The sequence below is a fragment of the Dama dama genome, chromosome 7 (genome assembly GCF_033118175.1).
Source record: "Dama dama isolate Ldn47 chromosome 7, ASM3311817v1, whole genome shotgun sequence".
Taxonomy (NCBI): Eukaryota; Metazoa; Chordata; class Mammalia; order Artiodactyla; family Cervidae; genus Dama; species Dama dama.
In genome coordinates, this window is record NC_083687.1 from 27,517,236 (window position 1) to 27,580,314 (window position 63,079).

General features: G+C 40.9%; 3 protein-coding genes across 17 annotated transcripts; 2 read left to right on the forward strand and 1 right to left on the reverse strand.

Moving 5' to 3' along the window:
- Window positions 1-10,672: 10,672 nt before the first annotated feature.
- Window positions 10,673-38,094, forward strand: BTNL2 (butyrophilin like 2). 11 transcript variants are annotated; one of them, XM_061146946.1, is made up of 12 exons: window positions 10,704-10,919; window positions 11,182-11,250; window positions 12,433-12,574; window positions 13,863-13,946; window positions 15,791-16,138; window positions 18,309-18,590; window positions 19,600-19,680; window positions 20,420-20,440; window positions 23,913-24,260; window positions 25,356-25,637; window positions 26,310-26,414; window positions 34,269-38,094. In XM_061146946.1, the coding sequence occupies exons 4-12, from the start codon at window positions 13,868-13,870 to the stop codon at window positions 34,379-34,381; spliced, it is 1,659 nt and encodes a 552-aa protein (XP_061002929.1). In that variant the 5' UTR covers window positions 10,704-10,919; window positions 11,182-11,250; window positions 12,433-12,574; window positions 13,863-13,867; the 3' UTR covers window positions 34,382-38,094. The 11 variants fall into 11 exon arrangements, with proteins under 11 accessions (XP_061002925.1, XP_061002928.1, XP_061002929.1 ...); XM_061146942.1 differs by lacking the exons at window positions 10,704-10,919; window positions 12,433-12,574 and adding an exon at window positions 10,673-10,691 and having other exon boundaries at window positions 11,182-11,306; XM_061146945.1 differs by lacking the exons at window positions 10,704-10,919; window positions 12,433-12,574 and adding an exon at window positions 10,674-10,691.
- A 138-nt stretch (window positions 38,095-38,232) lies between these two features.
- On the reverse strand, window positions 38,233-47,042 carry LOC133059603 (butyrophilin subfamily 1 member A1-like). 2 transcript variants are annotated; one of them, XM_061146954.1, is made up of 10 exons: window positions 46,814-47,042; window positions 46,118-46,245; window positions 45,201-45,548; window positions 42,974-43,255; window positions 42,454-42,621; window positions 42,071-42,091; window positions 41,950-41,976; window positions 40,885-40,911; window positions 40,646-40,672; window positions 38,233-39,195 (listed from the first exon to the last, which is right to left on the reverse strand). In XM_061146954.1, the coding sequence occupies exons 2-10, from the start codon at window positions 46,194-46,196 to the stop codon at window positions 38,543-38,545; spliced, it is 1,632 nt and encodes a 543-aa protein (XP_061002937.1). In that variant the 5' UTR covers window positions 46,197-46,245; window positions 46,814-47,042; the 3' UTR covers window positions 38,233-38,542. The 2 variants fall into 2 exon arrangements, with proteins under 2 accessions (XP_061002937.1, XP_061002936.1); XM_061146953.1 differs by having other exon boundaries at window positions 46,721-47,041.
- Window positions 47,043-52,380: 5,338 nt separating this feature from the next.
- LOC133059604 (butyrophilin-like protein 1) lies at window positions 52,381-60,230 on the forward strand. 4 transcript variants are annotated; one of them, XM_061146957.1, is made up of 10 exons: window positions 52,381-52,725; window positions 53,293-53,398; window positions 54,061-54,411; window positions 55,436-55,568; window positions 55,726-55,910; window positions 56,470-56,490; window positions 56,581-56,607; window positions 56,790-56,816; window positions 58,646-58,672; window positions 59,386-60,230. In XM_061146957.1, exons 1-10 carry the CDS (start codon window positions 52,585-52,587, stop codon window positions 59,883-59,885), a joined length of 1,518 nt encoding a protein of 505 aa, XP_061002940.1. In that variant the 5' UTR covers window positions 52,381-52,584; the 3' UTR covers window positions 59,886-60,230. The 4 variants fall into 4 exon arrangements, with proteins under 4 accessions (XP_061002940.1, XP_061002941.1, XP_061002938.1 ...); XM_061146955.1 differs by having other exon boundaries at window positions 52,383-52,725; window positions 55,287-55,568; window positions 55,710-55,910; XM_061146956.1 differs by having other exon boundaries at window positions 52,384-52,696; window positions 55,287-55,568; window positions 55,710-55,910.
- The last annotated feature ends 2,849 nt before the right edge of the window (window positions 60,231-63,079 follow it).

Below are 63,079 nucleotides of genomic sequence, written 5' to 3' on the forward strand. Positions count from 1 at the left end.
CACCAGGCCGGAGCACTTGTCTCGTGCATCCCACCTGGGCTGGTGATCTGTTTCACCATAGATAGTATACATGCTGTTCTTTTGAAATATCCCACCCTCACATTCTCCCACAAAGTTCAAAAGTCTGTTCTGTATTTCTGTGTCTCTTTTTCTGTTCTGCATATAGGGTTATCGTTATCACCTTTCTAAATTCCATATACATGTGTCAGTATGCTGTAATGTTCTTTATCTTTCTGGCTTACTTCACTCTGTATAATGGGCTCCAGCTTCATCCATCTCATTAGGACTGGTTCGAATGAATTCTTTTTAATGGCTGAGTAATATTCCATGGTGTATATGTACCACAGCTTCCTTATCCATTCATCTGCTGATGGGCATCTAGGTTGCTTCCATGTCCTGGCTATTATAAACAGTGCTGCGATGAACATTGGGGTGCACGTGTCTCTTTCAGATCTGGTTTCCTCAGTGTGTATGCCCAGAAGTGGGATTGCTGGGTCATATGGCAGTTCTATGTCCAGTTTTTTAAGAAATCTCCACACTGTTTTCCATGGCGGCTGTACTAGTTTGCATTCCCACCAACAGTGTAAGAGGGTTCCCTTTTCTCCACACCCTCTCCAGCATTTATTGCTTGTAGACTTTTGGATAGCGGCCATCCTGACTGGCGTGTAATGGTACCTCATTGTGGTTTTGATTTGCATTTCTCTAATAATGAGTGATGTTGAGCATCTTTTCATGTGTTTGTTAGCCATCTGTATGTCTTCTTTGGAGAAATGTCTGTTTAGTTCTTTGGCCCATTTTTTGATTGGGTCATTTATTTTTCTGGAATTGAGCTTCAGGAGTTGCTTGTATATTTTTGAGATTAATCCTTTGTCTGTTTCTTCATTTGCTATTATTTTCTCCCAATCTGAGGGCTGTCTTTTCACCTTACTTATAGTTTCCTTTGTAGTGCAAAAGCTTTTAAGTTTCATTAGGTCTCATTTGTTTAGTTTTGCTTTTATTTCCAGTATTCTGGGAGGTGGGTCATAGAGGATCTTGCTTTGATTTATGTCGGAGAGTGTTTTGCCTATGTTCTCCTCTAGGAGTTTTATAGTTTCTGGTCTTACATTTAGATCTTTAATCCATTTTGAGTTTATTTTTGTGTATGGTGTTAGAAAGTGTTCTAGTTTCATTCTTTTACAAGTGGTTGACCAGTTTTCCCAGCACCACTTGTTAAAGAGGTTGTCTTTTTTCCATTGTATATCCTTGCCTCCTTTGTCAAAGATAAGGTGTCCATAGGTTCGTGGATTTATCTCTGGGCTTTCTATTCTGTTCCATTGATCTATATTTCTGTCTTTGTGCCAGTACCATACTGTCTTGATGACTGTGGCTTTGTAGTAGAGTCTGAAGTCAGGCAGGTTGATTCCTCCAGCTCCATTCTTCTTTCTCAAGATTACTTTGGCTATTCGAGGTTTTTTGTATTTCCATACAAATTGTGAAATTCTTTGGTCTAGTTCTGTGAAAAATACCGTTGGTAGCTTGATAGGGATTGCATTGAATCTATAGACTGCTTTGGGTAGAATAGCCATTTTGACAATATTAATTCTTCCAATCCATGAACACGGTATGTTTCTCCATCTGTTTGTGTCCTCTTTGATTTCTTTCATCAGTGTTTTATAGTTTTCTATGTATAGGTCCTTTGTTTCTTTAGGTAGATATACTCCTAAGTATTTTATTCTTTTTGTTGCAATGGTGAATGGTATTGTTTCCTTAATTTCTCTTTCTGTTTTTTCATTGTTAGTATATAGGAATGCAAGGGATTTCTGTGTGTTAATTTTATATCCTGCAACTTTACTATATTCATTGATTAGCTCTAGTAATTTTCTGGTAGAGTCTTTAGGGTTTTCTATGTAGAGGATCATGTCATCTGCAAACAGTGAGAGTTTTACTTCTTCTTTTCCTATCTGGATTCCTTTTACTTCTTTTTCTGCTCTGATTGCTGTGGCCAGAACTTCCAACACTATGTTGAATAGTAGTGGTGAGAGTGGGCACCCTTGTCTTGTTCCTGATTTCAGGGGAAATGCCTTCAATTTTTCACCATTGAGGGTGATGCTTGCTGTGGGTTTGTCATATATAGCTTTTATTATGTTGAGGTATGTTCCTTCTATTCCTGCTTTCTGGAGAGTTTTAATCATAAATGAGTGTTGAATTTTGTCAAAGGCTTTCTCTGCATCTATTGAGATAATCATATGGTTTTTATCTTTCAATTTGTTAATGTGGTGTATTACATTGATTGATTTGCGGATATTAAAGAATCCTTGCATTCCTGGGATAAAGCCCACTTGGTCATGGTGTATGATTTTTTTAATATGTTGTTGGATTCTGTTTGCTAGAATTTTGTTAAGGATTTTTGCATCTATGTTCATCAGTGATATTGGCCTGTAGTTTTCTTTTTTTGTGGCATCTTTGTCTGGTTTTGGAATTAGGGTGATGGTGGCCTCATAGAATGAGTTTGGAAGCTTACCTTCTTCTGCAATTTTCTGGAAGAGTTTGAGTAGGATAGGTGTTAGCTCTTCTCTAAATTTTTGGTAGAATTCAGCTGTGAAGCCATCTGGTCCTGGGCTTTTGTTTGCTGGAAGATTTTTGATGACAGTTTCGATTTCCTTGCTTGTGATGGGTCTGTTCAGATCTTCTATTTCTTCCTGGTTCAGTTTTGGAAAGTTGTACTTTTCTAAGAATTTGTCCATTTCATCCAAGTTGTCCATTTTATTGGCATAGAGCTGCTGGTAGTAGTCTCTTATGATCCTTTGTATTTCAGTGTTGTCTGTTGTGATCTCTCCATTTTCATTTCTAATTTTGTTAATTTGGTTTTTCTCTCTTTGTTTCTTAATGAGTCTTGCTAATGGTTTGTCAATTTTGTTTATTTTTTCAAAAATCCAGCTTTTAGCTTTGTTGATTTTTGCTATGGTCTCTTTAGTTTCTTTTGCGTTTATTTCTGCCCTGATTTTTAAGATTTCTTTCCTTCTGCTAACTCTGGGGTTCTTCATTTCTTCCTTCTCTAATTGCTTTAGGTGTAGAGTTAGGTTATTTAATTGGTTTTTTTCCTGTTTCTTGATGTAAGCCTGTAATGCTATGAACCTTCCCCTTAGCACTGCTTTTACAGTGTCCCATAGGTTTTGGGTTGTTGTGTTTTCATTTTCATTCATTTCTATACATATTTTGATTTCTTTTTTGATTTCTTCTATGATTTGTTGGTTATTCAGAAGCGTGTTATTTAGCCTCCATATGTTTGAAGTTTTAACAATTTTTTCCCTGTAATTGAGATCTAATCTTACTGCACTGTGGTCAGAAAAGATGACTGGAATGATTTCAATTTTTTTGAATTTTCCAAGACCAGATTTATGGCCCAGGATGTGATCTATTCTGGAGAATGTTCCGTGTGCACTTGAGAAAAAGGTGAAGTTGATTGTTTTGGGGTGAAATGTCCTATAGATATCAATTAGGTCTAGCTGGTCCATTGTGTCATTTAAGGTTTGTGTTTCCTTGTTAATTTTCTGTTTAGTTGATCTATCCATAGTTGTGAGTGGGGTATTAAAGTCTCCCACTATTATTGTGTTACTATTAATTTCCTCTTTCATACTCGTTAGCGTTTGCCGTACATATTGCGGTGCTCCTATGTTGGGTGCATATATATTTATAATTGTTATATCTTCTTTTTTGATTGATCCTTTGATCATTATGTAGTGTCCTTCTTTGTCTCTTTTCACTTCCTTTATTTGAAAGTCTATTTTATCTGATATGAGTATTGCGACTCCTGCTTTCTTTTGGTCTCCGTTTGCATGAAATATTTTTTTCCAGCCCTTCACTTTTAGTCTGTATGTGTCTCTTGTTTTCAGGTGGGTCTCTTGTAGACAGCATATATAGGGGTCTTGTTTTTGTATCCATTCAGCCAATCTTTGTCTTTTGGTTGGGGCATTCAACCCATTTACATTTAGGGTAATTATTGATAGGTGTGGTCCCGTTGCCATTTACTTTGTTGTTTTGGGTTCACGTTTATACAACCTTTCTGCATTTCCTGTCTAGAGAAGATCCTTTAGCATTTGTTGAAGAGCTGGTTTGGTGGTGCTGAATTCTCTCAGCTTTTGCTTATCTGTAAAGCTTTTGAATTCTCCTTCATATCTGAATGAGATCCTTGCTGGATACAGTAATCTAGGTTGTAGGTTATTCTCTTTCATTACTTTCAGTACGTCCTGCCATTCCCTTCTGGCCTGGAGGGTTTCTATTGATAGATCAGCTGTTATCCTTATGGGAATCCCTTTGTGTGTTATTTGTTGTTTTTCCCTTGCTGCTTTTAATATTTGTTCTTTGTGTTTGATCTTTGTTAATTTGATTAATATGTGTCTTGGGGTGTTTCGCCTTGGGTTTATCCTGTTTGGGACTCTCTGGGTTTCTTGGATTTGGGTGGCTATTTCCTTCCCCATTTTAGGGAAGTTTTCAGCTATTATCTCCTCGAGTATTTTCTCATGGCCCTTCTTTTTGTCTTCTTCTTCTGGAACTCCTATGATTCGAATGTTGGGGCGTTTCACAGTGTCCCAGAGGTCCCTGAGGTTGTCCTCATTTCTTTTGATCCTTTTTTCTTTTTTCCTCTCTGCTTCATTTATTTCCACCATTTTATCTTCTACCTCACTTATCCTATCTTCTGCCTCCGTTATTCTACTCTTGGTTCCCTCCAAAGTGTTTTTGATCTCATTCATTGCATTATTCATTTGTAATTGACTCTTTTTTATTTCTTCTAGGTCTTTATTAAACAGTTCTTGAATCTTTTCAATCTTTGTTTCCAGGCTATTTATCTGTAACTCCATTTTGTTTTCAAGATTTTGGATCATTTTTATTATCATTATTCTAAATTCTTTTTCAGGTAGATTCCCTATCTCCTCCTCTTTTGTTTGACTTGGTGGGCATTTTTCATGTTCCTTTACCTGTTGGGTATTTCTTTGCCTTTTCATCTTGTTTAGATTGCTGTATCTGGAGTGGGCTTTCTGTATTCTGGAGGTCTGTGGTTCCTTTTTGTTGTGGAGGATTAACCCAGTGGGTGGGGTTAGACGATTGGCTTGTCAAGGTTTCCTGGTTAGGGAAGCTTGCATCAGTGTTCTGGTGCGTGGAACTTGATTTCTACTCTTTGGAGAGCAATGGAGTGCCCAGTAATGAGTTTTGAGATGGGTCTATGTGTTAGGTGTGACCTTGGGCAGCCTGTATGTTGATGTTCAGGGCTATGTTCCTGCGTTGCTGGAGAATTTGCATGGTATGTCTTGCTCTAAAACTTATTGGCTCTTGTGTGGTGGTTGGTTTCAGTGTAGGTATGGAGGCTTTTGGACAGTCACTTATTACTTAAAGTTCCTTGTAGTCAGGAGTTTTCTGGTGTTCTCAGGTTTTGGGCTTAAGTCTCCTGCCTCTGGATTTCAGTTTTATTCTTCCTCTAGTCTCAGGACTTCTCCAACTATGCAGCCCTGATAAGAAAACTTCTAGGTTAATGGCTAAAAGATTCTCCCCCGTTAGGGACACCCAGAGAGGTTCACAGAGTCACATGAAGAAGAGGAGAGGGAGGAGGGAGATAGAGATGAACAGGAGGAGAAAAAGGGGGACTCAAGAGGAGAGAGACAGATCTACACAGCTGTCTGTTCCCAGAATGTTCTCCGTAGCCCAGTCACCTACAAAGATTCACAGAATTGGATTGGGAAGAGAAGGGGAAAGGAGGAAATAGAGGTGTTCTGAGGTAGAAAACAGAGAGTCAAGATTGGGAGAGAATAATCTTCGGTTTAAAAATAGGGCTTCTCTTCTTTTTTTTTTTTTTGTAAGGTTATAGTGTATTGAAAATGAAAATTAAGGAGTAGTAGAGGAGTACTAGAGGACTTTAAAAGAAATAAGAGAAAAAGAAAAATAGAAAATAGAAGAGAAAAAGGAAAGAAAAAAAAGAAAAAAAAAGAAAGAAAAAGAAAAAAAAAAGAAAAAAAAAGAAAAAAAGAAAAAAAAAAAAAAAAAGGAAAAAAATTTTTTTTTTTCCCCCTAATTAAAAAATCGTAAAAGTCTATGGAAATGAAAGTTAAGGAGTAATGGGGGAGTAATAGGGGATTTTAAAGGAAAATAAAAGAGAAAAAATAAAAAAGAAAAAAGAAAAAAAGAAAAAAAAGAAAAAAAAGAGAAAAAAGTAAAATTATATCTAGGAGTTTCTCTGGAGCTGTTGCGGTCAGTGTGGGTTCGGCTCAGTTTCAGATAGCTCCTCGTTCCAGCTTACGCTTCTCGATATCTACAGGCTCCTCCGGTGTAGTCAATGTTTCCTAGAGGGATTTTAATCTGTTGCACCAGTCCCTTCTGAAGCGGTTCCCTTTGTTTATTTGGCTTCTGTTTGCCGGTCTCTTCAGAGCCTCATTTCCGCCCTGACACAGGCGGGCGGAGGTGGACTCTTATTCAGGTAGCTAGTTCCGTCGCTCCGCGGGGAGGGGCTTGCGCCGCGGGGCTTGCGCCGCGGGGATGGGCTGGGGCTGCCAGGAGGGGCTGACGCTGCTCTCTCCTCTGCGCTGCTCAGGCTCCCGGCTGTTCTATATGGAGCGCGCCCCGCGCTGCGCGAGGTTCCAGCCCTCGGGTGTTCCACAAAAGCGCGGAGGGAAAAGCTGAGCCTGCTCTCAGTGCCTTCCCCGTCAGAGCGGTCCAGGCAGCCAGGGGCTTAAATATACAAGTACATTTTAAAATGTAAACACTTCAGAGGAGTTGGTTTGTCAGACACTCTTTGGATTCTAAGACAGGGATGGCTCTAACAACACTAGAAGCTTTTCAGCTTGGACTGTAAGACCATCAGAACTAGGATTTATCTCAGTCCCCATTCCATTCCTAAGTGTTGGGTATTTTAAGCACCATGATGCAGAAGTTCTACTGCTTCTTAATTTTTATACTGACTTTTGGAGGAAAATCTGTAAGAAGGGGAGATTTTGTTAAGAAAGCTGAATCTGAATGACAGTCTTTGGGACCAATTGCAGTGTTAGTTACCCTATTTTTGTGGCATGGACTTTAGAAATCACCATATTCTTCCTCTCCTTTACATGATTCCTCTGTAGGATCTCACTTTGTCACTGATTCTTTTTCTTCCTGGGTTTTGGCCTTGTGGTAATGCTATGCTTCCCTTTGATTTGAAGGAACACAGTCATGGCTCTAAGCCCTGGAGGTCTTGGGAAGGGAAGTCCAATGCCATGTCCATTCTGTCTCCTGCTGAGGCCAAGGTGATATGGATAGGGTGAAGTAGGATGAGGATTCATACACACCAAGGAGCTTTTAGAGCTGTTTCCCAAGCATTTATAACCGCACCACCTCCACCTCTATCGACCTGAGATATCACAGAGGGACCTCCAATATAGTCACAGATACAGAATAACTTGCCTCTCTCCCTTCAGGATTTGGACTAATCTTCAGACTATTAATCCCTGGGAATACAACACCCTTTTTGGGGGGCACAACCTTCCCAGAGGTCAGCGTTGCTGACTAGCTTCTGTTTGGTCAGCTTCCTCCTGCACATGAAGCCTCCTATTGGGTTCACTTCTACTCTCTACTGTCCCTGTAACAGGCAGATTGAGCCCCTTATTTTAGGCCCAAATAATACCTTAAATGGAAGGAATCATTCCCCTCTCTCAAATCTAATGATCTTTTAAATTGTGTTTAAAAAATGGCACATTTGCAAGTGGAATAAATCCAAGAAATACTATTTTAAACAATATTTCAGAACTTCAAATTCCTTCCAAACAGCTGTGAAAGTCAGACATTCTTGTCTGTAGTTTGTTCCAGAGCATCAGGTCTGACGGAGGAAGGAGGAATAGAGGGACTAAGTTAGCCTTCCTTAGGTGCCAGCTGCACTGTGGTCAAACTTGTGAAGAAAGGTCATCATCCAACTCTGGGTGTTAACTGCCCACCCTGTGCTTTGGGGAACATTAGACCCACGACTCAGCATTTGGGTGGGCATCTCAGAACTCTGCCAGTGCTTTAAGTCAGAAAACAAGCCAAGCAGACGGTAGAATGACAAACAGCTCAGCCACCAGAACATGAGAGTTGACTTTTTTTTTTCCTTTTGTTGGAGAGAACTCTACATACATTTTAAGACCCATTGCTAAGGGACTCCATGAAATAATCATTATCTTTCTGGTGAGTTCACCTGACAACTCTCCAAATAGATTTCTTACTAGTGACACTGGTAAGTGAAACTGACAGTGATCACCCGAATTTCTCTGAATTCATAGCAAGACTCCTGATGTCCTCTCACAATAATTCTTTTCCTTTTTTCTGATTTTCCTTCATCTCCTTTATTGTTTTAGTCTCCCTTCTTTACAAGACTCCCTACTCCCAATAATGAAGCCCAAGACCTAAATAGGGATTTCGTTTCACAGTTATATTCTCATCCTATAATTTTAGGATTATTTTAATGTGAGCAGTGTATAGCCAAAGAAGCTTGCCCTAATTTATAGCAAACTTAGAATTTAAATCTCAGGCATCCTAAGCTCAGGGCTCCTTTTGTCATCTACTAGCTGACAGAATCACGAGTGTGCGTACAGGACAACAGCATCTGGAGAAGAAAGGGTCTGGAGTGAATTACATTTTGAACAAAAACCCTTGGGGGCAGACAGTGAACGGTCTCTGCTGCCCTCTCGTGGTCATATTGATGAATTACACCCTTTCTTTCTATTCTTCCTGCCTTCTCTGGAATCCTCATTTTTCCTGCCTTCCTCAGTGTTATGAGCATTTGTCTTGTTTTCATGCCCTTCTCTTTCAAATACCAGCATGTCCCTACACGAAATGAACAACCATAATACGCAACATAACTGACGGCAAAGTTCTTATTTCAAAACTGGTGTCCCCTTGAGAAAGCATACGTAAGGACTTTTTGTGAAAAGATGCATAAAATTCTAAGCAGAGATTATATTAAGTGGTCTGTGGGTACTAATGTGTCTGATCACTAACACAGTGCAAAGACAAGTCCGAAAGTCCTGGGAAAATCCCAGCATTTTACATACCATCAAGATGATACAGAATGTGTGTAACAAATAGCTTTTGATACCGCAAAATTGAGTGTGAAAAAATGAAGTTCTGTTTTCCTATTACTGATCTGAATTTTTACGTCAAGGCCTATCATGTCTTAGAGCAAAGGGGTCAATCTAGTAATATCCAGAGTACCCCATGACTTTCTTGACCATTAATAATTTAAAAGCAGCCCTCTGCCCAGGCTTATTTCTAAGTACCCAGGCAGGAAGTGGTGCAGGACTGCTGAAGAAGGCAGTCCTCATATTGTTGACTCCATACAGTGTTGACTCCCACTGTATGTCATGGTCACACTGTCCCTGGTTGTTCTTCCCATATTGGTGATGAAGACTGTTATATCCACGCCATCACTTTCCTCTTGCTGTATCATCCATGCCAGCATTTGAGGCAGTAATCTTTCGTTCTAAGAGTTGAATCTTCCAGGGTCCCCCTCTTCTTGCTTCGAGTAGCTTTCCCTCTACTGCTGCTCTTTGGGGCTGTTGTTGAAGAGACACACCTCTGGCATCACTGCCATTCCGGGAACCAGAGGCGAAGTGGGACAGCGTCCCCTCCACCCTCCCTGAGAGACAGAAATGGGGTAAAGGAGTTTTCACCAAGGTTTAATTACTTTATTTCTCCTCTTCAAACTCCTCATCCTTCACCATGAGAAAGGTCTTTATCTGCACTAAAGGTAGCAGGAAAAAAATTCTTCATTAAGAAGAGCGATCTCAAGTTAGGTGGCCCAAATATGAGTGGACCTTACCAAGGGAGAGGAAGAAACTTCAGGAAAAAAAATTCGCTTAAATACTTTCACATAGTAATGTTGCATATGCTTATATTTTATATTGAAATGAATATTTACAGTTGAATTGTCTTGGAGAACTTTTTAATTCTTGAGAAGCCATACCTCAGGGATACTGCGGGTATGATTCCAGACCACCACGATAAAGTGAATATCACAATAAAGTGAGTCACACAAAGTTTTTGGCTTCCCAGAGCTTATAAAAGTTAACATTTATGTTCTGCTGTAGTGTATTTAGTGTGCAATACCATTATGTCTAAAAAGCTATGTATCTTAATTAAAAACACCTTATTACTAAAGAATGCTAACTATCACTTGTGTCTTCTGTGAGTGGTAGGAGTAACATCAAGGCTCACTGACCACAGATTGCCACCCATATATGATACTATGAAAAAGAAGTACTGGGAGAATTATCAAGCTGGGACATGGAGACATGAAGTGAGCAAACGCTGTTGGGAAAATGGCGCCAATAGACGTGCTTGGCTTAGGGTTGCCACAAATTCAATTTGTTTAAAAAATGCAATACCTGGGAAGCACGATTAAAGAAAGTATGCTTGTATCTGCAGATCCCAGTGATACTTGCACTCTGATTCAAGGAATGGACTTAAGGGGAACTTAAAGGAAAATCTAAGTTAAACCAAAGTGCGTGTGCATGTGCGCACAATGAATGTGCCTATAATTTCCCTTTTATAATTTTTGTGCCTAAACATAGTATTGAAAAGCTTTTGAAATTTCTTTGGTTCAATGTCTGTAATAATTAAACTCTTTATTACCCATCAAAGGGAGATAAAGAACCAACGTTAAAAGAGCAATAAACTAGCAGGAGAGACCTTGGCCTGGCGCTCTGTTCCTGGAGAAGGTAGTTCCTGTCTCTGGGCCTCGGGCTTCTCACTATTGGAAGACAGGAAGGATACTTGATATTCAGTCTTGAGTCCAACTTTAAGCCCCGTGTGCACTGTTTTGTGGAGGCCTGACACTGGGCGGGAGTCCTTAACGTCTGTAGACAGACGGCCAGCTGAGGGGCTGTGAGGACCTGCCAAGATGGCCCAGACCAGATGTTAGATGGGGCCTGGCTTTCTGGGAAAGGGTGAGGAGTGTAAACGTTACAGTTTGGTCTGCAGGTCTGGAGAACTCATAACTAAACGCGGTCAAAGTTCACTTGCCACCTGCGTTTCACTTTTCAAAGGATTACAGTTAGGAGGTGAAGATGTGATTCTGACTGGAGTTTCATCTTCAGGGATTTGGCTTTTCCTTCAGTTTGGGGGAGGCAGCTTAACACCTGCTTCACCCAAAGCCCAGGGGACCGGGGTTGCCTCCCCCCTTTGACTGTGCCCCCATTCTTGCTCCAGGCAGCGCTGCAGGCTCTGACCTGTCTCTGTGGAACCTGCTCTGTGGATGAAGGGCGCACCCGAGACCAGGTGAGGAGGGACCCCAGCAGCCCCCTGCCTTCACCCGGAAGGAGAGAGGGAGACACGTGAGTGGACTGGGGAGTCCCTGGTTGGGGAGGAGGAGGATGGGGGAGTTGACTAAGATGAGGAAGCAGGGCCTAGAGACGCCTGGCAGGGACGCTCTGCCACTTGTTGTAACACCCCCTGCTTGTATTTTATACTCACCCCACCCTATGTTTTTCAAAGTGCTGCCATGGCGTATCTGAGCCTCACAATATTGCAGTGAAGCAGGCTGGGTGAAGAAGGGGCTCTAGATTAAACCTCAGAAAACCGGGATCATATTACGCGTTTGTCTTGTCTAAAGCTGTGTTTGTGCCCCTAAGCCTCGCTTCCTTGTCTATCACATGGTGATGATTCAGTTGGATTTGCAGCATCCGCCTGCAATGCAGGAGACTCCAGTTCAATTCCTGGGTCGGGAAGATCCCCTGGAGAAGGGATAGCTACCCGCTCCAGTATTCTTAGGCTTCCCTGGTAGCTTAGCTGGTAAAAAATCCGCCTGCAATGCGGGAGACCTTGGTTTGATCTCTGGGTTGGGGAGATGCCCTGGAGAAGAGAAAGGCTACCCACTCCAGTATTCTTGCCTGGAGAATCCCACGGACTGTAAAGAGTCGGACACGACTGAGCAACTTTCTTTTTCACGTTTTTTTTCATTGACATTTGAGACCGGGTGATTCTTTGCTGTAGGGACTTTCTTGTGCGTTGTAGGATGTTTAGCAGCAATGGTGGCTAGTACTCATTATATGCCCCCCTCCCCTTAGGTGTGACAACCAAAAATGTCTGCAGACATTGTCGAATGCCTTCCAAAGGCAAACCCTCCTCCCTCCCCACTGACAACCCTGGATTAAGGCATTTATTCTCCCTGTTTATACTCTCTCACCAATCTCTTTCTGAGCCTCATTGAAAGTTCACATGCATTTTCACAGCTTTTTTCAAAAGCTTCCCTGGTTTGGACAGCTTTTTTCCTAGAGTACTTTTGTCAGTTTTCTCTCTGCTTTCACATAAAGAGTCTAAAGGAACATAAGCTTACAAACTGATTTGTAGCAAGTGTGGGTCCTTCTTAGTTTGCCTCAGTGAGTGATGGTGCTTTGGCATGGACTTTGCAGGTTTTCTTAGCTTTTACTTGCTGGAACCACATATTTCTGCTTTCCCCAGGAGGAGTTAAGAAGTCAGGATGGTAATTTCCTTCCATCTGAGGGAACAGGACTGATCCTTTTCAAGCGGCAAACTACTACTGTTCCGCACTGTCTTCTAACCCTCAGCCTCATCTTCCTTAAATATTTGACCACTCTTTCAGGTATTGTGGTTTTGTGACTGGGTTTGTATCACATTTCTTAGAGATATTTTAGATGAAAGGGACTTCCCCGGTGGTTCAGGGATAAAGAATCTGCCTGCAATGGAGGAGATGCAGAAGACACAGGTTCCAATCCCTGAGTTGGGAAGATCCCCTGGAGAAGGAAATGGCAACCCACTCCAGTATTCTTGCGTGGGAAATCCCATGGACAGAGGAGCCTGGTGGGCTACAGTCCACGGGGGTCACAAAAGAGTTGGACACAACTTTGCAACTAAACAACAACAAACGACAACAGTGCATCACTTTAGAGAGTAAACAGTCATAATACAGTAAAAATAACCTCCTGAACCATTTGGTTCATCATCTCCACTTCAGATGAGTGTTGGTTTTTCCTCCTGCTCTGTAAAATTGTATTGGCATTAGTTTATGGGGGGAGAGGAGCAATAACTTATTGCTCTTGTGCAAGTTCTTATATGTGATGTGAAGTTTTTCTTTCCATAAAATTCTTAACACAGCTGATAGACTAAGTCTTAGATACCTTTCACCCTGAGTGTTTCATTTTCCAAAACTAAATCCAGCATTTTAATCTTGGTAGTTTTAAAATATTTTAACTGTGTGGAAGTATTTTTATGTTGTTGGTTACAATGGACATGTTGAGTTTGCCCATCTCTACCAATTAGGCTTTTTCTTTTATTCATTTCTGTGTCTTCAAGATGATACAGAAAGATGATACTGAAAAGTTATTCAAGGTCATTTCCTTGGTCATCTTCTTCTGTATCACCGTTTCCACTATTATTTTCTTTACTTTCCAAGGCATCCCCTTGCCCTGGTGTTCTCCTGGTGATGGCTTCCTGGTTCTGAAGGCTTCTTGCTCTCCTTTGCATCCAGGAGACTGTAGAGATGAAGGACTTTGCAGGACCGACTGAAAGGGGAGGGGTGAGAAAAAGTAATTGAATACTGCTCTCTAATTCTGCATGCTCAGAATAGATGGACCGAAGGAGACCTTTTGTAATCAAAGCATCAGCGTCCCTTTAGCCCCAAAGATCTTTTCATTTCAGTCAGAAATCTACCTTCAGTGCCCGAAATAGCATGAAATACAACAGTGTAAGTAAGAGGTTGGAAATGATCGATAAAAGCAGAGAAGGGGAGCCAAGCCCGTTTCATCATTTGATTGTGGAAGGTGTTGATGTTGCTTCCCTGTTACGTCTCCATAACCACTGGAAACCACAGAAGCGCTGTGTATTGCAGCCACATTTAGGTACCGTTGTATTTTCTCTTGTGTTTACCCCAGGGAGGATGGTGGAGCTTCCTGGATACAGCCTGTCTGGTGTGTTTGCCTCCTTCTTCTTTATACTTCTCAGCACGAAGCAATCAGGTAGGATGCTCTTCTTCCCTTTATTATATATTCCAATGTCTCAGAGGTCCAGTCTGGGTGCCGACTTCCAAATTCAAAAGAGCTAGTATAATGTTAAGAGCAGGGATCCAGGGGTCAAAGCCCTTGTGTTCCACAAAGACCTCCTTCTCTTCCAGCTGTGTTATGTTCGGAAAGTTACTTGAATACCTTCTGCCTTAGTTTTCTCATCCTTAAGAATGACAACCTAACTGTATCTCATAGGCTCACATGGGCTTTAAGAGTAAATGAGGCTGTACATGAAAAACACTTGAATCAGCACCTGGAACATGGTGAGGTGCTCATTCTCCTGCTTCTATTCAGGATAGCTCTTTCAGGGCAAGAAAAGGGGTTGCTTCTTACCATCAATTAAACGGTGTAAAAATACATGGAAATAAACTAGAAGAAGATTTCAAGAAATGGGCTTGGAAAGCTCAGTAGCTAAATTTTCTTGGTTGAAATATTATATCTTGAAAAGGGATTGTGAAAATTCAAGGCCAGTGGGTAATGTCAGAACCCCCAGTAAAATGCAGGATGACAAGGTGGGAAAAAAGCATGGGCACAGGACATCGGAAATCACAGGGTCCAGACAGAGGCTGCCAGGAGCTACATGATGTGGTGAGGCTGCCCTCCTCTCTAGTGATGCACTTTCCCAAGCTGTAAAATTCACCCAGACGGCACAACTTCAGTTCTAGTGTTATGTTCAGATTTCATCAACACAGGATACCAGCAGATATCTGCCTATGTTCCATAGTGAGCACCATTAACTTGATGCTGAACAACAACTCAACAAGATGAAGTTCCTTCTTAGGAGGATTGGATCTGCACAGAGAAAGTGCAACTGGCCCTGGAATATTTTAGGATGAGAAAAAAAACATAATATACATGACATGAAATTAGGAAGCATAGGAACATACAGACTTATGAAACATCTGTTCAATTTGTAGATAACAGAGAAGTCAAACATGACTTAAAATTTTATTGGAAGGCTCGAACTCTTCATACTAATCACCGCCCTTAATCTGCCAAAAATATCCTTGCAAAAGCTGCATTTTACATAGCCCTAGTAATTGGAATCTTGCCTGTTTCAGAGAAAAACAAACAAACAAACAAAAATCCAGTTCATTACTTAGGACAAGACAAGAACAATTCTGAAAAGCTGAAAAGTCTATTGAATAAATCTATTACCTAAAATTTAGGAAAAGTGATTACAATGTCAGTCACTAAAGTGAAATTGTTATCATTCAGTCGCTAAGTCGTGTCTGACTCTTTTCATCCCCATTAACTGCAACCTGCCAGGCTTCCCTGTCCTCCACTATCTCCCTGAGTTTGCTCAAACTCATGTGCATTGAGTCAGTGATACCAACCAACTGTCTCATCCTCTGTGAAATTACTAACTATAAAATAAATCACAGTAAAATATAAAATAAGCCACTAACTAATAGAGTTTTCAATTAGAAAATCAGTTTAAACTTTAACTTATTTGAGAATAAAAGCAGTGCAGAGATGGTAGTTGTTAATCTTAAAGATGAAGATATTAAGATTGCAAATCAATTTCTTGAGAATAATGGATTTCTCTCCAAATCACACAGCTGGTAAGTGATAGATTCAGCACTCATACTCAGGTTTTTGAACTACATGCTATTTTCAGTACACAAGATTATCTCTGTAGCCACCAAACATACATATAGTGCTGAGTTTCTTTAAAACATTGCAAATAGAACCTTCCCTCTTCCAGGGGCCTCCAATTGATCGAGCAGACATCCCAAAGAAATCGTATTGCTCCTCCAGGTGGCATTTCCCAATTCCTCTGTGTCACTCTTTTGTAGATGACTTTAGAGTGACAGGTTCTGCCCATCCTATCCTGGCCATGGTGGGAGAAGATGCCCAGCTCACCTGTCAGCTCCTTCCCAGGAGGACCGCAATGGACATGGAGGTGAGGTGGTACCGCTCGGAGCCCAGCACTCCTGTGTTTTTGTATCCGGGTGGAGATGAGATAACGGAGATACAGATGGAGGAGTACAGAGGCCGGGTAGAGTGGATAGAAGATGGCATCACTGAGGGAAGCGTGGCTCTGAAGATTCACAGCCTCCGGCCATCCGATCACGGGCAGTACTGGTGCCGTTTCAAAGACAACAACTACCTTGCAGAAACAAGCCTGCTGCTCCAAGTAGCCAGTGAGTATCTGGGGAAAGACATAGGCTCTCAGAAGGGGAAGTATATTAACCTGCATTAAGTTCATTTCCAGGTGAACAATTCTCTTTTAATCATGGAGGCAACTGCTGATGTCCAGTCTGATTTATTTGGAGGCAAGTGGTTCTGCAGGCTTTAAAGTGAGCTCACTTATAAACAATTTCCCCAAGTTTAACTTACACAGTTTTGGCTATTCTTGAGGGTTATTTAAAATTGATGACACGTAGTCATTAGCAATTTTGCTGAGGCAAGAATTCATGCCATACGGGTTAGTGTGCAAAGGCAAGTCAGCTGCTGTGTGAGCGAGTCTAGTTGACAAGCCCCGCATCTCTGCTTTCTGCTACTGCTAAGTCACTTCAGTTTTGTCTGACTCTGTGCGACCCCATCCTTGGGATTCTCCAGGCAAGAACACTGGAGTGGGTTGCCATTTCCTTCTCCAATGCATAAAAGTGAAAAGTGAAAGTGAAGTCACTCAGCCATATCTGACTCTTCTCGCCCATGGACTGCAGCCTACCAGGCTCCTCCGTCCATGGAATTTTCCAGGCAAGAGTACTGGAGTGGGGTGCCATTGCCTTCTCCTCTCTGTTCTCTACTCAGCCTCAAATACACAGTCACTGAGATGTGAACTCACTATTTGAGTAATGCCGCCTTCAGTTAAAAAGCTAATGATGAGACTGCAGAGGTTAAGAGCGTTGTGCTTTTATGGAGATTATGGATACTAGTGTTCAGTGAATTTGGGGCTCACAGATGATTTGGGGACATACCCATTGTGAGTGGCAAGGACCTGCATGATGCTTTTGTGTTAGCAAAGCAAGAAGGGGTTGGAAGAAAGGTTGGAAGAAAGGATAGCTCTGTGGAAAAACAAATATCTGAAAGTAATCGATCGTATGGTCCCTGGCAGGAGTAACTACTTCACGTGCTAAAGAGAAAATTGCTCTTGTCATTTAGTCACTAAGTCATGTCTGACTCTTTGTGACCCCATGGACTGTAGCCTGCCAGGTTCCTCTGTCCATGGAATTTCCCAGACAAGAATATTGGAGTGCGTTGCCATTTCCTTCTCCAGGGGATCTTCCCAACCTACGGACTGAACCCATATCTTCTGTATTGGCAGGCAGATTTACCTTTACCACTGAGCTGCCAGGGAAGCCCAGAATAAAAAATTAGGCAAATCCATTTACCTTATCAGGAAAATTGTTCTAAGAAGAATTTAACTTCCCTAGCTGATGCTGCTCTCTTCTTTGCTCCCCTAGGAGGTTGATCTCCAACACCTTCTTTTTCTCAACACCTATGTGTGATTATTACTGTTATTAAGCTCAAGTTCATTCAAGATGGATGAAAAGAATCCTCAAACTTCTGAGATATGGAGTAGAGAGGGCCCGTACTAACGCATTTCACTTTCAGGGACATCTGAAAAGAAGCCATGCATTTTCTAAGGCTCTGGGTGAAGAAAATTGGTCTCTGTTCTCAACAAGTGGTAGAGACAAAATTGTCATCTATGGAAAATAGAATCCCCTTTGTTTGGGTTTGAGAGTTGTGTTGAATAGAGAAAGAATTTCATGATTATATAAAACTAGGATTCTCAAAAACATTTTCCATGGAATGGAGTACTTAGATACAGAAAGTCCTCATGAGACTTCCCATTTTGCATACCCCAGGTTATCTGTTTTCTCCCCCAGGTCACAACCACCAACAAAAGGAATGGGAAGAATATTCTCTCTGGAGAAGAGATCTCACTTTACAGTAAATATTCTGTTTAAATTGGAGTCAAGATATCATCCAACATGTCCAAGTGCCTGACACAATAATATTAAGATGAAAAAGGCAAAGTCTGTGGCACAAGGGGGTTCATGAGTAAATTGTAACACATCTTAGTTTGCAGTGCTAGAGACAGAAGCAAAATGTCATTATGTAACTTATTTTCCTGACTGAGTCTGAATGAAAATACTGCTCATATGCTAGAATTTAAAGATCCATACTAGGGTATAAAGGGTATGTAAGCTCCAGTTTGAATGGGAGGAGGACTTTGGGCCACCTTTTGCTCCCCAGAGCCTCGAACTCCTGCTTTCTCCCTATGAGCAAGGTCACTGGACTCCCAGCTCTGGGATTTGTGCCTCCATGGGCTCCGGGACCCAGGGCTGTGTCTTTCCACCACAGGTCTGGGGTCTGACCCTTACATCCACATGGGCGGATCTGTGGAAAGTGGACTCCAGCTTGTATGCACTGCAAAGGGCTGGTTCCCGGAGCCTCAGATTTCCTGGCAAGACATCAAGGGAGAAAAATTGCTGACTTTCTCTAATCATAACTTCCAAGATGAAGATGGCTTGTTCTATGTAGAAAGCACTCTTGTGGTCAGGGATGCCTCTACAGAGACTGTGTCCTGCTTCATCCACAACCCTTCACTCGCCGAGGAGAAAGGCTCAGATGTCTCCATCCCAGGTCAGTGCTCTACCTCTAGGACCAAGATGCTTCCATTAGTAGGAAAGGTTGAAGGGACTGTTCTGTAGCACATAATATTTTTTAATCAAGAAGAATATCTAATGTTTAGTAATATGCATTGTGTGTGTGTGTGAGTTGCTCAGTCATGTCTGACTCTTTGCAACCCCATGGACTGTAGCCTGCCAAGCTCCTCTGTCCATGGAATTCTCCAGACCAGAATACTGGAATGGGTTGCCACTTTCCTTCTCCAGGAGATCTTCCTGACCCCGAGGCTCCTGCATTGCAGGTGGATTCTTTACCATCCGAGCCACCAGGGAAGCACCAATATGCATTAAAAACTATAAAACATTTATGGCTGGAGATATACATAGCCTATATAGCTATATTGTTAATGGCATTCCATTTACTTTTGGATTCTGCCCTTTCTTCTTTATTAATTTTCTTTTCTCACAAGTATGTGTTACATTGTGAAGGAAATACAGCTGTTCATTCAACTGAAATGTTTTCTTGTGCTGTATTTTTGCCAGTTACATCTAGGAACTTATCACCTGAAGATAATCAGAGATGGAGACAGCTATTTAGTAATGCATCTTTATTATAGCCTCATTTATAAAGAGCAGCAAAAATAGAAGCCAGAAACGCAATACAACAGTGGAGTGTTAAGTGTCTTATGTTACTATACGTTATACCATTGATGAAAAACAGTATTTCAAATAATTTTAATGGTTGAAAATAACCCCGATGGACCATTTAAATGATAAAGATTATATCTCTCTATAAATAGACATTTCCAATCATTTACAGATTATTGGCTTTAAATAACTTAAAATTGCACTAAGACTTTTGGGACACCCTCTACATTTATATATTTAAAGATGTAAGTACTTAGCTATTTATATAAATGGTTATAGGGAAAAAGTTAAATGTTATATGTTGCTGTTAAAAGGAGTCAAATTTATATATACATATGAATATATAATTGCAAAGCATATATTAATATACCTCTCAGTTTCAGTTTGTAATTCGGAAAAGGCAATGGCAACCCACTCCAGTACTCTTGCCTGGAAAATCCCATGGATGGAGGAGCCTGGTAGGCTGCAGTCCCTGGGGTGGTGAAGAGTTGGACACAACTGAGTGACTTCACTTTCACTTTTCACTTTCATGCATTGGAGAAGGAAATGGCAACCCACTCCAGTATTCTTGCCTGGAGAATTCCAGGGACAGCGGAGCCTGGTGGGCTGCCGTCTATGGGGTCGCACAGAGTCGGACACGACTGAGGCGACTTAGCAACAGCAGCAGTTTATAGTTATGGGTGATAATCATCTTTGTCCACATATCATAAAGGTATAAAGATATGCTTTTCATATATATAGAGAGGGAGTGTCTAGGGGAAGGCACAGGACAGCCATTGTGAGTTTCTAGTGTGAGTAAGCAGCGCCATCGTGGTAACTGGCCTCACCCACCAGCTGCACCCTCTCACCCTTCTATGGTTTCTGCACCTGCTCTTCATCCTAAAGAGCCTGTATTTATAAAAAGAATATTATTGTTTCAATAAAATAGTTAAATATGTTAAAGATAAGCAAAAATAAGCAGAATTATGGGGTGGTAGAATTGAGAACACTCTTGTTGTGCAGAGAAAGGGAAAAATAGCTGGACCACCAGGTGATGGATGGAGAAAAGTCATTATTTTTCTACCTTTTATTTCTTTCTTATGAATCACCTGTTTTGAGAAAATGTAGACCTTGTGTTTTGGGGGAGGGGGAGGAAATATTTTCTCTCCTTTCTCTTAGAACAAATTCCTTGATATGTTATTCTCATTCTTTTTCCAGAAAAACTCCAAACAGAGATGGGTAAGCAGAGATGGTTGGTGTGCACGAGTGTACATGAGCCTCTGCCCTCCCTCCACCCCTGAGGAAGGCGATGCTCCCTGGACAAAGCTCACACAGCAAAGGAGACACATCGTGACCCAGATGAGAAACTGGGGCATGATCTTCCCAGTCTCACCTTAGTACTGGAGGGACCAGCCAAATGCAGTCTCACGCAGGCACCTTTACACTGCGTGACCTGCCACTTCCCGTGCCCATGGGGACCCCCGTGAGCCCCAGACGGATGCCTAAAATGGGTGTAGATGGAAGCTTTGTCCCACCAGGCGGGCAGAGAGAGAGTGTGTAGGGGACGGCACGGGACAGCTGCTGTGAGTTTCTGGTGTGAGTAAGCAGTGCTGTTGCGATAACTGGAGGTCCTCACCCACTCGCCGCCTGCACCCTCTTGCCTTGCTATGGTTTCTGCACCTGCTCTTCACCCCAGTGGACCTGACCTCATCACTGTTGGGAGGAAGTTGTGACTTCCCTAGATGCAGCCTGGGACCCTGTGCTCAGGGTGGTCATTTTCCTCTTTTTCTTTGCTTACTAGTCGGATTGCAGGTATTATTTTATGGTACCTAAGATAAGCGGTTTAAACAATAACCAACTGATTTTTGAGCCTCTTTCAGTTTCTCCTCTGTTGCCTTTTATCTTCCCTGCTTTCCTCCTTCCTGTCACATCTTCTCTGAGCCCATAAAAACCAGTCTGCTACCTACCTGCTCATTTTCTCCTTCCGTCCATACCCTGCTCTCCTTTAAGTCACCTGCTACAGGAATATGTGTGAAGGTGTGTGTGGGTGCCTATGTGCATGTTAGGTGAGTTTCAGCACATTTTTCAGCCCATACAGGAGCTTTCAAGGAAAATTAAGGTGGAGAGCACACCCCAATTTCTGCCAGAGTCTAGTGTGGTACTTTGGACACCTTTGGGCCATAAAGATAAAGAGAAGGGCCTTGGGACAGTCAAAGGTAACTCCGTAAACTGTGCAGATAAGATAACTCTGTAGACTGTGCCCCGATAAGCCTTACCTTCCAAGTCAAATCCCTACCCTCATCGGGCGGACAGAAAACTTGGCTGGCAGAACTTGTCAGTTACAGCTCAGCAAATCAAGCCAGTGTTGGGCAGGCTGACCCACATCTCCGTCCCGTAGGAAGGTCCTCTCATTTCTCTGGGTTATTTGAATCAAAATAACATGCTTCTTGGAGATCCAGCACACAAAGTACAGTCTGATGTCCTATTGTTTCTAAGTGGTGCATGCCTTCTGGGACCAAAGGTAAATAAGATGAAAAGACCAGAACTTCCCTTGGCTCTGCCCTCAGGAGCCTTGAGGACAGGCTGGCAATAGAGAGGAGATCAGGGGGTTCAAAGCTGCCATTGTGTTGTTAGAGCTTGTAACTTAGAGCTCAGAGGCTGCTGGCAAACCAAGATGTCTATAGAAGTGCTGAAAATGAAATCCTAGTTCCTACTCTGGCAAATGTTATTGGTTATAAAAATAATAACTAATTTTTTGAAATGATAATCACATGCCCAGTATGATGCTAAATGATTTTCGGGAATTATTTTTCTTTTCTTCCAATAATTTAAAAGGTGAATAGATTTATCATCATTTTACAGTTGGCAAATAATCAATTTTAGCTCTTAATTACCAGTCTCTGGTAGGGCAATCTAGTTTGAGACTTGATATGTACCACAGCACATGGATAGGAGAAAAAGAAAACCTCATATAGATAACAGAGATGAGGAAATAGTCTGCTTTATTACTCTAAGAAGCATGGATGGAGAAATAGCAGCAAACTAACTCCTAGGTCTTTCTTTCCTGACTCCTACTTTTGTGTTTAGATTTTAACAGGTACATCTAAAGATAGAAATAATACGTTTTAGGTAAAATTGCAAAACAAAGCAAGCAACATGCTGGAAATAACAGGGAGACAAATTGTATCAAGAATAGACCAGAATAATCTGAAAACTAGAATTATGTTTCTAGAGAAGTACCTAGAAGATTACCCATGAAATACATAATAAGGACATTTTGCCTTTGATCATTGATTCTTCACCCAAACAAGTTACAAATTTATGCCTGGATTTCTATTATAAATTATTGTTTTGTTGTTTAGTTGCTAAGTAGTGTCCAACTCTTTGCAGCCCCATGGACCGTGGCCCACCAGGCTCCTCTGTCCATGGGATTTTCCAGGCAAGAATACTGGGCAAAATTCTAGGCAAGAATAACATTATAAGATCATTATAACATTTTTCAAGATCACCCGAGAGCACTGACTAGTGTCTGTTTAGAGCCTCACATATGTGGGACCTTGGGGCACTGAAATGTGATGACTGGATCTGACTTATAAGTAAGTAAGGTCGCTCAGTCGTGTCTGACTCTTTGCGGCCCCATGGACTGTAGCCTACCAGGGTCATCTTTCCATGGGATTTTCCATGCAAGCGTACTGGAGTGGGTTGCCATTTCCTTCTCCAGGGGATCTTCCCGACCCAGGGAACGAACCTGGGTCTCCAGCATTGCAGACAGACGCTTTACCATCTGAGCCACCAAGCTAGGGGAGTTTCTTCATATTTCATTACTAAAAAGTCACCCCATTTTCATTTCGTTGCCATTATCAAGGTCTATAATGGGATTGGCTCCAATAACCTCAGGTCTTGAATCTCTTGCCTCACTCACATTGCATTGCTATCATTGTAATCCTTTTTATATGGATTATTTTGTTTGAAAGTGAAAGTTGCTCAGTCATGTCTGACTCTTTGCAACCTCATGAACTATACAGTCCATGGAATTCTGTAGGTCAGAATACTGGAGTGGGTAGTCATTCCCTTCTCCAGTGGACCTTCCCAACCCAGGGACCAAACCCAGGTCTCGCAAATTGCAGGTGAATTCTTTACCAGCTGAGCCACAAGGGATGTCCAAAAATACTGGAGTGGGTAGCCTATTCCTTCTCCAGGGGATCTTCCTAACCCAGGAATTGAACCAGGGTCTCTTGCATTGCAGGAGGATTCTTTACCAACTGAGCTATCAGGGAAGGTTTAACTCCAGGCAAACCTTTTTATTTTGATAATGACATATTTATCTTGCAGTATAAGAAGCTGAGACATACACAGATTAAGAAGTAGTTTAAGGTCATGCAAATTTGAAATGATAAAATGTTAATTTGATTTTAATTGCAAAATTATTTTCTTATGGGTCTATAAACTGAATAAGATTATAGGAAAGGGATGCAGGTGTGGGTCTAATTAGTGATAATCTTCAGATGGAACCATGGGATGGTTCTGCCTTGCACAGGGGCAACCTCTATCCTGATTCCACCAAATCTCCACATCTGTAAAGGATAACTCTGAACCTCAGGCGCCCCTGGGATGCCCCTGGGTCCTGAACACTACTCTAGATGTTCTTGCAGATGATACTCTTTGCTCCAGTTTGAATCTTCCATTGTGTTTTTTCTGCTGTATTTAACAGCTTCCTTAAAAGTGATTGGACCTTCTCAGCCCATCCTTGTTAGAGTGGGAGAAGACATACAGTTAACCTGCTCCTTGGCTCCGAATACTGATGCACAGAAGATGGAGGTGCGGTGGGTCCGATCCCACCGTTATCCTGCTGTTTACGTCTATATGGATGGGGCCCGTGTGGCTGGAGAGCAGATGGAAGAGTATCGGGGGAGAACTGCATTGCTGAGTGATGCTATGAGTGAGGGGAGGCTGACCCTGCAGATAAATGATGCCAGGATTTCAGATGATGGGAAGTACTGGTGCCTTTTTGAAAAAGATGGAGTCTACCAGGAGGCCGATTTGGATCTGAAGATTGTAGGTAAGGATTCTAGACAGATGTTCTGAATTCAATGTCTGTTCCTACTGCATTTAACTTGCTGGGTCCTGGACAATTTCTCTGACATCTGAAATTTTCTTAATGTCCATTCACTCATCAAATGTATAGTAAATTCTCCCACGTGCAGGAGCTATCATAGATACATAATGTCCACAAACTCAAATGACCAGACCTAATTCTTTGTGTGTAGAATTTGTATCCTTCCCAGGATCTCCATAAAGTGGTCATATCTCTAGTGAAATGTGAGATTCTTACTCCATAATGACACGGGACTCATTATTTCAGTGTGTTACTAAAATATCGGGAAAGATGTAGTTATTAGGAAACATGGTAATTTGAAGGTTAAACTGTTGGGTTGGCCAAAAAGTTCATTCGAGGTTTTTCCATCATATCTTAACAGAAAAACCCAGATGAACTTTTTGGCCAACCCAACAGATCCACCACATAAGAAAAAAAAAAATGTTGACAGTATTGGCAGGGATGGAGGAGGGACAAGATCACTCCCTGCATCATGATTTCCCTCTGTCTATATTTGTGGGTGAAAACTGATTTTTCTAAGGTTGGCAATTGCCATTGAGGACATTGCCTAACTCATAGATAATCTGTTTCTTCCATGAGTGGTATATCCAAATTAATAAATATGTTTAGAAAACATCCATGGGAGCACATGTTAACAAGTTTAATGAACTTCATCATTTTCTGCCATTGGAAATATGTATTTATAAGATTTTGTTCTTTGAGAATATTCTCATCCATTTTTCTGGCCATGTTGATTCATGACCTCATCAGAGTTAATTTTTGGGGTATAGAAGAATAAAAATTGGATTTGAAACTTATTACATCCCTTAATCTGTTCCAGAATGATTTTAGGAGTACAAAACATAAAAATATGCAAACAAAAGGAAACAAAGGCTCCAGCTAGTCTCATTCCTAAGCGGTGTATAAACTTCGCTTACCCCTGTAAGCTTCGCCTTCTGCTCCAAGTCTCCGAACCCATCTCTCCCCTTGCAGTGAAATCACTGACTATATAACCATTTGCAGAGACTCTCAGTTGCCTTCCTTGATCTTTGTTCCCAGGTCTGGGTTCTTCACCTAAGATCTCCATGGAGGGACTGAAGGATGGAGAAGTAATGCTAAAGTGCACTTCAGAAGGCTGGTTCCCACAGCCCCATGTGCAATGGAGGGACACGGAAGGAAACACAATACCATCCTTTTCCCAGGACCTGACTCAGGGCAGCCAGGGGCTATTCCAAGTGGAGGCAATTCTACTGGTCACAAACAGCTCTGTTGTGAATGTGACCTGCTCCATCAGCAGCCCCCTTCTAGGCGAGGAGAAAAACACAACTTTTTCTACTTCAGGTTAGTGATTCCATGTGCTCCTCTCAGCTTTGTGAATTAAATATGAAGACCAACCCAGACTTACTCATTTTACTGCTTTTCTATTTTTTTTTTTTCTTTTCTGATGAAGTCTGTTGCTATCTCTTGCAAAGCTGGTCTTTAAGACACCTAGGATTCTACTCTTTTGAGCTTCTCCCTGAAATCCCCCACTAAAGCCTTAAGGTTATATGGTTAGATCGTCAGCTACTAAATTCCAAGAATTGACTCTATCATCACTGTATCTACACTCTTTTCTTCCGATGCAAAAACATTGACATCACTTCCCCCTGTCCCTCATGACAGGTTTTCTTCCAGATTAGAAATTAATTTTCCATAGCACCATTTTCATGGCTGCAGATTCGGTAAAGTTATCTTTTTGCCATTCTTGTTATTCCAGTGATTGTGGTGATGATAGAGCTGGAAAAGAGGAGGGGGAGAAATGTGTGTTTTTCTGAGAAGAGCTAACGGGAAAGCTAGCATGAACCTCTAGTCTCTCCTCGGCTTCTGCAGAGCAGGAAGCAGGAAACCAACTTTCTTCTTGATAGGACCAATTCTCATCCACCTCTGCAGCCTAGGAGATGCTCAGATGAAAAGAATGATCCTGAAATTCTCCCAGTTTCATGATTTAATGTGATTCTGGGGCTTCCATTTCAGAGTCCGGGATGATTTATTCATGGAAGAGACTGCTGATTTGGGGATTGCTTCTTCTTCTTCTTCTTGGAGTTATAGGCTTGATCTGGAGGAAAAGCTGTGGAAAAGGTGAGTTAGGAGAACAGAAACAGCGTGGAGCAGGCTTTGTGGTGGGAGCATTTTCAGCAGACACTGAAGCACAGAGGCATCCAGTGGATATTCAGTAATTAAGGAAACATGAACGTCCATGGCTTACATGCATGTAATTGAGGATCAGTGTTGAATGAGATCAATTTACAGTAATAATAGAAGCAAAAGGAGTGAAAGATAATAATTTAATCTCCCAGTGCACATTCCCAGGTGATCTAGTGGAGGGAGAGGAAGATAAAAAAGTGTCATTGATATCCTTGCTCTGAAGCTGAGACATAACTGGATTCTGTCAGCATGAACTGAGATCATTGAAATATGGTGATTGACTTATTGGTTTTCCTTGCTCTGAAGGAAGGGTTTCTCATATACTGGTGATTTTGTGAGCCCTAGAAAGTTCTTCCACTTTAAATTTCTTAAGTCATCATGCCTTTTCCCCCTGTTTGGATGTTAATATTATGAAATTAATATTTTAAAATATTCTTATGTTGGTTATTATCAGACTGGATTTTCTTTCTTTGCAGTGAAGGACACACTGGGTTCAAAAACAGCTCACGCACAATGAATCCTTTCTGAGGGAAACAAGCTTGTGGCCCACAGACAGTCACGCAGCCAGATGTCCCGCAAGAATTTGTTTTTGTTTTTGTTTTTCAGTTTTCTTAAGCTTTTATTTTATTTTTTTTTAATTTTTTTATTATTATTATTATTTTTTTCCAGTGGGTTTTGTCATACATTGATATGAATCAGCCATGGATTTACATGTATTCCCAATCTCGACCCCCCCTCCCACCTCCCTCTCCACCCGATTCCTCTGGGTCTTCCCAGTGCACCAGGCCTGAGCACTTGTCTCGTGCATCCCACCTGGGCTGGTGATCTGTTTCACCATAGATAGTATACATGCTGTTCTTTTGAAATATCCCACCCTCACATTCTCCCACAAAGTTCAAAAGTCTGTTCTGCATTTCTGTGTCTCTTTTTCTGTTCTGCATATAGGGTTATCGTTATCACCTTTCTAAATTCCATATACATGTGTCAGTATGCTGTAATGTTCTTTATCTTTCTGGCTTACTTCACTCTGTATAAGGGGCTCCAGCTTCATCCATCTCATTAGGACTGGTTCAAATGAATTCTTTTTAATGGCTGAGTAATATTCCATGGTGTATATGTACCACAGCTTCCTTATCCATTCATCTGCTGATGGGCATCTAGGTTGCTTCCATGTCCTGGCTATTATAAACAGTGCTGCGATGAACATTGGGGTGCACGTGTCTCTTTCAGATCTGGTTTCCTCAGTGTGTATGCCCAGAAGTGGGATTGCTGGGTCATATGGCAGTTCTATTTCCAGTTTTTTAAGAAATCTCCACACTGTTTTCCATAGCGGCTGTACTAGTTTGCATTCCCACCAACAGTGTAAGAGGGTTCCCTTTTCTCCACACCCTCTCCAGCATTTATTGCTTGTAGACTTTTGGATAGCAGCCATCCTGACTGGTGTGTAATGGTACCTCATTGTGGTTTTGATTTGCATTTCTCTAATAATGAGTGATGTTGAGCATCTTTTCATGTGTTTGTTAGCCATCTGTATGTCTTCTTTGGAGAAATGTCTGTTTAGTTCTTTGGCCCATTTTTTGATTGGGTGATTTATTTTTCTGGAATTGAGCTGCAGGAGTTGCTTGTATATTTTTGAGATTAATCCTTTGTCTGTTTCTTCATTTGCTATTATTTTCTCCCAATCTGAGGGCTGTCTTTTCACCTTACTTATAGTTTCCTTTGTAGTGCAAAAGCTTTTAAGTTTCATTAGGTCCCATTTGTTTAGTTTTGCTTTTATTTCCAATATTCTGGGAGGTGGGTCATAGAGGATCTTGCTGTGATTTATGTCGGAGAGTGTTTGCCTATGTTCTCCTCTAGGAGTTTTATAGTTTCTGGTCTTACATTTAGATCTTTAATCCATTTTGAGTTTATTTTTGTGTATGGTGTTAGAAAGTGTTCTAGTTTCATTCTTTTACAAGTGGTTGACCAGTTTTCCCAGCACCACTTGTTAAAGAGGTTGTCTTTTTTCCATTGTATATCCTTGCCTCCTTTGTCAAAGATAAGGTGTCCATAGGTTCGTGGATTTATCTCTGGGCTTTCTATTCTGTTCCATTGATCTATATTTCTGTCTTTGTGCCAGTACCATACTGTCTTGATGACTATGGCTTTGTAGTAGAGTCTGAAGTCAGGCAGGTTGATTCCTCCAGCTCCATTCTTCTTTCTCAAGATTACTTTGGCTATTCGAGGTTTTTTGTATTTCCATACAAATTGTGAAATTCTTTGGTCTAGTTCTGTGAAAAATACCGTTGGTAGCTTGATAGGGATTGCATTGAATCTATAGACTGCTTTGGGTAGAATAGCCATTTTGACAATATTAATTCTTCCAATCCATGAACACGGTATGTTTCTCCATCTGTTTGTGTCCTCTTTGATTTCTTTCATCAGTGTTTTATAGTTTTCTATGTATAGGTCCTTTGTTTCTTTAGGTAGATATACTCCTAAGTATTTTATTCTTTTTGTTGCAATGGTGAATGGTATTGTTTCCTTAATTTCTCTGTCTGTTTTTTCATTGTTAGTATATAGGAATGCAAGGGATTTCTGTGTGTTAATTTTATATCCTGCAACTTTACTATATTCATTGATTAGCTCTAGTAATTTTCTGGTAGAGTCTTTAGGGTTTTCTATGTAGAGGATCATGTCATCTGCAAACAGTGAGAGTTTTACTTCTTCTTTTCCTATCTGGATTCCTTTTACTTCTTTTTCTGCTCTGATTGCTGTGGCCAGAACTTCCAACACTATGTTGAATAGTAGTGGTGAGAGTGGGCACCCTTGTCTTGTTCCTGATTTCAGGGGAAATGCCTTCAATTTTTCACCATTGAGGGTGATGCTTGCTGTGGGTTTGTCATATATAGCTTTTATTATGTTGAGGTATGTTCCTTCTATTCCTGCTTTCTGGAGAGTTTTAATCATAAATGAGTGTTGAATTTTGTCAAAGGCTTTCTCTGCATCTATTGAGATAATCATATGGTTTTTATCTTTCAATTTGTTAATGTGGTGTATTACATTGATTGATTTGCGGATATTAAAGAATCCTTGCATTCCTGGGATAAAGCCCACTTGGTCATGGTGTATGATTTTTTTAATATGTTGTTGGATTCTGTTTGCTAGAATTTTGTTAAGGATTTTTGCATCTATGTTCATCAATGATATTGGCCTGTAGTTTTCTTTTTTTGTGGCATCTTTGTCTGGTTTTGGAATTAGGGTGATGGTGGCCTCATAGAATGAGTTTGGAAGCTTACCTTCTTCTGCAATTTTCTGGAAGAGTTTGAGTAAGATAGGTGTTAGCTCTTCTCTAAATTTTTGGTAGAATTAAGCTGTGAAGCCATCTGGTCCTGGGCTTTTGTTTGCTGGAAGATTTTTGATGACAGTTTCGATTTCCTTGCTTGTGATGGGTCTGTTCAGATCTTCTATTTCTTCCTGGTTCAGTTTTGGAAAGTTGTACTTTTCTAAGAATTTGTCCATTTCATCCAAGTTGTCCATTTTATTGGCATAGAGCTGCTGGTAGTAGTCTCTTATGATCCTTTGTATTTCAGTGTTGTCTGTTGTGATCTCTCCATTTTCATTTCTAATTTTGTTAATTTGGTTTTTCTCTCTTTGTTTCTTAATGAGTCTTGCTAATGGTTTGTCAATTTTGTTTATTTTTTCAAAAAACCAGCTTTTAGCTTTGTTGATTTTTGCTATGGTCTCTTTAGTTTCTTTTGCATTTATTTCTGCCCTGATTTTTAAGATTTCTTTCCTTCTGCTAACTCTGGGGTTCTTCATTTCTTCCTTCTCTAATTGCTTTAGGTGTAGAGTTAGGTTATTTAATTGGTTTTTTTCCTGTTTCTTGATGTAAGCCTGTAATGCTATGAACCTTCCCCTTAGCACTGCTTTTACAGTGTCCCATAGGTTTTGGGTTGTTGTGTTTTCATTTTCATTCATTTCTATACATATTTTGATTTCTTTTTTGATTTCTTCTATGATTTGTTGGTTATTCAGAAGCGTGTTATTTAGCCTCCATATGTTTGAAGTTTTAACAATTTTTTCCCTGTAATTGAGATCTAATCTTACTGCACTGTGGTCAGAAAAGATGACTGGAATGATTTCAATTTTTTTGAATTTTCCAAGACCAGATTTATGGCCCAGGATGTGATCTATTCTGGAGAATGTTCCGTGTGCACTTGAGAAAAAGGTGAAGTTGATTGTTTTGGGGTGAAATGTCCTATAGATATCAATTAGGTCTAGCTGGTCCATTGTGTCATTTAAGGTTTGTGTTTCCTTGTTAATTTTCTGTTTAGTTGATCTATCCATAGTTGTGAGTGGGGTATTAACGTCTCCCACTATTATTGTGTTACTATTAATTTCCTCTTTCATACTCGTTAGCGTTTGCCGTACATATTGCGGTGCTCCTATGTTGGGTGCATATATATTTATAATTGTTATATCTTCTTTTTTGATTGATCCTTTGATCATTATGTAGTGTCCTTCTTTGTCTCTTTTCACTTCCTTTATTTGAAAGTCTATTTTATCTGATATGAGTATTGCGACTCCTGCTTTCTTTTGGTCTCCGTTTGCATGAAATATTTTTTTCCAGCCCTTCACTTTTAGTCTGTATGTGTCTCTTGTTTTCAGGTGGGTCTCTTGTAGACAGCATATATAGGGGTCTTGTTTTTGTATCCATTCAGCCAATCTTTGTCTTTTGGTTGGGGCATTCAACCCATTTACATTTAGGGTAATTATTGATAGGTGTGGTCCCGTTGCCATTTACTTTGTTGTTTTGGGTTCACGTTTGTACAACCTTTCTGCATTTCCTGTCTAGAGAAGATCCTTTAGCATTTGTTGAAGAGCTGGTTTGGTGGTGCTGAATTCTCTCAGCTTTTGCTTATCTGTAAAGCTTTTGAATTCTCCTTCATATCTGAATGAGATCCTTGCTGGATACAGTAATCTAGGTTGTAGGTTATTCTCTTTCATTACTTTCAGTACGTCCTGCCATTCCCTTCTGGCCTGGAGGGTTTCTATTGATAGATCAGCTGTTATCCTTATGGGAATCCCTTTGTGTGTTATTTGTTGTTTTTCCCTTGCTGCTTTTAATATTTGTTCTTTGTGTTTGATCTTTGTTAATTTGATTAATATGTGTCTTGGGGTGTTTCGCCTTGGGTTTATCCTGTTTGGGACTCTCTGGGTTTCTTGGATTTGGGTGGCTATTTCCTTCCCCATTTTAGGGAAGTTTTCAGCTATTATCTCCTCGAGTATTTTCTCATGGCCCTTCTTTTTGTCTTCTTCTTCTGGAACTCCTATGATTCGAATGTTGGGGCGTTTCACAGTGTCCCAGAGGTCCCTGAGGTTGTCCTCATTTCTTTTGATCCTTTTTTCTTTTTTCCTCTCTGCTTCATTTATTTCCACCATTTTATCTTCTACCTCACTTATCCTATCTTCTGCCTCCGTTATTCTACTCTTGGTTCCCTCCAAAGTGTTTTTGATCTCATTCATTGCATTATTCATTTGTAATTGACTCTTTTTTATTTCTTCTAGGTCTTTATTAAACAGTTCTTGAATCTTTTCAATCTTTGTTTCCAGGCTATTTATCTGTAACTCCATTTTGTTTTCAAGATTTTGGATCATTTTTATTATCATTATTCTAAATTCTTTTTCAGGTAGATTCCCTATCTCCTCCTCTTTTGTTTGACTTGGTGGGCATTTTTCATGTTCCTTTACCTGTTGGGTATTTCTTTGCCTTTTCATCTTGTTTAGATTGCTGTATCTGGAGTGGGCTTTCTGTATTCTGGAGGTCTGTGGTTCCTTTTTGTTGTGGAGGATTAACCCAGTGGGTGGGGTTAGACGATTGGCTTGTTGAGATTTCCTGGTTAGGGAAGCTTGCGTCAGTGTTCTGGTGCGTGGAGCTTGATTTCTTCTCTTTGGAGAGCAATGGAGTGCCCAGTAATGAGTTTTGAGATGGGTCTATGTGTTAGGTGTGACCTTGGGCAGTCTGTATGTTGATGTTCAGGGCTATGTTCCTGCGTTACTGGAGAATTTGCGTGGTATGTCTTGCTCTAAAACTTATTGGCTCTTGTGTGGTGGTTGGTTTCAGTGTAGGTATGGAGGCTTTTGGACAGTCACTTATTACTTAAAGTTCCTTGTAGTCAGGAGTTTTCTGGTGTTCTCAGTTTTGGGCTTAAGTCTCCTGCCTCTGGATTTCAGTTTTATTCTTCCTGTAGTCTCAGGACTTCTCCAACTATACAGCCCTGATAAGAAAACTTCTAGGTTAATGGCTAAAAGATTCTCCCACGTTAGGGACACCCAGAGAGGTTCACAGAGTCACATGAAGAAGAGGAGAGGGAGGAGGGAGATAGAGATGAACAGGAGGAGAAAAAGGGGGACTCAAGAGGAGAGAGACAGATCTACGCAGCTGTCTGTTCCCAGAGTGTTCTCCGTAGCCCAGTCACCTACAAAGATTCACAGAATTGGATTGGGAAGAGAAGGGGAAAGGAGGAAATAGAGGTGTTCTGAGGTAGAAAACAGAGAGTCAAGATTGGGAGAGAATAATCTTCGGTTTAAAAATAGGGCTTCTTTTCTTTTTTTTTTTTTTGTAAGGTTATAGTGTATTGAAAATGAAAATTAAGGAGTAGTAGAGGAGTACTAGAGGACTTTAAAAGAAATAAGAGAAAAAGAAAAATAGAAAATAGAAGAGAAAAAGGAAAGAAAAAAAAAAGAAAGAAAGAAAAAGAAAAAAAAAAAAGAAAGAAAAAAAAAATTTTTTTTTTTCCCCCTAATTAAAAAATCGTAAAAGTCTATGGAAATGAAAGTTAAGGAGTAATGGGGGAGTAATAGGGGATTTTAAAGGAAAATAAAAGAGAAAAAATAAAAAAGAAAAAAGAAAAAAATAAAAAAAATAAAAAAAAAGAGAAAAAAGTAAAATTATATCTAGGAGTTTCTCTGGAGCTGTTGCGGTCAGTGTGGGTTCGGCTCAGTTTCAGATAGCTCCTCGTTCCAGCTTACACTTCTCCATATCTACAGGCTCCTCCGGTGTAGTCAATGTTTCCTAGAGGGATTTTAATCTGTTGCACCAGTCCCTTCTGAAGCGGTTCCCTTTGTTTATTTGGCTTCTGTTTGCCAGTCTCTTCAGAGCCTCATTTCCGCCGTGACACAGGCGGGCGGAGGTGGACTCTTATTCAGGTAGCTAGTTCCGTCGCTCCGCGGGGAGGGGCTTGCGCTGCCGGGAGGGGCTGTCGCTGTGGTGACGGGCTTGCGCCACGGGGATGGGCTGGGGCTGCCGGGAGGGGCCGACCCTGCCCTTTCCGTCTGCGCCGCTCAGGCTCCCGGCTGTTCTATATGGAGCGCGCCCCGCGCTGCGCGAGGTTCCAGCCCTTGGGTGTTCCACAAAAGCGCGGAAGGAAAAGCTGCGCCCGCTCTCGGTGCCTTCCCCGTCAGAGCAGTCCAGGCAGCCAGGGGCTTGGTGGGCGCACTCTCCCCAGGTGTGGCGCGCCCCCGCCCTTCCGCGGACCCAGTCTCAGTTTCCGCTGGCGCCAGTCGGGTGCGCGCGCCTTCTGCCCTCCGCGTCCCCAGCCCCAGTCCCGCCCGCGCCGGTCGGGTGCCTGCGCCCTGTGTCTCGCTGCGACCTTCCCCTCCCCGCTGCCTCCTGCCCCCGGCGGGGCTGGGCTGGTCCGCAGCCTGCGAGCTCCTCTCTGGACCCTCTCGGTCTCTTTGTTCTGCGAACGGCCGGCAGTGTGTTCGGGCCGGTTAATTTACTCTCTCTCTTTTGGTCTCCCACAGTTCATGTTGGCAACTCACAGAAGCTCCCTCCGATTGTCCTCAGGGCACTCAGGCCCGGACCCTACCCCAAGCAATGCCGCCTAAGAGCTCCCGGGACGGATCTCCGTCCTTAGCTCTTTTGTCTCACTTTTTATCTTTTATATTTTGTCCTACCTCCTTTCGAAGACAATGGGCTGCTTTTCTGGGCGCCTGATGACCTCAGCTAGCGATCAGAAGTTGTTTTGTGAAGTTTGCTCTGCGTTCAGTTATTCTTTTGATGAATTTGTAGGAGAGAAAGTGGTCTCCCCGTCCTACTCCTCCGCCATCTTGGCTCCTCCCCTGCATGCCTCCTGCAAGAATTTGACCACCTCCTTCGCAAGCTAGGACGGGAGGGGCTCGTCTTAGGAGGTTGGTACTGAGAGGTGGAAGTTAGGGATAGGACAGAATAGGCCTTGACTGTTGCCAAGGACAGTGTCCGGAAGAAGTCATCTTTATATTATCTGAGAATGAGTTGGGGCAATGGGTTGCTATGGATATGAGGACTGGGCCATTTCCTCTCCTGTAAGCCTCCTGCCTGAAGATGTCTCTAGGGCAAGTTAGAATCTCCCTTGACTACACCTCTGGAGGTCTCTCCTTTTATAACTTGAACAAGTGCCCTATTTATGGTGCATGAGTGCTCAGTTGTAAATTTTAGTACTGTGCCACCTGGGAAGCCTTATCTATACTTTCTCCCAATTTTCTTATCTGAAATTCTGCACCCCCTGCTTTCTTTGGTCTCCTAGTGTGGATCCTTCTGACATCTTTCCTGCACCCAAAGAAGTCTCAGCAACACCTCCAATTACCCTGGATTCTGGGAACCAGGGTTATATTCTAAGTCCCAGTTCTTTTCTTTTTTCACCAACTACTAGAAGGGGACTCACACACTCACTCACTTATCTAATCAAGAGGATTCCACCTTACTCTGGTGTCATGTCTGACCTGGAGATTTATCCTTTCTGTGAGCTGTCATAGCCCAAGCTCTCTAATATCCTGCCTGCTGATCACAATCTGATATCTGATAACAAAAGACCTTTAGAAAATCCAATGGAAAATGCAACTTAGCCTAGAGGAGGAAGTGCAGGGAACAATCAAATATTTGATTTGCGTCCCTAGAAAGGTAACAATTATCCCAATGGGACTGAGAAAACAAAAAGATACAGTTAAAATAAGGAAGAGAAAATAGAGATAAATGTAAGGAGAAAAATCTGATCACTAAGATATAACCTTAAAAATCCCATAGAGTGTGTAATTTCTGCATCACACTTTTTCAGTAAGTTAATTGAGAGTGTGGAATGAGGAAATTTTTCAGAAATACTAGACCAAGAAGAAAATGTGTTACATGTCATGTATATGAAAATGTCAATTTTAGTTTTACAGTGCAAAAGCACACAATTTAAAATGAATACTTATAAAAGAAACAGAAGCAATATGTACAACACAAGCAATAAAATTCAATGGAAATAAAAAGTATTTTAAATCACAGTGAATTAAAGAAGAGAAGCCACACATGGGAGAAGTAGAATGTGAAAAAGTAAAGATTTGGAAAAAGTCTTAAAATCTTCTGAAGTGAGAATGAAGGACACCTGCAAACGACAGACTGCCGCTTTCTAAGAAGGCAGACAGCACGGTTTTCACTGTCCTTTGAAGACTATTCATCTGTGGCATTCTGGAATTTTCTCTTTTGGATCATGTTATTTTTTCTTCTATATTTAAACTCATTTATGTTTGAAGTTATGTACTGAAATATTATAGTATGTAATATTATTCTTTCACAAATATTTTCACATTTATTTAGTTTTTAAATTTTTCCAACTGTCGTAAAATACACATAAAATTCATCATTTTAATCATTTTAGAGTGTCTAATTCTTGTTGTTGTTTAAACTAAAAGAGAACCAAAAACCATAAACAGTTTCAGGGCTTTATTCAGACTCTGATTTTACAGTCTCTTGAAGAGAGAAATAGCAATGGCAGAATGCAAAACGGGAAAGATGCTATTACTAACATAAGAAAGATATGTAATTGCTGAAATGATGTCTCAAATCTGAATTCAATTAAAATTAGAAAGAATGTAATCAAATTGTATTTAATTTTCCTAGCCATTAAAGTTTTGTTTAAGGAAAAGAATAAAGTGTCCAAGACATCAGTATTTTTTCTATTCACAATATGTGCAACCATCATTAGTATTCAGTTCTAGAATATTTTGATCCAAAAGGAAACTCCATCACCATTAAGCAGTCATACCCATTATTACCTCCCTCCAGCCTCTGTCTACCTTGTTTCTATAAATTTGCCTATACTGGGTATTTCACATAAACAGAATCATAAAATACTGTGCACAGAATTTTTGTGTGTCTGTATTTTTCCTTTTTTACTTAGTGTAATGTTTTCAAAGTTAATCCATGTTGTCAAATATTCCAGTACTTCATTCCTCCTTTTTTTTCACTAAAAGATTTTATTTTTTAAGAGTTATTTTCCCCAGGTTTACAGCAAAATTGAGTGGAAAATCCAGAGTATTCCCATATCCCTCCCCTCTCACCCTTTAGTATCCTCTATTATTAACAATTTGCATTGGTGTGGTGCATATATTACAATGCATGAACCGAAATTGATACAATACTTTCAATTAAAGTCTAGGATTTGTTTATGCGTGATATATACGTACATACATACATGAACACACACACACACACACACACACACACGTATGTGTGTATATATATATATATATGACAACAGTAAAATATCCCAACTGAGCCCATTGTCCTTCCTGTTCCATGCACACTTTCAGTATTATTGTACTCGTTCTGTTGCTACCCCCACATATCTTCATCCACCACGTCCATTTGATTGTGCCTATTAATATATTCCCCACCTTTCCTTTGCCTCTGTCTTGCTTGTTATTTAAGCCCTTCTTTTTTTGTAAGTAAAGTTAATATTCTGGGCTCTGGATTTATTCTTCTTAGATTCAAATACTGACTGCCACTTAGCGGCTGTGTGTTAGGGAAGTTTTGCTATGGAGGTGTGTCTTCCAAGAGGGACTGTTCGAGGGACTTGCCACTTAAAGATCTGCTCTAAGGGCAGAAAAATTTAAGGGGTCTAAGTTGATCTCTTCTACTGTCAGAAAAAGAAGGTTCATTTCATAGGAGAAGCTCGTATTTTATATTCTTAGAGAAGTAAACTTTGTAATAAATGGCTGGAGAAGGCTTAGACTTATTAAAGGCAAAGGGAAAATCCTCACAAGTAGGAAGAACTGGGTCAGAAAGAAAAAAAAAAAAGCCAGTATTAACAATAACTTTTTCTTCATGAAGGCTGAGGCTGTTTCTTCATTCCTTTGACAATTTTTTTTCTCTGAAAATACAAATTGCAACATTGGTTTTTTTTTTTATTCACATACAATTCTGAACTTGCTGATCAGTAAGAACTTGTTTAAAAGAGGGGAGAGGGGCTCCTCCTTCCCAGAAGGCTTGGTCTCCTGTTGAAATAGTTTTATAGCTATTTATTAGTCTTCTCCACACCTTGACAAAGTCCAGGTTTAGAAGCTGATGGACACTAAAGCCTGAAAAAAGGACAAGCTGAGGCATTAACCTATAAAAGACTTGAGATTCCTTTGTACATCTCCAACAGTAGTATTCAGCTGGTACCCTTCCCTTTAAACATCACTCCCAACTCCAGGCTTCCCAGGTGGCTCACTGGTGAAGAATCTGCCAGCCAATGCAGAAGATGCAGGAGACGTTCAGTTTGATCCCTGGGTCAGAAAGGTCCCCTGGAGAAGGGAATGGCAACTCCAGTATTCTTGCCTGGGAAATTCCATGGCAGAAGAGTCTGGTGGCCTGCAGTCCCTATGGTTGCAAAAGAGCTGGACGTGACTTAACAACTAAAGAGCAACAACAACCCTCCTCATATTTGATAACAAAAATAGTGACAACAGAGACTTCCACTTTAAATGTAGTTTTAAACATCTTTACTTCAAAACACAATAAATACCAGAACTGCAGAAAGGCTCATGTGTTTACTTGGAGTTTCCTTGTGACAAATCATTGCTATCCACATTGAGTACTTCTCCAAAGATAACACTAGAGGAAATTCCGCCAGACATTTTTAGCTGCCCATTTCTCTTTCTCCCTCTATCTCTCTTTGAAAGAGGCTGAATTTAAACCTAATAAGAATGACTTACTCTTCGAGAAGGACAGTGTTCCTGGACAACATACCTGTAAGAAGCCTGAGCAGAGGCAGAGAGGTGCTGACACTCACTTCTTACAACAGAGAGTTAGATTCTTGGGGAACATTTGTTTCACAGCTACTTAAATGAGTTAGAGAGGTCTTTGGAGAAGAATCAGGACAATTCTCAGGGTGATCTGAAGTTGAGCAGATGGTCAAAGATGTACCAGTACCCCGAAGGCTAAAATAAGGAAAAAAGTTCCCACAGAAGGCGATGCCAGTAAAAGAATAGATGTGGGACCCATCGGCCATGTTATAAAAGGACAGGTTCCTAGCTTCCCAGTCCAGGAAAACTCCTATCCTGTGGAGCTGCTGCCTCAGTGACAGAGAGATTTTCTGGGAGGTGGGAACTATGACTTCTCCTTCCTTGTATATCAAAACCCAGAAATGCTTCTCTGGCCTTTCTACAAACCAGCCCTCTCTCTTTGCTGTCTCTGAGCAAATGCCCAGAGCCCATCGAGTTGCAGATCCATCTTCTTTCCTCATATTTACTTCTACCTCCCAGTATTGCCTCTCCATGGTGAGGGACTTCTCGCCCAGAACACTGAAGATGGCTTCAGACTCCCCTTGCTCTTCGTGTGTTGAGGCATCACCATTCTGGGGAACATTATTTTTTAAAGAAATGCGTTGTTTGTTCTCAGATAAGACGAGGTTGGGATGAGCTGTTTCCGGTTTCAGAGTGAAAGCCACTGTAGGTATGGAGGGGAAAATAAAGGTCATTCCACAGTGGAGACTGGTTGGCTTTAGGAAAGATGCAAATTACGGGGAAAGGAGAATGGAGGAAAAAAAGAGAAAAATGGAAGATTAGGTAAAACAATGCATGTTATATTCTATGTTCATTCACAGGAGACATGTGATGTGTAGGTCATAGAAGGCCAGGGATGGATAGGACCCTAGGTAACCATGTGTTCCAGACAGGCTGAGAACACTTAACTAAGAAGTCTGTCTCTGAAAATCCCCAGGGTCATGTATTTCAAATTGAGCCTTCTCTAACCTCCTGCAAATGCCGATTGCTTTACTGCTTGCTCTTAATAATTAAGCCATTTCTTATTTCCAATCACAGTGTGCTCACTTTCATTTACGTTTCTTTGGGGTTCGTTTTCTGTGTGATTAGGTAATAACTAAGCCATCTATAGTTCTTATCTTACACTCTTCTTATACTTTTAATGGTTTAAATCCCAGGCTCTGTGGTCAGAAAGATATGAATTTGACAATTGCTCTGCTTTTAGTAGTGGCAGTCTTGAAGTTACTTTGCTTCTCTTGGCCCCACTTTAATCTCATGAAGGTATACATAATTATGATGCCTCAGCATAGAACTACTGTGAGAAGACAATGAGATAATATGCAGAGAACTTAGTATTATATTTTGTCCATGATGAACACTTGGTAAATTTTAGCTTCTGATGGTTATAGTAACACTAATACCTGTAGTAACAGTAGCAATAGTGTTAACACTAGTAGTAATGAATCTGCTTCTGGTCAAACCAAGCATCTTCAATAACTAAAATTTTTCTCATAAGAATGTGTATGTGAATGATTACAATATATTTTAATTTTTGGAGGATTAAATTAACTAGGCAATGTTTGTGGCTACAGGGATATTCAGAATGAATAGCAAGAAGTAGAAATAGAGAGTTGTGACTTGGGGAAGACTCTAAGATGCTCAGGGCCCATTTTCCACTTGCACTGAGATGCAACAAGCCCTTCTCTGTCTCAGACTGAGTACACAGCCGACATCCTTCTGATTGAACTACTCTCTTTCACATGAATAGATCTACAGTAGCAGTTAAGTCTCAGACTAAATATAAATGCCTCAAGGGAATTCCTTTAATCCACCGTTTTTTTCTTCATGGCAATCTCTTATTCCTTCATAAGGCATCACAGTTTGTACATGCACTTTCCCATAAAGTCAGAGACCAAATCCACTTTATTTACTTGGCACTAAATAAATAGTTGTATAATTTAATGCTGAATGAATGAATGATGTCAGAATGGTAAGAAATCTGGTAACATTTCTGCGTTAGATTGAAGTGAAAGCCATGAAATGAATAACCAGTTAAGTATTGTTGGGAGTTTATACAAAGTTTCTCAGTTGTATAAAAGAGATTAAAAGAGACAAATAATAGTAAGGTAACTCACCTGCTTTGAACTGTTCCTTCCTCCAGTCTAAAAAGGAAAAAAAAATCAGATGGAAGAATATGCCAAATACATGTCCTCTGAACTAGTGAGAAGCTTCTCCCTTTATCCCCTTGTGTTTTTTTGGACTCCTAGATTCAAAGTAACATCTCCCGAGGATAGCTCCTATCTGAAAAATGCTCTGAAAATGCCTCACAAAATCCCGAAGTACCTGAAGCCCCAAGAAAATATCAGTTACTCACCAGCATATAACTCAGCTTTTCTCCAGTCTGAAATAAAACAAAGACATTAGATTCTCCCATTTATAGGAATGTCACTTCAGAACGTGAAAATCTGAGGGTTTACCATAGTACAGTATATTTGTGTTTATGATCTCAATGACAATTCTGATGTACTTATCTTCTTTTACATCTCCAGTTTTATTTCTCACATTTTTCACATTCTACATCTATGATAAAATAAGCAGGTTCTTTTTTTTTTTTTTTTGGTTGGGGAGAAAGAAAAGGTAGGCTTAAGTTTTGAGAATATATTGGAAAGCCTAAAATTTTGTGTGCTGCCTAGATACCCTTGAGCTTCACAGGGTTCCAAATGCCTAACTGGGGGTTCTCCTGCTCCAGCTCAGATGGTGAAGAATCTGCCGGCAATGCAGGAGACCCAGATTCGATCCCTGAATCAAAAAGATCCTCTGGAGAAGGAAATGGCAACCAACTCCAGCATTCTTGCCTGGGAAATCCCATGGACAGAGGAGCCTGGTTGGCTACAGTCCATGGGATCACAAAGAGGCAGACACAACTCAGCGACTAAACAACAAAGGACAACCTGCTCTCACTAGATATGTCCTCTAGTCATCAGGAAATTCTCCCCTCTCAGCTAATTTCCCTGTGGGCCAAAACAGCTGAACCCCACCTGATCTTCAACCTAATGAATTTTACCTCTCTGTCAGCCTGCACAATTAATCAAACAAGCCAATTACATACTTCCACAGAAACAGGGTCACCTCATCCTCTTGTTACTACAAAACCTGTCTCCCACAGACCTTGCTCTATTCATTCTGCTCTCAAGTGCAACCTCCACGTGCTCCGGCATGGCACGCGGTGTCTTTCCATCCCAGGATGTGAATATATATGTGAGGATATATGTGTTTAAAAGACGGCTGTTATTTGTCCAGTGTTGGCTATCACGTGTTTGACCATTTTATACTGTTTAGGGTAGTCGGTCCCTCTCTCACTAACAAGGTAAATAGAATACAACCAGAAGAAAAGGGCCGATGAGAGGGTTTTTGTAACTATAACAACAGTATAACTCACCTTGCTGATATAATTCTTTCCTTTTGGCTGAAAAGGAATAATAGTCTGTGAGATGCCAGACATATAGCATACAGTAAGGACTCTATCTCCTATTTTAGAGCAATGAAAATGGAAAACTTACCAAGCTCTCTTTCAAGTGATTCTAAAAAGGAAAAAAAAAATGGGTTTAACAGAAAATATTTTCTAGACTACGTTACTTAGCCCAGATTCTAAATGCTACTTCCATATATCTAGAACAAAAAAAATCCTTTGAGAATTATTATTATTATGACCATTGAAAAAATAAGCTCTAGGCCTATATCAGTGATTTTTCCCTCTCCAGTGGACTCAATTATAATATTTTTTTCCTCAGGAAGTTGTTGAGCTCCATGTTTTGTTGGAGGTCTTGGGGTTCTAACTCATTCTTACACATATCTCTGCATTCCCCAAAAATGCCATTCACATGCACATGTTAACAAATCCATAAAGTCACATATCTCCACCAGGTCTGATGCCCAGTTTTACCTTTAGCTTTACTTTCTTCCTCCTTTTCTCCCTTGATTTCTGACAGTTTCTTCTTTCCCCGTCGTTCCTTCAAGGTCAAATACACAATAGCACCAACCGAAATCCCAAGTATCACCAAAATCACAACAAATGCTGCCTTCCAAGGAGAGGGCCTAGGGAAGAAGGATTCTGACACAGGATCCCCAAAACCTGATTAAAAACATATGCCAAGCAAGCCTATCCCATCCCATGTGCTAAATATTCCTTCCTTGCGTGTGTGAGTGTGTTTAGGTAGTCATTTCTGACTCTTTGCAACCCTATGGTCTGGAGACCACAGGCTCCTCTGTCCATGGGATTTCTCAGGTAAGAATACTAGAGTGGGTGGCCATTTCCTCCCTCAAGGGAATCTTCCCGATCCAGGGATCAAACCTACATCTCCTGTGTCTCCTGATTTGCAGGTGATTTTTTACCCACTGAGCCATCAGGGAAGCCCGTATCCCTTCCTCACTCCTCTCCTATCTCCCAAATGAGCAGCACGGACCTGGGATGAAAATGGTTTCCACTTGCTCTTGTCCAAAGAAGGGGTTCTTCATGGAACAGGACACTTGTGTCTTTGAGCTGTCTCTCACAATGAGGGATGCCTCAATCTGAAACAAGCCATCATCATCTTGTATCTCGTCCTCAGAGACAGATGGGATCTTCTCTCCCTTCGCATCTTCCCATTGTACTTCAGGCTGCGGAAACCATCCCTTGCCTGTGCACTTCAACCTTATTCCTCCATCTTCTGGACCCACCAAGAAAACACGAGGATCAGAACCTAGACCTGGAGAGGAAAGTCATTCATCTGAGACTTGGAGAGTTTTTGTCCAGAAGTTCCTCATATTTCACAGCTACACCAGTGGAGAAAGATGGACAAAGCGCCATAGTTCTCAGGGGATGGAAGGGGGTTCTTTTCTTTTCCCATGAGATCAATGGTTATCTGAAGTTCAAAAGGTAAAAGAGCATTGAAGCTGATTTTGGGACTTATACCAATGTCTGTCATATCTCCTCTACACAAGCATATCTGCAACTGGCCATAGAAGGATAATAGGGAAGGAACAGAGTAAAATCTGTTGATGTTAAATTCTTTCAGAAAAAAATTACTGTATCTATATCACATGTCTATTTCATCTGCTGCTTAAGTTGAGATTTTTCATAGTCACTTCCTTAAATAATTTCCTTTTCCAAGTTTTCCTTCTTCCTCTGAGTAAAGCTTACCTAAAAGATGAACGTAACATGGTAAAGTGAGTCCATGAAAGAGTCAAGACATTTTAACTTTTCCATTCTCACTCCTTTCTTTTCCTTCCACTCCTCATACTTTTCTTCAATTTTGCATGGGCTGGGTCTACTAGTAGATTCACATAACTAAGACCCATGTTAAAATATAACACTACCAGAATACTAGATGAATCCACCATGTCTTTGAGAATGAAGACTGTTCTGACTTCTAAGACTATGTATTATTTGTCTTTATAAAACTTGATAGCATAAAATATGGCTCCACCATGTCTGGCTCAGTCCTATTCAACAAACTGCTTCTAAAAGATTGGACTTGTCTTCATACTCAGAAGTCAATAAACTAACATAGGAAAGGTACTGAAAAATGCTGTCACTTACATAAGGTTATTTCTGTAACTCTGAAAGCTTTGACCTCTTACTGGGAGGATATTAAAGTGAGATCACAGTAACATGGCTCAGGAGAGTTTGTCACTCGTTCCTTCAAGACCTAATGGATTAGACTTTTCCACTAAAGTTATACACAAGGAAGAAGATAAAATGAGTGTATAGATATTTTGACAAATAATATTAAATGAGAGTATTAATTTAAGGTAAACCTAACATATTCAAAGAATGAGAAAAACTTTACAACTAGAAAAACAATATGTTTGTCTTGGCAGAGAGCATAAAGCTTTAGAAACGGAAATACCAAAGAAATAGATAAATCATTATAACTAGATAGAAAATTTAGACTTACACTAATTATCCATAAGAAGTTTATGGGAAGCAATGTACTGTACAGAGCAATTGGTATGGAGATAAGTGAATAGATACATTACAAAAAAGTATTTTGAACCTATCATGAAATTTTATACCAAAAATATGTTTCTACAGATGTGAGATCTAAATGTAAAAAGCAAAACAAACAAACAGAAAAGAGATAGAAATGAACTACTACAACTACATTCAATGAACTACATAGGAAAATCTCAAACCTAATGGTGAACAAAAACCAAAACAACCACAACAAAACAGACATAAAAGAGTCCATGTATATGAAATTAAAAAACAAGCACAACTAAGCAGCATCTCAATCTACTCTGTCAAACCCTCATTTCCTCCAAACAGTGCATTCGGGACTGGACCACTAACACTTCCAGTTAAGCCTCTGTCCCTCACGGTAGCCAACTGGGATTCTCATCTCTGGGCGTAATGGTACATTTTGCTAATTTTGGTGCTTTACCTCAAAATATGTGAGGAGAGACATAGAGGGAAATAAATGATCTATTTTTATGATATATATTTATGGAAATAATTTGTTTTTAAAGTACATCACAATAAATGCATAAATAGGATAAACAGAGGATTTGAGGTTAAATTCAGTGCCTAGGATGTTAACACCTCCAAGGATACTTACTTGTTGCCTCTTGTTCACCATCCTCCTCCCCAAATCAAATGTAGAACACTTACATTTCCCTTACAGTGATCTGTATTTTCTGATAATTACTCACCTATCACCTTTAGCTCCAAAATGGCTTCTTCGAAATCAGTTCCTTTTTTAAAAAAGCACTTGTACATTCCATTGTCTGAGACCCGGAGGCTGTGGATTCTCACAGCTACTCTTCCCTCAGTGATGTAGTCTTTCACCAACTCGGCTCTCCCTTTGAAATCTACTAGTTGTTCTCCCACCTGCTCCATTCCATTCTGATACACAAACACAGCCTCTGAGAACTGGTTGCGAAACCACCGGATCTCCATACTCTCCACATTCATGGCTGGGTATACACGGCAGGGCAGCACCGTGTCTGCACCCAGCATGGCCACGATGGGTTCCGACGGGCCAGTCACTGAAAAGGAATCTGTGGAAGGAGTGGAGTCACAAGTGAAAAGAATATGCAATACCCTGCCTGGGCCTTTTAGAGCACAGTGGCATCATAGGTCCTAGAGACCCACTGGCATTTTCTCTCTCATTAACACGGCAATAATTTGTCACACATATTCAGGCTGAAGATGGCAGTGAGCAAGACAAGGGAGATTTCCACCCTTGTGGAGCTCACAGTCAGCACAGTGACTTCATATTAAATAGATGATTTCTAAATTGCAATGGTAGTAAATTCAGTGGAGGAAGATGAAGGAGTGCTGGAAAATCATGAAGCTAGAGTTTTGGCAGATCTCGGGCATCAGCAATGCATTCCTCCAGAAATTGAGATCTGAATGAATTAGAAGGCAACAGAAAAGAAATTCTACCTGGTCCTTACCTCTAAAATAATAGTGATTTATCTGCCCTTGTGTATGGGCAAATGCATTATTGTATCAAAGTAAAAGATTTGGAATTAACCTAGGTCTATAGGAGACACAGCAGAGTGGTTTAATGATTCTACTCAGAGGGTAAGAGAATCCAGGTATAGAAAATATAAAATATTCTCACCTGAGCCCCACATGGGCATCTGAAAAAGCAGGATCAGAAAGAGGTCTCTCAGCAGAGAAAAGTCTGGGGAACACACCATCTTCTCCAGAGTAGAGAACAGTATGACACTGAGGGGGTCCTGAAAATAGCTGGAGTAAAGATAAGAATGGGACCCAAAAGGTAAAAAAGATTATAGCTACATGGTTCACAGGACTTCTAAGAAATGGTCTCCTGAAACCCTAGTGTCTTTCTCAGGGACCATCAGGGAAGCCTTTGACGTTCACAAAAGAGGGCCTTTTGTTTCCCCTTTTCCCAGAAAACAGTCTTTATTTCAACAGCCATGCTCTGATGTGATAAATCTGACCACAGTCTCTCTAAACCCCTCTGAAGAAGAACACTTTATCCAAGGGATGGAAAGACAGAGAAAAGGCAGTGAGCAGCCACTGAGAGAGATGGCTTGGGCATAAACATTGCTCTGGCCTCAACAGATTTTCTCACCATACATTCGTATATGAGGAAGGAGCAGATACAACTTGGCTTGTCCTCTGTCTACCCCCAGGGTTTTTGACGAGATTCTCTCACTTCCCTCCCTCTTGCCCATCATCAAAAAAATGTACCACTCACACAGACTGTTCACATCTTCTAAGTTCTTCTTAGGGGGATGAAGGCATCCTGGAAGTTCTCACTGACACTGCCACACACACCAGGAATACATACTCTTTGTCGTTCCTCCAGGTTTCCCTCTGCGGGCTGCCTACAGATGTCTCCCGTGATACTTGCTCTAAGATGCCAAGGGAAGACCAGACGTTAGAAATCTTGGAGTCCTGAAGGAAGATTTAGGTTTTTTTTTAAAGGGTTTCAGAAAACTAGAAGAAAGATGGCCCCTGCTCGGGAAACTCTCAGAGTGCAATTCTCCTCTATCTTGCCAACGTATTCAAAACTGAAAGCCAAATAAGATAAGAAAAGAGAACTTTGACTTGGCATGAATAATAAATCCATCTAATAATTACGCACTTCCAAGGAAAGGATCAAAATCCAAAGACTTCTTTCTCTCTGAGAGTGTTATTTATCCAGGCTGCTGCTGCTGCTGCTAAGTCGCTTCAGTTGTTTATCCAGGCTAATAAAATATAAATATTAGAACTTGACTGGCTGAGTTAAATTCTTGGCAAGGTCACTTACAAGCTCACGGTTTTGACCAAGTTACATAAGCTCTCTGTATGTCTCAGTTTTCTCGTCTGAAAATGGGTTTAATAATAGTACCTACCCTAAGCTGTCATGAGGATTACATGAATTAGTATACATAAAGCACTTAGAAAAGTGTCAGTAACTTTTACTTCCTGCTGTGTGGCTGCATAACTGATTTGTGTTTTGAAGATCCCTCAAATCCTACAAGTTCTAGAATAATTGCCTTTCTTGCCTAGAATGACAGACATTCTGAGTTAGAGTCTGAAAAAATTTTAAAAACTCTAAATTACATTTTTGTATTCTGGATCTAAGATTGAACATCTCTGTATGGATTGTAAGAGACATAGTAACAAGATATAAACAAGTATAAACCAGACATGGGGCTTCCCTGATAGCTCAGCTGATAAAAAATCCGCCTGCAATTTGGGGGACCTGGGTTTGATCCCTAGGTTGGGAAGATCCTCTGAGGAAGGGAAAGGTTACCTACTCTAGTATTCTGGCCTGGAGAATTCCATGGACTCTGTAGTCCATAGTTTAGCAAAGAGTCGGACACAACTGAGCGAATTTCACTTTCTCTTTCACAAACTAGACATAGTCTAACAAAGTTTTAAATATGGTAGTGTTAATTTTAAAATAAAAATAAAGTTCAGAGAGAAATCATTCAAAGAAACGAGATGATCCCTTCAAATATTGGCATTCATCATGAGCACATAACTTCCAAGGACCGCATGGTGCTAACAGCCTACAGCAGAATTAAAAAATGCAAAATCAGTTTGGAACTCAAAAAAGTTTATAACCATAATTAATCAGAAATGAACAGAACATTTCCAGAACATATAATTGAAGCTAGAGAGGTTTTAAATAATATAACAACTATGCCACATCAAATCTTTTACTTTATGACTTGGTGAGATTTAACAATTTCTCTCAGTTTTTGATTAATAGAAATCCACTTCAGACAATATGGATTAGTAGAACGACCCATTATGACACTTACCTAACTCCTTCCTCCAGTGTGCTTAGAGTGCCAAGCCTCCCCCAGATCTGCCTATAAAGTTAATACCAAAATATCTGCTTCTTTCAAGTATTCTCTTTGAAACTTGGTTAAGTATCTAATCTCACTAGGGATTTGGATTTGCATTTTCTAAATAGGCAGGGGTTTGACATGAGTATGAATAATGCTATCATACTTTTGGAACACGATTAAAATTTATGAAGTCACCACTGCAGGAAAACCATGCAGTCACCATGGAGGCAAATATTCTATTGGAAGAAGGTATCAGAAAAAGGAGATTAAGTCAGCCCATGATTCCTCCGTTTCTAGGTGACTAATGCCAAGACATACATGTGTGCTCAGTCTTGAAGTCATGTATAACTTTTGCCACCCCATGGGCGGTAGCCCCCAGGCTCTTCTGTCTGTGGGATTTCCCAGGCAAGAATATCGGGGTGGATTGCCATTCCTCCTCCAGGGGAGTTTCCCCACCCAGGGGTCAAATCCAAGTGTCCTGAGTCTCCTGAACCGGCAGGAGGATACTTTACCACTGAGCCACCTAGCAAGCCCATACAGTCAGCACACACCTGCTAAATCACCTATCTTTCACTTTACTCCCAGTCACATAACAAAGAGTGGGAGTAAACAACTATGGGATGTAGCCCAGAAGTATTTGTACCTTTTCCTGCTCCAAGCCCTCGTCTTCAACCTGCAACCTTCACTTATCATATAAGTGAAACTTTATGAGAAAAAAAAAAAAGCTTCTGATTCCTTGCTTGTCCAGAATTTTCTTTTGCCCTTAATGCTAGTTTTGTTGCTTAGAAAATTCTAGTTTCTACTCAGGGAAGTGATGAAACAAAATTTATATTTTAAAGCTGGACAAGGAAATTTAAGCACAAAATTCTCTCTGTCTGTCTGTCTGTCTGTTTGGGTCTCTTTTCTCCCTGTGTAATATGTAATGTACTTCTGCATTGTACATTAACCAGACCTCCTCAAAGGTGAGAATGCTGGCTTGACTATAAAGATAATTTTTTTTTCCTTTCTTCTAATACTAGCAATGTAACTTCTTAAAAGAACAGCATTCTTTCCTGACTCTGTGAGGAATCATGGAGACTTGCTAATTGCTTTGCACATGCTTACCTGGACTATCTCTGGTGAACTTTAATGTAAGATGTCAGTATGTCATTTTGATGACAATCTTTTGTCTTAAAAATGTGTACGGTTGTACCTTCAACTTCTAACAGGTGGGAGAGTTCTCAGAGCTTCTGAATCTGTCTCCTGAATTATAATCCTCAGTTGACTTGAATGAAATTCTCCCTTTGTTTTCTTCACCTGATAATTGAATTTCTGTTGACAAAAATGAAGACTCCATTCAACTGTTTTCTAGTAATTAATATTGAAGGACATGTATGATGGAATCTGATTTGTTTTTTCTTTTGTACATAACACATTTTCTGCACCCTGGAACTTTAAGGTTTTGTGCTTTGTTTAGTTGTTTGTTTGTAACTCTAAAACATTACAAGAATTCATGTATAAATGACTCTTCTTCTGCAGTAGTCAGCTTTTTGTGAAGTACCCTTCCTTCTGATTCTTGCCCCTAATCTTTTCATCTTGGGAAACATTCTAGGTGAATGTTGAAGTTCTGGGTGGATTTGCTCAACCTATATTTCCTAAATTTTAAGTCTTTTTGATTTTAAGTACCACATAATAACTCCTTTTTTCTAACCCAATATTTTGATCTTCAGCAGTGTCTACTGAGAGCTGACACCTCTATTTATTTTCTACTTTAAGACAATTTTTCATTCCCAAGAATGCTGATTGTTTCTCTAACCCTTCAACTCCTATGAACGAATCCTTCCTAATATGCTTCATATTTGCATTAAAATTTTTATATACACACATCATTCTTTAGTTTTTTAAGTCAGAGAAATCTGAAAATTAGAGATAACCAAAATTATAGACAGAAACACCTTTATTTGCTCTTTTCAGAAATACATATCCTATTATTATTTTGCTGCAATTTTTCTATTATTTGCAAACAAGCAAGATCATACTGTTCACATTGTTTTAAAAACTTGCTCTTTAAAATTAATAATACCTTGTAGCTCTTTCCCTCTATCTCCCTCTTCACCTTTCTCTCTCAAACACACAAATGCTGGTATGTATTCAGTGTGAATGTGAAAAAAGTGAAGTCACTCAGCTGTGTCCGACTCTTTGTGACCCCGTGGACTGTAGCCTACCAGGCTCCTCAATCCACGGGATTCTCCAGGCAAGAATACTGGCGTGGGTTGCCATTACCTTCTCCAGGTGATCTTCCCGACCCAGGGATTGAACCCGGATCTCCCGCATTGCAGGCAGATGCTTTAACCTATGAGCCACCAGGAAAGCCCTGTATTCAGTGTAATTCCCTCTAAATATTCTTCACAGATTAATTGGCTTTACTCAAGCAATTCTCTTTTATTGGGAAAAATGCCTAAGTATGTATGTGACTTTTTAAAATTTATTTTTTCTAACTGTTGGAAATCTATATTAGTCTATCTACATTTTGAGATAGAATATATACACAAAGCAGAGAAGGCAATGGCACCCCACTCCAGAACTCTTGCCTGGAAAATCCCATGGACGAAGGAGCCTGGTGGGCTGCAGTCCATGGGGTCACTAAGAGTTGGACACGACTGAGTGACTTCGCTTTCATTTTTCACTTTCATGCATTGGAGAAGGAAATGGCAACCCACTCCAGTGTTCTTGCCTGGAGAATCCCAGGGACGGGGGAGCCTGGTGGGCTGCCGTCTATGGGGTTGCACAGAGTCGGACACGGCTGAAGCGACTTGGCAGCAGCAGCATATACACAAAGACGTATCATACATCTCAAAGTAAACAAAAGAGGCAAATAACGTTTTCAGATAGTTCCTTTTCTCCTTCAGTTTTCCCTTCCCATTCTTTATTGTTTCAGACCTAAACCATAAGGTAGGTGTCAGACCCCAAATAAGACAGAATAGTTTTACGGAGGAGTGCTGCCAGAGTGGTGTGAAAGAATTTGAGTGGAAGGAGATGGGCCTGTATGAGGAAGGGAGACAGCTCCAAAGAAAACTGCAGAATATATTGTCCTACATTCAAACAGTGTAATATTATGTGGCAAGAAAAAATTTTAAATGCACTGATATACACAATGTGGTTGAACCTCAAAAATACATTTTGTTTAGCCAAAGAAACCAAGCACAAAAGTGTGTATACTGTATGACTCCATTTTTGGTGAAGTTTAAGAGTAGGCAAGATTAAGCTATCATGATTTATATAAAAATACTGTTTTTCACACCCCCCCCCCCTTGGAAAGGAATGATGGACAATGGACATGAGGAAAATTTCAAGAGACAAAAATGTTCCATAGTTCAATGAAGTGGTAGTTACATGAGTGTAAGCATTTGTGCAGCCTCATTGAAATGCATGTTCTAAAGCCATGCATTCCATTTTATGCAAATTATATCTCAGTACATTTGATTTCTTAAAAATGTCAAATGTACCTCAATATCTGCAGAGAATATTTATTTAGGATTTTGGTATTCATTTGTCCAGACTTACATATTAATATTTATGCAGTTGCTTCTTTTGTCCCTGATTATCTGTAAACCTTGTGTGACATGAAAAAAACATGAATTCAACTTGGAAAGAGTGTGAAATGGAAAGAAAACTCTGTGTGAGCATTTTGTATCTGGTACTCTATCACTGTGTTTTTACATCTATTCTATGTTGGGGAACCCTAAGGTTTTTTTGGAAACACAGCCCTAATATTCTCAGAGCACAGAGTCCTCTATTCCCGATGTCTTATTGTCCCCCATGCAGCTCTGCACACGGCTTCCAATGTCAGCTATGGTGTGGTAGGAGGAAACGTGCTGCTATTGGCTTTATCCTCAAAATCATCTAACTTTGTGAATCAAGCATTTGGATGACCAACTGACTTGGATATTTTACAGGAAGATGATTCTGTCTCCCCAGCTATTGCGATTTCTGTCCTTTGCAGTTTCTAGCAGGGAGCCATACTGAACACTGTTGACCAAATCAACTTTAGAGTTTCTATCATTCTATAGCCCAGTCCGGTTCAAAGTCCTCTGGGATGAACTATTACTTCCACTTTCAAAGTCAGTAGCAGTGCTGGAGGCAGGCTGAGACTTTCTCATTAAACCCATTTCTGAAGAGGCATTCAAATGCCCATTCTTCTTGGCAGCCTTATTTGTCCTCCTTACTAAGAATATTTTCCTAATTGAGGAATGGATTAGAAACCTGCCATTTTCATCACCTGCAGCCACACCCCTGGATGCTGACCACGAGAACAGCCAGGTGCAAATTGTGTCTGGAGCCAGATCGTGTAGGTGTGCTAAGGAGACCAGGAGCTTGGTCCAGAAACCCCCCTTGGCTCAACCTGGATGGTGAGAAAAACACGTGTGGGGATGTGCAGGTGTGTCTGTGGGACATGTGGGTCCTGAAAAAAAAGGGCTTGAGTTCTGGGCTCATGTGGGGAGAAAACTCCCTTCCCTTTCAGGAATTAAGCCACAAGAGTATTTGTGGGCAAAATAAATTAATATATGAATGAATGAATGAACGAGTGAATGGAGGGGAGAAATAGTTTGACTGAGGAAAGTGGGTGAATTTTGTGTCTGTCTTCATTTCTCAATGTTGAACTCAAGGTTTTCAATTTCAAGAGAGCCCTGGCGAGGTGGTGAATCCATAGATAGGCAAGCAAGCCCACAGGACACAAGAGAACGGTTTACCGTTTCCTACACCTGCCGGGGAAACGGTTTTCAGAAAAACAAAAGGGGGAAGGAAAAAAAAAAAAACCCATATGGGAACGGTTGGGAGTTGGTGGTGTTTGTCTCAAGGTCTGTAAGGGAAAACAGCCAAAATCCTGTGTATAAATGTAACTCTTTGCACACGGGATTTTTTTTCTTTTTTTCTGAGAACTTTCACTCAGCTGGCTTCTCACCACCTTCTCAACGTCCTCAGAGTGAATGTTTTGTGCTTCCAGCGTGCTCCATGTTCTGCTCTGAAGAAGATGGCAGGTTTTCCTGGCCTCTTTCCTGCTAGTGTTCTACCTGCTCTCCTTCTCTGGGTGTCCATGTGGGGCTCCCCAGGTCAGTGTTTTCTCTCATGGCTTTCATTTGTTGGTTTGTTTTCAGTGGCTCTTCTTATACGTAGGTCCACCAGTCTCAACGCTGCACCCTCTCAAAGGCAGTTATACCTGGGGAAATTATAGCTCTGCCTGCTGCCAACAGAAGGCTTGACGAGTCAGGTGAAGGGTGGGAGTGATCTCCTTCACATCAACATCCTTTGAGCAGACCTCATAAAAACCACAGCTATAATATTTATCTAAATCTTTATTGAGTGTGAGTGATCTTAGTGATCTGTTTAAATTTGATGTAACTCTTTCTTAAAATATACTTTGTAATGTTTATACTGCCAAGAAAACCCAAATTTGAAAACAAAGAATTTGGACTCAGGATCCCTGAGCTGGTTATGATCTGGGACAAGACATTTATTCTTTCTGGGACATGTATCCATCTTTCATAAAGTAAAAGGGGCCCCTCAAGACGAAATTTTCAGACTCCAGATTTGATGATAACCAGCCATGAGGTCTCAATAATGACATTTTCTGATATTGTCTCTTTAATTGGAGATCAAAACATAACACAAATAAGAAAAATACATTTGGGTCTCACATTACAAAATGCAGGTGGGTCTACCATCTCATCTCCTCCCCTACCACTTCCCCCAATCTGTCTCTGATTTCACGCAGCATCCGGGTTTTCTGTGATGGGACCAGCTCAGCCTATCAAGGTCCCTCTAGGGGCAGATGCCACTCTGCCCTGCCAGTTGTCCCCCGAGCAGAGTGCAGCCCATATGCAGATCCGGTGGTACCGAGCCCAGCTCTCCCCAGCGGTGCTCGTGTACCAGAATGGGCAGGAACAAGACGGGGAGCAAATGCTGGAGTACCGTGGTAGGACAGAGTTGGCGGAGGACTCCATCGGCAGAGGGGCTGTGGCCCTGCTGATCCAACACGTCCGTGCATCTGATGATGGCCAGTATTGGTGTCATTTTAATGATGGTCACATCTCCCAGGAAGCCGCTGTGGAGCTGCACGTGATAGGTATGTTAACTTAGCACAAAGTGCATGTATCATGGTATAAAGCAAAGGGAAAGTTGAGAATGTTTGGATCCCCAGCCTGGTGTTTCTCAGGATCTTCCACATGTCACCTTGCAGAATGTCAGCTTTCTAAACTGTACAATGAGGACAAAACCATGTTTGGCTTTTAAACAGCAAAGGAGGCAATCTTTCTGTAGATATTTTGGTATCCAAAAAGATCCCCAAAATTTATTAACTTGTATTAATTCAGATAGATACTGATACCTTCAAATAATTTTTTTACCCAGTCAGAAGAGAAAGACAACTTGTAGGATTAAACTCACTTTTTCTTTGATTGTCACCGTGCTTTTTTCTTCTTGGAATGACCCCAAAGCTCTCTCAGTCCTAGTACAGTGCAAAAGCATTAAGTTGGTTTCAGAATCAACTTCATATTGATTTCAGAATCAGAAGTAAGCCTTATGCTGACTGTGAGCAGTTTTGAACTCTGAGTTTCAGTTTACTTATCAGCCTGTGCTGCTGCTAAGTCACTTCAGTTGTGTCCGACTCTGTGTGACCCCACAGACGGCAGCCCACTAGGCTCCTCTCTCCCTGGGATTCTCCAGGCAAGAACACTGGAGTGGGTTGCCATTTCCTTCTCCAGTGCATGAAAGTGAAAAGTGAAAGTGAAGTCGCTCAGTCGTGTCCGACTCTTAGGGACCCCATGGACTGCAGCCTACCAGGCTCCTCGGTCCATGGGATTTTCCAGGCAAGAGGACTGGAGTGGGGTGCCATTGCCTTCTCCTACTTATCAGCCTAGTGAAGGGCAATTAGACCTTCAGCCTCAGGGACTCCTGAGCACCAAGGACTACAGGCCTCAGGGACATGTCTTTTCTCCTCAGGCTTGGGCTCTGCCCCTCACGTTCGCATGATGGGGCCCGAGGATAATGGGATCCAAGTTCTGTGCTCCTCAGGTGGCTGGTTCCCCAAACCCAGGGTGCAGTGGAGCGACATGGCAGGAGGGAAGCTACTATCCCTTTCTGAATCTCAGAGTCAAGATGGAGATGGGCTGTTCCATGTGGAGGCATCTCTTGTGGTCAAGGACAGCTCTCTGGGCAATGTAACCTGCTCTATCCAGAACCCCGTCTCTGGCCAGGAGAAAGCGTCGGCCATCTTCCTTCCAGGTCAGTCAGGCACAAACCCCGAGGCAGAGCGGGGTGTGTTCCAGGCAGGGAGGAGTGAAGGAGGGCCGAAGGGAGCCTGGGAGAGAGGGCGGGGCTTCCTCCAGGTCGGTCTCTCACTGTGTCTCCACATGCCTGTGTCAGAGCCTTTCTTCCCCAGAACGTCTCCATGGAAGACAGCCCTGGCTGGGACACTCCCGGTGCTGGTGCTTCTCCTCATCGGGATCAGCTACACCGGCTGGAGACAACATAAAGCCAAAAACAGAGAAGTAAAGGAAAGGAAGGAAGCATCTCATGAAAGAGCCAAGATGGCAAAAGAAAAGGAAGAGGCATATTTAGCCAAAAGTAAATCGGGCAGCAAGTCAAATCAGAGGTTCCTGGAAAAGCTGCAGATACTGTGTGTGCAGGGTTGATGGGGAAATAAAAAATTGTTGAAGAATCCTGAGGAAAACACAGGGTGCCAAGAATTCCACAGAACTGGGAGTCCTATGCAAAGGAGAAAACCACATGGGAAGTTAGGAGATCTGTGGGCAGTGGTGTTAAGCCTCCAATCCACACCATGCCCTTTCAAGTCTCTGTACCCCAACCTGTTTCTCTTTGCAGAAATATCTTCCTTTATCTTCTCTTCCTTTTTTATCCTTCAAGAATAAACTCCAGAAACACCTAAGAAATCAAACTCCCATGAAGCGTGGACTTCCCTTCCTGTGTGACCCCAGGATTCTTCCCAAATAACTTTTCTTAGAGCTTGCCCTTTTACACTTGACAAAGATATTCATTAATCTTTCTCACCTGCTTCACTATGGGATCCTTAAGAGAAGGTCAAATTGAGTTCATTTAGCTACTCACTGGGCTCAGGAGCAACTAAAACTCAATTTGATGGATTTTTTATCTCTTTCTCTTTCAGGGAAGCTTGAGGAAGATCTCGGTGAGTCTTACTTCTTCTCATGCCCTGTGTAGAATCTGTACCCCTTTCCACACCTGTTCTGGGTCTCTCATTGAATGTTGTTTCTTTCAGAACAGCGAAAGGCATTATACAATAAAGGTAAGCAACTCAGTCATGTCAATTGATGTCCAGATGTCCAACAAGTTCTCAATTCCCTATTCTCAGAGAAAAGACTAAAGGATTCATGACGATTAGTGGAAGAGAAATTATGGAAAGGAAGAGAACTTTGAGGTTGCAGATTAATGTCTCATCTTGTCTTTCCTGTACTTGTTCTGTTTTAGACTGGAAGAAGGCCCTGATATATCCTGGTATGTAAACCTCTGGCCCTTGTCTTGCCAAATGCCTCTGGTATTCTGAGCATAATAAGCAGAGTCATAAATATAAACACACGTACACACACTTGAAAGTTGTGAAATTTTTATTTGGTATCACTCTGTAGTATTTTGTATTTGGAGACTCAAATAACCGATTGTCTTCCAGAGCTGATAATGAAGGAGAAATAACTGCTGACTAGTCAATTCCATTACATGACTAGGGTAGGACACAACATGAATGTGACTTGTTAGCCCTTCTACTATGGAGAAGGGAAATATGGAACTCAGAGTGACTTTGAGGAGATTTGGGAAGAATAAAGAATATATTATGTCAGCATTTTTACTTTGCAAATAAATTTTAAAAGATCAGAAAATATATTTTATATTCAGAAAAGTATATTAACTATGATTTTACTTATTTTAACTATTTGAAATAAAGAAAGTAAAATTCAATATAGAGGGAGAAGGTTTATGTATGAAAAAGTTGAAAAACAGTTTTTCAAAATATTTTAATATCTTCTGCATAAATATGTTTATCTGGAGGTAGGGGGAATTGGCTATTTTTATACCTTCTGAAATCTGTGTCTACGTATTCCGTAGGTTTATAACTCATGTGTTTCTGTTTTGTGTGTGTGTGTGGAATATGGTGTTGGATCTCAAAAACACACTAGGTCATTCCTTGAATATATATCTATGCAAGTTTTATATGCCAGGCATGCTAGATGTTGGTGGCACAAGTTATTATCTCTGACCTTGTGGAACTTAAAGTCCACTGGGGGAAGAAATTAGGAGCCAGGCAACTACACACAGCCTGATGAGTGCTCTGATAAGAGAAGGTCAGAGGAACTCCTCCCAAGGATTAAAGCTGATTAAGCAGTTCTGTTAAGAGTTTTCTTTTATGAGATACTGAAAAATGTTCCTGTGTTTCTAAAGGAGTGAGCAAAGTACTAAGGACAACTTTTGACACTTTTAATTCCAAATCTGTCAATTACAACTGGGAAGTTGGGTTATTTATATTTCTTGACCTCAGTGTCTTTATCTCTTTAGATGAAGAGACTGGAATACATGATCTCTGATGTTCTCCTTGACTCATATATTTATAGATTCCATGCATCCGAGTGCTACATTTCTGACAGGGGGCAGCTTAGTGAGAGACCACAGAGCTGCTCCAGCCAAGAATTATGGTTGGGTCCTTATCTGCCTATTGTCTCAAGACTCAATGAGAATACCGTCTTCAAATAAAATCACAAGGCCTGTTATAAGAGAAGTGGCCACAGGCAGAAGCAGATGCAATTCTTTTTCCCACTAGGAATCTGTCTCTGGAGAAAAATATAAACTATCCGATTACAATCTGGGTCAAAGTAATAAGGGCTCATTTAAATGCTTTGGTCATAAACTTAAACTCTAAGGAGATCATAGGCCAGAAAAGCTGTAAATAGAGGGGTTTAGAGGAGGAATAGAATAGAATTAAATTAAAAATATATTTTATAGTTCTCATCATCAATGAGGAGGCCCACAGAGGCCTGGAGAGCACAGTAGAGTGGCATGTAGAGTATCAGACCCTACTCCTGGGGTCTCCAAACCCGGCTTAGGCTGGAGAACAGCCCCAGCTTCAGGCTGAATTATGTGATAGTTTCTAATCTGAGAGCACAGAAAGCATACTACTTGTCATGTAGTTTCTGGACACTACCAGAGTTTGAGGAGTTTAGAAGAGGAAGGGAATGTCACCACGAGAAGGTGATGGGTCAGGAAAATCATCGTATCTCCTTTTCATCCCCTGGGTATACTTCTGCCTGGTTTCAATTCATGTTGCTCTGTTTCAGACTGGAGGAAGGAACAGTTTGAACATGGTAAGCGGTTCTTTATTTATCTTTTTGACCCCCTTCTAACCTGCCCTCTGAGATCCCCTCTGAGACCCTGCTTATCCTTCTAACATCCTCTCCTAGTTGAAAAGACAGGCACTACTCCTCTGGTAAAGAGAAGGAGGACGTGATAAACATTCAGTGTTAGCCTGAACTGACAACTGCTGCTAGGATTGGCTACTCTGATTGTGCTTCCCCTTTCAAATACTGGAGCTTCCCTGTCTGTGGGGTCCACTTGGTTCTGAAACAGAAATTAACATAGCCCCCCAGCTGAGGAGACCCCACACTAAGTAAAAAGGGCTCAAAATAGCAATTCAGCTGTTCTTTGTAGAGCGGTCAGATCAGATGGAGCCTGTGACTAACTGAGGAAAATAGGACTAATTTGCAGAGAACATGGCAGGAACACCGTTCTTCAGTAAACATTCAAAGATCCCTGCACACTCTGGCACTCTGTCAAAACACTGACCGTGGCAAAGATAAGACAAGTAGCATAAAATGGGTAGCAAGAACAAGTAGCAAGAGAACACATCAAACCCCCCTCCCACCCAGCTCCACCTCCCCCAACACACACACCTGCAGAGGAGAGGTGTTCTTTTCACCACTCCTTACACATTTGCTCTGTTTTGTTAAAGCTTCCCCTGTACAACAGTTTTCTGAAATATGCAATCTTGGCTTTATCCTTTCCTTTTTATTTCTTCCAGTTTCTGTGAGTGTCAATCATGAAAATGTTCATCAGAACAATTCTGACTTCACAAAGGAAACTCAGGCAGTATTATGTAATAAGCAAGGAGGTGGCAATCTTCTCAAACTTGATCAGAAAGGATTCACTAAGGGGAGATATTACTGGGAGGTGGACCTTGAGGACACTGATGAATGGACTCTAGGCATTTATGACGAGCCCACAGAGAAGAGTGAGTTACCCAACGATCTACGGGAGATGAAGTTCAACGTCTTAGAGAAGAAGGGATGTGAATACAGGGCTCTCACTTGTTCTTGCCAAGGCATTTCCAAAGAAGAGTCTCTCCTGATTGAAAAGTGCCCACAAAAGATTGTGATTTTCTTGGATTATGAGGATAGTAACATTTCTTTCTATAACATGATTGATGGAACCCACATCTTCTCCTTCAACCAGGCCCACATCTCTGGGTCAGTCTATCCTTACTTCAAACTGAAATCCATGGAGTTCTCCCCATCTGCATGATATTGAGTGACTTAGAATAAAAACCTGTAAATTGTGAAGATAGTAGCCCATTTTTTGTAAACCCAAGGATTCCAGTCCTGACGGGTGTCCTCAGGACCACCGATTATGAGGCCTCGACCTAAGTCTCCATGAATCTGCATGACCAAAGTTTCCAGCCACATCATGCAGTGTTTCTCAAAAATCTTTTTCCCATCTTGTAGTTTGTTGTAAATGTTTCTTGTACTATGTATTATATATCACAGACATACTTTTCTGAATAAACTACTGGAAATGATGAAGTGAGTACAAAGACATATGAGTGGTAATTTTATTATTAAATATCATATACCTAACATTTTCTATCAATTCATTCTAAATTTTGTAATACTTTATTTCTATATTTGTTTCATGAAGAATTAGTAAGAAACAGTTTACAACTATGCACTGATCTATGGATCACACTTTTGGGGCTTCCCAGGTGGCACTAATGGTAAAGAACCCACCTGCAATGCAGGAGACTCAGGAGACATGGGTTTGACCCCTAAGTCAGGAAGATCCCTGGAGGAGGGCATGGCAGCCCTCTCCAGTATTCTTACCCGGAGAATCCCATGGACAGAGGAGTCTGGCAGGCTACCATCTATGGGGTCACAAAGAGCTGGACATGACTGAAGTGACTTAGCATACATGAACACATGGATCACACTTTAGTAGCATTGCTCAAACAAAAACTAGATGCACAACAACACTGAATAAAAATGACAGAAGAGTTTTATTTTCAAATATTGAAGGAGAAAAGTTAAACTATAATTTGATGAGAAGCTAAACTATATCTTAAATGCAAGGATAATTTGATAAAGAAAAAATAAATATCAATCACAATCCAGTTCTAACAAATGTGATGATGTCAAGATGATGGAGGTCTGGGGAAACCAGAATCAAATGAGAGCACATTGAGGTATAAACAGTGAAGGGAAAGTAAACATCTACAGGCAAAAGAATGAAGCTGGCCTCTATTTCACATCATATGTGGAACATTAACTCAAAATGGATTAAAGATCTAAATGTAAGCATAGGTGTAAATCTTGGTTTAGGCTTCTTAGTTATGACACCAAAACCACAACCAAACAAAGAAAACCATAAATTTGACTTTGTTAAAAGTTTTGTGCACCAAAAGACATTATCAAAAAAGTGAAGAGGCAACTCATAGAAAGAGAGAAAATATTTACAAATTATTCATCAGAGTTTAGTGTGAAGAATATATAAAGAATTCTTAATACTAAATAATAAAAAGAAAAGCAAGTTTTTAAATGAACAAATGATTTGAAAAGACATTTATCTGAAGAAGATGTGCAAATGGTCAATAAACACCTGAAAAAAAATGTGCAACACAATTAGTTATTTGGGAAAAGTAAACCACAATGTGGGCTTCTCTGGTGGCTCAGCTGGTAAGGAATTCGCCTACAATGCAGGAGACCTGGGCTGAATCCCTGGGTTGGGAAGGTCCCCTGGAGAAGGGAAGAGCTACCCACTCCAGCATTCTGGCCTGGAGAACTCCATGGACTATAGAATCCACGGGGTTGCAAAGAGTCAGACACAACTGAGTGACTTTTGCTTCTCACTTTCTTCAAAACCACAATTTAATATCACATCATCCCCTCTAAGACATATATTCTATGTCCTCCCTACATTCCCTCCTCACCAAGTGGAAAATAACAAGTGTTGGAAAGAATGTGGAGAAATGTAAAAGGAGGCAGCCACTGTGGAAAATAGTTTAGAAGTTTCTCAGTAAGTTAAATGTAGAATTACCATTGTTGTTGTTCAGTCGCCCAGTCCTGTTGGACTCTTTGTGACCCCATGGACTACAGCACACCAGGCCTCCTGGTCCTTCACCATCTCCCGGAGTTTGCCCAAGTTCTTATTCATTGCATTGGCGATGCTGTCTAGCCATCTCATCTTTTGATGCCTTCTTCTTCTTCTCCCTCGATTTTTCCCAGCACCAGGGACTTTTCCAATGAGTCATCTTTTCCCATCATATTACCAAAATACTGAAGCTTCAGCTTCAGCATCAGTCCTTCCAGTGAATATTAGGGTTGATCTCTTTTAAGATTGACTGGTTTGATCTCGTTGCTGTCCAAGGGACTTTCAGGAGTCTTCTCCAGCACCACAGTTCAATTCTTTGGCATTCTGCCTTCTTTATGGCCCAGCTCTCACAACCGTATGTGACCACTGGGAAGACCATAGCATTGACTATACAGACCTTTGTCAGCAGAGTAGTGTCTCTGCTTTTCAATACACTTTCTAGGTTCATCGTCACTTTCCTGACAAGAAGCAATCATCTTCTGATTTCATGACTGCAGTCACCATTCACAGTGATTTTGGAGCCCAAGAAGAGGAAATCTGTCATTACTTCCACTTTTCCCCCTTCCATTTGCCACGCAGTAATGGGGCTAGATGCCAGTCATGTCCAACTCTTTGAGACCACATGGACATCAGGCTCCTCTGTCCGTGGGATTTTCTAGGCAAGAGTACTGGAGTGGGTTGCCATTTCCTTCTCCAGGGAATCTTCCCGACCCAGGGATTGAATCCAGGTCTCCTGCATTGTAGACAGACGCTTTACCATCTGAGCCACCAGGGAAGTCCTTCTAGCTTCTCTCCTAGCTCAGTCGGTAAAGAATCTGCCTGCAATGCAGGAAACATGGGTTCAATTCCTACATCGGGAAGATCCCCTGGAGAAGGAAATGGCAACCCACTCCACTATTCTTGCCTGGAGAATCCCATGGACAGAGAAACCTTGCAGGTTACAGTCCATGGGGTCGCAAGAGTTGGACACGACTGAGTGACTTTCACTACTACTTCACAATGGGGCTAGATGCCATGATCTTAGTTTTTTTTAATATTTAATCTTAAGCCAGTTCTTTCACTTTCCTCCTTCACCCTCATCAAGAGGCTCTTTAGTTCCTCTTCAGTTTCTGCCATTAGAGTGATGTCATCTGCATATCTGAGGTTGTTGATGTTTCTCCCATCTATCTTGATTCTGGCTTGTAACTCATCCAACCCGGCATTTCTCATAATGTGCTCAGAATATTGGTTTAACAAGCAAGGTGACAGCTGAAGACCCTGTCGTACTCATTTCTCGATCTTGAACCAATCAGTTGTTTCATACAGGATTATAACTATTGCTTCTTGACCTGCATACAGGGTTCTCAGGAGACAAG

What these genes read in the sequence shown, in the direction of transcription:
- BTNL2 (XM_061146942.1), top strand. Translation starts at nt 13,868, where the DNA reads ATGGTGGAGCTTCCTGGATACAGCCTGTCTGGTGTGTTTGCCTCCTTC. An exon ending in CTCAGATGTCTCCATCCCAG is followed by an intron (nt 18,591 to 19,599) that starts GTCAGTGCTCTA and finishes TATACCTCTCAG; the next exon opens with TTTCAGTTTGTAATTCGGAA. An exon ending in CACAACTTTTTCTACTTCAG is followed by an intron (nt 25,638 to 26,309) that starts GTTAGTGATTCC and finishes CTTCCATTTCAG; the next exon opens with AGTCCGGGATGATTTATTCA.
- LOC133059603 (XM_061146954.1), bottom strand. Translation starts at nt 46,196, where the DNA reads ATGGTGTGTTCCCCAGACTTTTCTCTGCTGAGAGACCTCTTTCTGATC. An exon ending in TTTGGAGCTAAAGGTGATAG is followed by an intron (nt 43,256 to 45,200) that starts GTGAGTAATTAT and finishes TTTCCTCTCCAG; the next exon opens with GTCTAGGTTCTGATCCTCGT. An exon ending in ATCACTTGAAAGAGAGCTTG is followed by an intron (nt 41,977 to 42,070) that starts GTAAGTTTTCCA and finishes ATTCCTTTTCAG; the next exon opens with CCAAAAGGAAAGAATTATAT.
- LOC133059604 (XM_061146955.1), top strand. Translation starts at nt 52,585, where the DNA reads ATGCTGACCACGAGAACAGCCAGGTGCAAATTGTGTCTGGAGCCAGAT. An exon ending in TGTGGAGCTGCACGTGATAG is followed by an intron (nt 54,412 to 55,286) that starts GTATGTTAACTT and finishes TTTTCTCCTCAG; the next exon opens with GCTTGGGCTCTGCCCCTCAC. An exon ending in AAAGGCATTATACAATAAAG is followed by an intron (nt 56,608 to 56,789) that starts GTAAGCAACTCA and finishes GTTCTGTTTTAG; the next exon opens with ACTGGAAGAAGGCCCTGATA.